The sequence below is a fragment of the Schistocerca gregaria genome, chromosome 11 (genome assembly GCF_023897955.1).
Source record: "Schistocerca gregaria isolate iqSchGreg1 chromosome 11, iqSchGreg1.2, whole genome shotgun sequence".
Classification (NCBI taxonomy): Eukaryota; Metazoa; Arthropoda; class Insecta; order Orthoptera; family Acrididae; genus Schistocerca; species Schistocerca gregaria.
The window spans coordinates 310,098-382,186 of record NC_064930.1 but is presented as its reverse complement, the minus strand read 5'-3'; positions in this window follow the sequence as shown (position 1 = coordinate 382,186).

The following is a 72,089-nucleotide window of genomic DNA, read 5'->3' as shown; positions in this document are numbered from 1 at the left end:
GTGTTTCATCAACACTATGAACGTCCACAGATTACAGAATGCTTCCAATTGTGTTTCGAAAACTACTACTGGTCTCCCAGGAATCGATAAAAGCGTAGACAGTTTGAGACATTACTCCCATGGAGAAAAGTGCTCGCGGTGCGTGTTGTATTCAATACCGATGCAATTTCTGTGTTTCATCAACACTCTGAACGTCCACAGATTACAGAATGCCTCCAAATGTATTTCGAAAACTACTACTGGTCTCCCAGGAATCGATAAAAGCGTAGACAGTTTGAGACATTACTCCCATGGAGAAAAGTGCTCATGGTGCGAGTTGTATTCAATACCGATGCAATTTCTGTGTTTCATCAACACTATGAACGTCCACAGATTACAGAATGCTTCCAATTCTGTTTCGAAAGCTACTACTGGTCTCCCAGGAATCGATAAAAGCGTAGACAGTTTGAGACATTACTCCCATGGAGAAAAGTGCTCGTGGTGCGTGTTGTATTCAATACCGATGCAATTTCTGTGTTTCATCAACACTCTGAACGTCCACAGATTACAGAATGCTTCCAATTGTGTTTCGAAAACTACTACTGGTCTCCCAGGAATCGATAAAAGCGTAGACAGTTTGAGACATTACTCACATGGAGAAAAGTGCTCGTGGTGCGTGTTGTATTCAATACCGATGCAATTTCTGTGTTTCATCAACACTCTGAACGTCCACAGATTACAGAATGCTTCCAATTGTGTTTCGAAAACTACTACTGGTCTCCCAGGAATCGATAAAAGCGTAGACAGTTTGAGACATTACTCCCATGGAGAAAAGTGCTCGTGGTGCGTGTTGTATTCAATACCGATGCAATTTCTGTGTTTCATCAACACTCTGAACGTCCACAGATTACAGAATGCTTCCAATTGTGTTTCGAAAACTACTACTGGTCTCCCAGGAATCGATAAAAGCGTAGACAGTTTGAGACATTACTCCCATGGAGAAAAGTGCTCGTGCTGCGTCTTGTATTCAATACCGATGCAATTTCTGTGTTTCATCAACACTCTGAACGTCCACAGATTACAGAATGCTTCCAATTGTGTTTCGAAAACTACTACTGGTCTCCCAGGAATCGATAAAAGCGTAGACAGTTTGAGACATTACTCCCATGGAGAAAAGTGCTCGTGGTCCGTGTTGTATTCAATACCGATGCAATTTCTGTGTTTCATCAACACTCTGAACGCCCACAGATTACAGAATGCTTCCAATTGTGTTTCGAAAACTACTACTGGTCTCCCAGGAATCGATAAAAGCGTAGACAGTTTGAGACATTACTCCCATGGAGAAAAGTGCTCGTGGTGCGTGTTGTATTCAATACCGATGCAATTTCTGTGTTTCATCAACACTCTGAACGTCCACAGATTACAGAATGCTTCCAATTGTGTTTCGAAAACTACTACTGGTCTCCCAGGAATCGATAAAAGCGTAGACAGTTTGAGACATTACTCCCATGGAGAAAAGTGCTCGTGGTGCGTGTTGTATGCAATACCGATGCAATTTCTGTGTTTCATCAACACTCTGAACGTCCACAGATTACAGAATGCTTCCAATTGTGTTTCGAAAACTACTACTGGTCTCCCAGGAATCGATAAAAGCGTAGACAGTTTGAGACATTACTCCCATGGAGAAAAGTGCCCGTGGTGCGTGTTGTATTCAATACCGATGCAATTTCTGTGTTTCATCAACACTCTGAACGTCCACAGATTACAGAATGCTTCCAATTGTGTTTCGAAAACTACTACTGGTCTCCCAGGAATCGATAAAAGCGTAGACAGTTTGAGACATTACTCCCATGGAGAAAAGTGCTCGTGGTGCGTGTTGTATTCAATACCGATGCAATTTCTGTGTTTCATCAACACTCTGAACGTCCACAGATTACAGAATGCTTCCAATTGTGTTTCGAAAACTACTACTGGTCTCCCAGGAATCGATAAAAGCGTAGACAGTTTGAGACATTACTCCCATGGAGAAAAGTGCTCGTGGTGCGTGTTGTATTCAATACCGATGCAATTTCTGTGTTTCATCAACACTCTGAACGTCCACAGATTACAGAATGCTTCCAATTGTGTTTCGAAAACTACTACTGGTCTCCCAGGAATCGATAAAAGCGTAGACAGTTTGAGACATTACTCCCATGGAGAAAAGTGCTCGTGGTGCGTGTTGTATTCAATACCGATGCAATTTTTGTGTTTCATCAACACTCTGAACGTCCACAGATTACAGAATGCTTCCAATTGTGTTTCGAAAACTACTACTGGTCTCCCAGGAATCGATAAAAGCGTAGACAGTTTGAGACATTACTCACATGGAGAAAAGTGCGCATGGTGCGTGTTGTATTCAATACCGATGCAATTTCTGTGTTTCATCAACACTCTGAACGTCCACAGATTACAGAATGCTTCCAATTGTGTTTCGAAAACTACTACTGGTCTCCCAGGAATCGATAAAAGCGTATACAGTTTGAGACATTACTCCCATGGAGAAAAGTGCTCGTGGTGCGTGTTGTATTCAATACCGATGCAATTTCTGTGTTTCATCAACACTCTGAACGTCCACAGATTACAGAATGCTTCCAATTGTGTTTCGAAAACTACTACTGGTCTCCCAGGAATCGATAAAAGCGTAGACAGTTTGAGACATTACTCCCATGGAGAAAAGTGCTCGCGGTGCGTGTTGTATTCAATACCGATGCAATTTCTGTGTTTCATCAACACTCTGAACGTCCACAGATTACAGAATGCTACCAATTGTGTTTCGAAAACTACTACTGGTCTCCCAGGAATCGATAAAAGCGTAGACAGTTTGAGACATTACTCCCATGGAGAAAAGTGCTCGTGGTGCGTGTTGTATTCAATACCGATGCAATTTCTGTGTTTCATCAACACTCTGAACGTCCACAGATTACAGAATGCCTCCAAATGTATTTCGAAAACTACTACTGGTCTCCCAGGAATCGATAAAAGCGTAGACAGTTTGAGACATTACTCCCATGGAGAAAAGTGCTCGTGGTGCGTGTTGTATGCAATACCGATGCAATTTCTGTGTTTCATCAACACTCTGAACGTCCACAGATTACAGAATGCCTCAAAATGTATTTCGAAAACCACTACTGGTCTCCCAGGAATCGATAAAAGCGTAGACAGTTTGAGACATTACTCCCATGGAGAAAAGTGCGCATGGTGCGTGTTGTATTCAATACCGATGCAATTTCTGTGTTTCATCAACACTCTGAACGTCCACAGATTACAGAATGCTTCCAATTGTGTTTCGAAAACTACTACTGGTCTCCCAGGAATCGATAAAAGCGTAGACAGTTTGAGACATTACTCCCATGGAGAAAAGTGCTCGTGGTGCGTGTTGTATTCAATACCGATGCAATTTCTGTGTTTCATCAACACTCTGAACGTCCACAGATTACAGAATGCCTCCAAATGTATTTCGAAAACTACTACTGGTCTCCCAGGAATCGATAAAAGCGTAGACAGTTTGAGACATTACTCCCATGGAGAAAAGTGCTCGTGGTGCGTGTTGTATTCAATACCGATGCAATTTCTGTGTTTCATCAACACTCTGAACGTCCACAGATTACAGAATGCTTCCAATTGTGTTTCGAAAACTACTACTGGTCTCCCAGGAATCGATAAAAGCGTAGACAGTTTGAGACATTACTCCCATGGAGAAAAGTGCTCGTGGTGCGTGTTGTATTCAATACCGATGCAATTTCTGTGTTTCATCAACACTCTGAACGTCCACAGATTACAGAATGCTTCCAATTGTGTTTCGAAAACTACTACTGGTCTCCCAGGAATCGATAAAAGCGTAGACAGTTTGAGACATTACTCCCATGGAGAAAAGTGCTCGTGGTGCGTGTTGTATTCAATACCGATGCAATTTCTGTGTTTCATCAACACTCTGAACGTCCACAGATTACAGAATGCTTCCAATTGTGTTTCGAAAACTACTACTGGTCTCCCAGGAATCGATAAAAGCGTAGACAGTTTGAGACATTACTCCCATGGAGAAAAGTGCTCGTGGTGCGTGTTGTATGCAATACCGATGCAATTTCTGTGTTTCATCAACACTCTGAACGTCCACAGATTACAGAATGCTTCCAATTGTGTTTCGAAAACTACTACTGGTCTCCCAGGAATCGATAAAAGCGTAGACAGTTTGAGACATTACTCCCATGGAGAAAAGTGCCCGTGGTGCGTGTTGTATTCAATACCGATGCAATTTCTGTGTTTCATCAACACTCTGAACGTCCACAGATTACAGAATGCTTCCAATTGTGTTTCGAAAACTACTACTGGTCTCCCAGGAATCGATAAAAGCGTAGACAGTTTGAGACATTACTCCCATGGAGAAAAGTGCTCGTGGTGCGTGTTGTATTCAATACCGATGCAATTTCTGTGTTTCATCAACACTCTGAACGTCCACAGATTACAGAATGCTTCCAATTGTGTTTCGAAAACTACTACTGGTCTCCCAGGAATCGATAAAAGCGTAGACAGTTTGAGACATTACTCCCATGGAGAAAAGTGCTCGTGGTGCGTGTTGTATTCAATACCGATGCAATTTCTGTGTTTCATCAACACTCTGAACGTCCACAGATTACAGAATGCTTCCAATTGTGTTTCGAAAACTACTACTGGTCTCCCAGGAATCGATAAAAGCGTAGACAGTTTGAGACATTACTCCCATGGAGAAAAGTGCTCGTGGTGCGTGTTGTATTCAATACCGATGCAATTTTTGTGTTTCATCAACACTCTGAACGTCCACAGATTACAGAATGCTTCCAATTGTGTTTCGAAAACTACTACTGGTCTCCCAGGAATCGATAAAAGCGTAGACAGTTTGAGACATTACTCACATGGAGAAAAGTGCGCATGGTGCGTGTTGTATTCAATACCGATGCAATTTCTGTGTTTCATCAACACTCTGAACGTCCACAGATTACAGAATGCTTCCAATTGTGTTTCGAAAACTACTACTGGTCTCCCAGGAATCGATAAAAGCGTATACAGTTTGAGACATTACTCCCATGGAGAAAAGTGCTCGTGGTGCGTGTTGTATTCAATACCGATGCAATTTCTGTGTTTCATCAACACTCTGAACGTCCACAGATTACAGAATGCTTCCAATTGTGTTTCGAAAACTACTACTGGTCTCCCAGGAATCGATAAAAGCGTAGACAGTTTGAGACATTACTCCCATGGAGAAAAGTGCTCGCGGTGCGTGTTGTATTCAATACCGATGCAATTTCTGTGTTTCATCAACACTCTGAACGTCCACAGATTACAGAATGCTACCAATTGTGTTTCGAAAACTACTACTGGTCTCCCAGGAATCGATAAAAGCGTAGACAGTTTGAGACATTACTCCCATGGAGAAAAGTGCTCGTGGTGCGTGTTGTATTCAATACCGATGCAATTTCTGTGTTTCATCAACACTCTGAACGTCCACAGATTACAGAATGCCTCCAAATGTATTTCGAAAACTACTACTGGTCTCCCAGGAATCGATAAAAGCGTAGACAGTTTGAGACATTACTCCCATGGAGAAAAGTGCTCGTGGTGCGTGTTGTATTCAATACCGATGCAATTTCTGTGTTTCATCAACACTCTGAACGTCCACAGATTACAGAATGCCTCAAAATGTATTTCGAAAACCACTACTGGTCTCCCAGGAATCGATAAAAGCGTAGACAGTTTGAGACATTACTCCCATGGAGAAAAGTGCGCATGGTGCGTGTTGTATTCAATACCGATGCAATTTCTGTGTTTCATCAACACTCTGAACGTCCACAGATTACAGAATGCTTCCAATTGTGTTTCGAAAACTACTACTGGTCTCCCAGGAATCGATAAAAGCGTAGACAGTTTGAGACATTACTCCCATGGAGAAAAGTGCTCGTGGTGCGTGTTGTATTCAATACCGATGCAATTTCTGTGTTTCATCAACACTCTGAACGTCCACAGATTACAGAATGCCTCCAAATGTATTTCGAAAACTACTACTGGTCTCCCAGGAATCGATAAAAGCGTAGACAGTTTGAGACATTACTCCCATGGAGAAAAGTGCTCGTGGTGCGTGTTGTATTCAATACCGATGCAATTTCTGTGTTTCATCAACACTCTGAACGTCCACAGATTACAGAATGCTTCCAATTGTGTTTCGAAAACTACTACTGGTCTCCCAGGAATCGATAAAAGCGTAGACAGTTTGAGACATTACTCCCATGGAGAAAAGTGCTCGTGGTGCGTGTTGTATTCAATACCGATGCAATTTCTGTGTTTCATCAACACTCTGAACGTCCACAGATTACAGAATGCTTCCAATTGTGTTTCGAAAACTACTACTGGTCTCCCAGGAATCGATAAAAGCGTAGACAGTTTGAGACATTACTCCCATGGAGAAAAGTGCTCGTGGTGCGTGTTGTATTCAATACCGATGCAATTTCTGTGTTTCATCAACACTCTGAACGTCCACAGATTACAGAATGCTTCCAATTGTGTTTCGAAAACTACTACTGGTCTCCCAGGAATCGATAAAAGCGTAGACAGTTTGAGACATTACTCCCATGGAGAAAAGTGCTCGTGGTGCGTGTTGTATGCAATACCGATGCAATTTCTGTGTTTCATCAACACTCTGAACGTCCACAGATTACAGAATGCTTCCAATTGTGTTTCGAAAACTACTACTGGTCTCCCAGGAATCGATAAAAGCGTAGACAGTTTGAGACATTACTCCCATGGAGAAAAGTGCCCGTGGTGCGTGTTGTATTCAATACCGATGCAATTTCTGTGTTTCATCAACACTCTGAACGTCCACAGATTACAGAATGCTTCCAATTGTGTTTCGAAAACTACTACTGGTCTCCCAGGAATCGATAAAAGCGTAGACAGTTTGAGACATTACTCCCATGGAGAAAAGTGCTCGTGGTGCGTGTTGTATTCAATACCGATGCAATTTCTGTGTTTCATCAACACTCTGAACGTCCACAGATTACAGAATGCTTCCAATTGTGTTTCGAAAACTACTACTGGTCTCCCAGGAATCGATAAAAGCGTAGACAGTTTGAGACATTACTCCCATGGAGAAAAGTGCTCGTGGTGCGTGTTGTATTCAATACCGATGCAATTTCTGTGTTTCATCAACACTCTGAACGTCCACAGATTACAGAATGCTTCCAATTGTGTTTCGAAAACTACTACTGGTCTCCCAGGAATCGATAAAAGCGTAGACAGTTTGAGACATTACTCCCATGGAGAAAAGTGCTCGTGGTGCGTGTTGTATTCAATACCGATGCAATTTTTGTGTTTCATCAACACTCTGAACGTCCACAGATTACAGAATGCTTCCAATTGTGTTTCGAAAACTACTACTGGTCTCCCAGGAATCGATAAAAGCGTAGACAGTTTGAGACATTACTCACATGGAGAAAAGTGCGCATGGTGCGTGTTGTATTCAATACCGATGCAATTTCTGTGTTTCATCAACACTCTGAACGTCCACAGATTACAGAATGCTTCCAATTGTGTTTCGAAAACTACTACTGGTCTCCCAGGAATCGATAAAAGCGTATACAGTTTGAGACATTACTCCCATGGAGAAAAGTGCTCGTGGTGCGTGTTGTATTCAATACCGATGCAATTTCTGTGTTTCATCAACACTCTGAACGTCCACAGATTACAGAATGCTTCCAATTGTGTTTCGAAAACTACTACTGGTCTCCCAGGAATCGATAAAAGCGTAGACAGTTTGAGACATTACTCCCATGGAGAAAAGTGCTCGCGGTGCGTGTTGTATTCAATACCGATGCAATTTCTGTGTTTCATCAACACTCTGAACGTCCACAGATTACAGAATGCTACCAATTGTGTTTCGAAAACTACTACTGGTCTCCCAGGAATCGATAAAAGCGTAGACAGTTTGAGACATTACTCCCATGGAGAAAAGTGCTCGTGGTGCGTGTTGTATTCAATACCGATGCAATTTCTGTGTTTCATCAACACTCTGAACGTCCACAGATTACAGAATGCCTCCAAATGTATTTCGAAAACTACTACTGGTCTCCCAGGAATCGATAAAAGCGTAGACAGTTTGAGACATTACTCCCATGGAGAAAAGTGCTCGTGGTGCGTGTTGTATTCAATACCGATGCAATTTCTGTGTTTCATCAACACTCTGAACGTCCACAGATTACAGAATGCCTCAAAATGTATTTCGAAAACCACTACTGGTCTCCCAGGAATCGATAAAAGCGTAGACAGTTTGAGACATTACTCCCATGGAGAAAAGTGCGCATGGTGCGTGTTGTATTCAATACCGATGCAATTTCTGTGTTTCATCAACACTCTGAACGTCCACAGATTACAGAATGCCTCAAAATGTATTTCGAAAACTACTACTGGTCTCCCAGGAATCGATAAAAGCGTAGACAGTTTGAGACATTACTCCCATGGAGAAAAGTGCTCGTGGTGCGTGTTGTATTCAATACCGATGCAATTTCTGTGTTTCATCAACACTCTGAACGTCCACAGATTACAGAATGCTTCCAATTGTGTTTCGAAAACTACTACTGGTCTCCCAGGAATCGATAAAAGCGTAGACAGTTTGAGACATTACTCCCATGGAGAAAAGTGCTCGTGGTGCGTGTTGTATTCAATACCGATGCAATTTCTGTGTTTCATCACCACTCTGAACGTCCACAGACTACAGAATGCTTCCAATTGTGTTTCGAAAACTACTACTGGTCTCCCAGGAATCGATAAAACCGTAGACAGTTTGAGACATTACTCCCATGGAGAAAAGTGCTCGTGGTGCGTGTTGTATTCAATACCGATGCAATTTCTGTGTTTCATCAACACTCTGAACGTCCACAGATTACAGAATGCTTCCAATTGTGTTTCGAAAACTACTACTGGTCTCCCAGGAATCGATAAAAGCGTAGACAGTTTGTGACATTACTCCCATGGAGAAAAGTGCTCGTGGTGCGTGTTGTATTCAATACCGATGCAATTTCTGTGTTTCATCAACACTCTGAACGTCCACAGATTACAGAATGCTTCCAATTGTGTTTCGAAAACTACTACTGGTCTCCCAGGAATCGATAAAAGCGTAGACAGTTTGAGACATTACTCCCATGGAGAAAAGTGCTCGTGGTGCGTGTTGTATTCAATACCGATGCAATTTCTGTGTTTCATCAACACTCTGAACGTCCACAGATTACAGAATGCTTCCAATTGTGTTTCGAAAACTACTACTGGTCTCCCAGGAATCGATAAAAGCGTAGACAGTTTGAGACATTACTCCCATGGAGAAAAGTGCTCGTGGTGCGTGTTGTATTCAATACCGATGCAATTTCTGTGTTTCATCAACACTCTGAACGTCCACAGATTACAGAATGCTTCCAATTGTGTTTCGAAAACTACTACTGGTCTCCCAGGAATCGATAAAAGCGTAGACAGTTTGAGACATTACTCCCATGGAGAAAAGTGCTCGTGGTGCGTGTTGTATTCAATACCGATGCAATTTCTGTGTTTCATCAACACTCTGAACGTCTACAGATTACAGAACGCCTCCAATTGTGTTTCGAAAACTACTACTGGTCTCCCAGGAATCGATAAAAGCGTAGACAGTTTGAGACATTACTCCCATGGAGAAAAGTGCTCGTGGTGCGTGTTGTATGCAATACCGATGCAATTTCTGTGTTTCATCAACACTCTGAACTTCCACAGATTACAGAATGCTTCCAATTGTGTTTCGAAAACTACTACTGGTCTCCCAGGAATCGATAAAAGCGTAGACAGTTTGAGACATTACTCCCATGGAGAAAAGTGCTCGTGGTGCGTGTTGTATTCAATACCGATGCAATTTCTGTGTTTCATCAACACTCTGAACGTCCACAGATTACAGAATGCTTCCAATTGTGTTTCGAAAACCACTACTAGTCTCCCAGGAATCGATAAAAGCGTATACAGTTTGAGACATTACTCCCATGGAGAAAAGTGCTCGTGGTGCGTGTTGTATTCAATACCGATGCAATTTCTGTGTTTCATCAACACTCTGAACGTCCACAGATTACAGAATGCTTCCAATTGTGTTTCGAAAACTACTACTGGTCTCCCAGGAATATATAAAAGCGTAGACAGTTTGAGACATTACTCCCATGGAGAAAAGTGCTCCTGGTGCGTGTTGTATTCAATACCGATGCAATTTCTGTGTTTCATCAACACTCTGAACGTCCACAGACTACAGAATGCTTCCAATTGTGTTTCGAAAACTACTACTGGTCTCCCAGGAATCGATAAAAGCGTAGACAGTTTGAGACATTACTCCCATGGAGAAAAGTGCTCGTGGTGCGTGTTGTATTCAATACCGATGCAATTTCTGTGTTTCATCAACACTCTGAACGTCCACAGATTACAGAATGCTTCCAATTGTGTTTCGAAAACTACTACTGGTCTCCCAGGAATCGATAAAAGCGTAGACAGTTTGAGACATTACTCCCATGGAGAAAAGTGCTCGTCGGCGTGTTGTATTCAATACCGATGCAATTTCTGTGTTTCAACAACACTCTGAACGTCCACAGATTACAGAATGCCTCCAAATGTATTTCGAAAACTACTACTGGTCTCCCAGGAATCGATAAAAGCGTAGACAGTTTGAGACATTACTCCCATGGAGAAAAGTGCTCGTGGTGCGTGTTGTATTCAGTACCGATGCAATTTCTGTGTTTCATCAACACTCTGAACGTCCACAGATTACAGAATGCTTCCAATTGTGTTTCGAAAACTACTACTGGTCTCCCAGGAATCGATAAAAGCGTAGACAGTTTGAGACATTACTCCCATGGAGAAAAGTGCTCGTGGTGCGTGTTGTATTCAATACCGATGCAATTTCTGTGTTTCATCAACACTCTGAACGTCCATAGATTACAGAATGCTTCCAATTGTGTTTCGAAAACTACTACTGGTCTCCCCGGAATCGATAAAAGCGTAGACAGTTTGAGACATTACTCCCACGGAGAAAAGTGCTCGTGGTGCGTGTTGTATTCAATACCGATGCAATTTCTGTGTTTCATCCACACTCTGAACGTCCACAGATTACAGAATGCTTCCAATTGTGTTTCGAAAACTACTACTGGTCTCCCAGGAATCGATAAAAGCGTAGACAGTTTGAGACATTACTCCCATGGAGAAAAGTGCTCGTGGTGCGTGTTGTATTCAATACCGATGCAATTTCTGTGTTTCATCAACACTCTGAACGTCCACAGACTACAGAATGCTTCCAATTGTGTTTCGAAAACTACTACTGGTCTCCCAGGAATCGATAAAAGCGTAGACAGTTTGAGACATTACTCCCATGGAGAAAAGTGCTCGCGGTGCGTGTTGTATTCAATACCGATGCAATTTCTGTGTTTCATCAACACTCTGAACGTCCACAGATTACAGAATTATTCCAATTGTGTTTCGAAAACTACTACTGGTCTCCCAGGAATCGATAAAAGCGTAGACAGTTTGAGACATTACTCCCATGGAGAAAAGTGCTCGTGGTGCGTGTTGTATTCAATACCGATGCAATTTCTGTGTTTCATCAACACTCTGAACGTCCACAGATTACAGAATGCCTCCAAATGTATTTCGAAAACTACTACTGGTCTCCCAGGAATCGATAAAAGCGTAGACAGTTTGAGACATTACTCCCATGGAGAAAAGTGCTCGTGGTGCGTGTTGTATTCAATACCGATGCAATTTCTGTGTTTCATCAACACTCTGAATGTCCACAGATTACAGAATGCCTCAAAATGTATTTCGAAAACCACTACTGGTCTCCCAGGAATCGATAAAAGCGTAGACAGTTTGAGACATTACTCCCATGGAGAAAAGTGCGCATGGTGCGTGTTGTATTCAATAGCGATGCAATTTCTGTGTTTCATCAACACTCTGAACGTCCACAGATTACAGAATGCTTCCAATTGTGTTTCGAAAACTACTACTGGTCTCCCAGGAATCGATAAAAGCGTAGACAGTTTGAGACATTACTCCCATGGAGAAAAGTGCTCGTGGTGCGTGTTGTATTCAATACCGATGCAATTTCTGTGTTTCATCAACACTCTGAACGTCCACAGATTACAGAATGCCTCCAAATGTATTTCGAAAACTACTACTGGTCTCCCAGGAATCGATAAAAGCGTAGACAGTTTGAGACATTACTCCCATGGAGAAAAGTGCTCGTGGTGCGTGTTGTATTCAATACCGATGCAATTTCTGTGTTTCATCAACACTCTGAACGTCCACAGATTACAGAATGCCTCAAAATGTATTTCGAAAACCACTACTGGTCTCCCAGGAATCGATAAAAGCGTAGACAGTTTGAGACATTACTCCCATGGAGAAAAGTGCGCATGGTGCGTGTTGTATTCAATACCGATGCAATTTCTGTGTTTCATCAACACTCTGAACGTCCACAGATTACAGAATGCTTCCAATTGTGTTTCGAAAGCTACTACTGGTCTCCCAGGAATCGATAAAAGCGTAGACAGTTTGAGACATTACTCACATGGAGAAAAGTGCGCATGGTGCGTGTTGTATTCAATACCGATGCAATTTCTGTGTTTCATCAACACTCTGAACGTCCACAGATTACAGAATGCTTCCAATTGTGTTTCGAAAACTACTACTGGTCTCCCAGGAATCGATAAAAGCGTAGACAGTTTGAGACATTACTCCCATGGAGAAAAGTGCTCGTGGTGCGTGTTGTATTCAATACCGATGCAATTTCTGTGTTTCATCAACACTCTGAACGTCCACAGATTACAGAATGCTTCCAATTGTGTTTCGAAAACTACTACTGGTCTCCCAGGAATCGATAAAAGCGTAGACAGTTTGAGACATTACTCCCATGGAGAAAAGTGCTCGTGGTGCGTGTTGTATTCAATACCGATGCAATTTCTGTGTTTCATCAACACTCTGAACGTCCACAGATTACAGAATGCTTCCAATTGTGTTTCGAAAACTACTACTGGTCTCCCAGGAATCGATAAGAGCGTAGACAGTTTGAGACATTACTCACATGGAGAAAAGTGCGCATGGTGCGCGTTGTATTCAATACCGATGCAATTTCTGTGTTTCATCAACACTCTGAACGTCTACAGATTACAGAATGCCTCCAATTGTGTTTCGAAAACTACTACTGGTCTCACAGGAATCGATAAAAGCGTAGACAGTTTGAGACATTACTCCCATGGAGAAAAGTGCTCGTGGTGCGTGTTGTATTCAATACCGATGCAATTTCTGTGTTTCATCAACACTCTGAACGTCCACAGATTACAGAATGCTTCCAATTGTGTTTCGAAAACTACTACTGGTCTCCCAGGAATCGATAAAAGCGTAGACAGTTTGAGACATTACTCCCATGGAGAAAAGTGCTCGTGGTGCGTGTTGTATTCAATACCGATGCAATTTCTGTGTTTCATCACCACTCTGAACGTCCACAGACTACAGAATGCTTCCAATTGTGTTTCGAAAACTACTACTGGTCTCCCAGGAATCGATAAAAGCGTAGACAGTTTGAGACATTACTCCCATGGAGAAAAGTGCTCGTGGTGCGTGTTGTATTCAATACCGATGCAATTTCTGTGTTTCATCAACACTCTGAACGTCCACAGATTACAGAATGCTTCCAATTGTGTTTCGAAAACTACTACTGGTCTCCCAGGAATCGATAAAAGCGTAGACAGTTTGTGACATTACTCCCATGGAGAAAAGTGCTCGTGGTGCGTGTTGTATTCAATACCGATGCAATTTCTGTGTTTCATCAACACTCTGAACGTCCACAGATTACAGGATGCTTCCAATTGTGTTTCGAAAACTACTACTGGTCTCCCAGGAATCGATAAAAGCGTAGACAGTTTGAGACATTACTCCCATGGAGAAAAGTGCTCGTGGTGCGTGTTGTATTCAATACCGATGCAATTTCTGTGTTTCATCAACACTCTGAACGTCCACAGATTACATAATGCTTCCAATTGTGTTTCGAAAACTACTACTGGTCTCCCAGGAATCGATAAAAGCGTAGACAGTTTGAGACATTACTCCCATGGAGAAAAGTGCTCGTGGTGCGTGTTGTATTCAATACCGATGCAATTTCTGTGTTTCATCAACACTCTGAACGTCCACAGATTACAGAATGCTTCCAATTGTGTTTCGAAAACTACTACTGGTCTCCCAGGAATCGATAAAAGCGTAGACAGTTTGAGACATTACTCCCATGGAGAAAAGTGCTCGTGGTGCGTGTTGTATTCAATACCGATGCAATTTCTGTGTTTCATCAACACTCTGAACGTCTACAGATTACAGAACGCCTCCAATTGTGTTTCGAAAACTACTACTGGTCTCCCAGGAATCGATAAAAGCGTAGACAGTTTGAGACATTACTCCCATGGAGAAAAGTGCTCGTGGTGCGTGTTGTATGCAATACCGATGCAATTTCTGTGTTTCATCAACACTCTGAACGTCCACAGATTACAGAATGCTTCCAATTGTGTTTCGAAAACTACTACTGGTCTCCCAGGAATCGATAAAAGCGTAGACAGTTTGAGACATTACTCCCATGGAGAAAAGTGCTCGTGGTGCGTGTTGTATTCAATACCGATGCAATTTCTGTGTTTCATCAACACTCTGAACGTCCACAGATTACAGAATGCTTCCAATTGTGTTTCGAAAACTACTACTGGTCTCCCAGGAATCGATAAAAGCGTAGACAGTTTGAGACATTACTCCCATGGAGAAAAGTGCTCGTGGTGCGTGTTGTATTCAATACCGATGCAATTTCTGTGTTTCATCAACACTCTGAACGTCCACAGATTACAGAATGCTTCCAATTGTGTTTCGAAAACTACTACTGGTCTCCCAGGAATCGATAAAAGCGTAGACAGTTTGAGACATTACTCACATGGAGAAAAGTGCGCATGGTGCGCGTTGTATTCAATACCGATGCAATTTCTGTGTTTCATCAACACTCTGAACGTCTACAGATTACAGAATGCCTCCAATTGTGTTTCGAAAACTACTACTGGTCTCCCAGGAATCGATAAAAGCGTAGACAGTTTGAGACATTACTCCCATGGAGAAAAGTGCTCGTGGTGCGTGTTGTATTCAATACCGATGCAATTTCTGTGTTTCATCAACACTCTGAACGTCCACAGATTACAGAATGCTTCCAATTGTGTTTCGAAAACTACTACTGGTCTCCCAGGAATCGATAAAAGCGTAGACAGTTTGAGACATTACTCCCATGGAGAAAAGTGCTCGTGGTGCGTGTTGTATTCAATACCGATGCAATTTCTGTGTTTCATCAACACTCTGAACGTCCACAGATTACAGAATGCTTCCAATTGTGTTTCGAAAACTACTACTGGTCTCCCAGGAATCGATAAAAGCGTAGACAGTTTGTGACATTACTCCCATGGAGAAAAGTGCTCGTGGTGCGTGTTGTATTCAATACCGATGCAATTTCTGTGTTTCATCAACACTCTGAACGTCCACAGATTACAGAATGCTTCCAATTGTGTTTCGAAAACTACTACTGGTCTCCCAGGAATCGATAAAAGCGTAGACAGTTTGAGACATTACTCACATGGAGAAAAGTGCTCGTGGTGCGTGTTGTATTCAATACCGATGCAATTTCTGTGTTTCATCAACACTCTGAACGTCCACAGATTACAGAATGCTTCCAATTGTGTTTCGAAAACTACTACTGGTCTCCCAGGAATCGATAAAAGCGTAGACAGTTTGAGACATTACTCACATGGAGAAAAGTGCTCGTGGTGCGTGTTGTATTCAATACCGATGCAATTTCTGTGTTTCATCAACACTCTGAACGTCCACAGATTACAGAATGCTTCCAATTGTGTTTCGAAAACTACTACTGGTCTCCCAGGAATCGATAAAAGCGTAGACAGTTTGAGACATTACTCCCATGGAGAAAAGTGCTCGTGGTGCGTGTTGTATTCAATACCGATGCAATTTCTGTGTTTCATCAACACTCTGAACGTCTACAGATTACAGAACGCCTCCAATTGTGTTTCGAAAACTACTACTGGTCTCCCAGGAATCGATAAAAGCGTAGACAGTTTGAGACATTACTCCCATGGAGAAAAGTGCTCGTGGTGCGTGTTGTATGCAATACCGATGCAATTTCTGTGTTTCATCATCACTCTGAACGTCCACAGATTACAGAATGCTTCCAATTGTGTTTCGAAAACTACTACTGGTCTCCCAGGAATCGATAAAAGCGTAGACAGTTTGAGACATTACTCCCATGGAGAAAAGTGCTCGTGGTGCGTGTTGTATTCAATACCGATGCAATTTCTGTGTTTCATCAACACTCTGAACGTCCACAGATTACAGAATGCTTCCAATTGTGTTTCGAAAACTACTACTGGTCTCCCAGGAATCGATAAAAGCGTAGACAGTTTGAGACATTACTCCCATGGAGAAAAGTGCTCGTGGTGCGTGTTGTATTCAATACCGATGCAATTTCTGTGTTTCATCAACACTCTGAACGTCCACAGATTACAGAATGCTTCCAATTGTGTTTCGAAAACTACTACTGGTCTCCCAGGAATCGATAAAAGCGTAGACAGTTTGAGACATTACTCCCATGGAGAAAAGTGCTCGTGGTGCGTGTTGTATTCAATACCGATGCAATTTCTGTGTTTCATCAACACTCTGAACGTCCACAGATTACAGAATGCTTCCAATTGTGTTTCGAAAACTACTACTGGTCTCCCAGGAATCGATAAAAGCGTAGACAGTTTGAGACATTACTCCCATGGAGAAAAGTGCTCGTGGTGCGTGTTGTATTCAATACCGATGCAATTTCTGTGTTTCATCAACACTCTGAACATCCACAGATTACAGAATGCTTCCAATTGTGTTTCGAAAACTACTACTGGTCTCCCAGGAATCGATAAAAGCGTATACAGTTTGAGACATTACTCCCATGGAGAAAAGTGCTCGTGGTGCGTGTTGTATTCAATACCGATGCAATTTCTGTGTTTCATCAACACTCTGAACGTCCACAGATTACAGAATGCTTCCAATTGTGTTTCGAAAACTACTACTGGTCTCCCAGGAATCGATAAAAGCGTAGACAGTTTGAGACATTACTCCCATGGAGAAAAGTGCTCGTGGGCGTGTTGTATTCAATACCGATGCAATTTCTGTGTTTCATCAACACTCTGAACGTCCACAGATTACAGAATGCCTCCAAATGTATTTCGAAAACTACTACTGGTCTCCCAGGAATCGATAAAAGCGTAGACAGTTTGAGACATTACTCCAATGGAGAAAAGTGCTCGTGGTGCGTGTTGTATTCAATACCGATGCAATTTCTGTGTTTCATCAACACTCTGAACGTCCACAGATTACAGAATGCTTCCAATTGTGTTTCGCAAACTACTACTGGTCTCCCAGGAATCGATAAAAGCGTAGACAGTTTGGGACATTACTCACATGGAGAAAAGTGCGCATGGTGCGTGTTGTATTCAATACCGATGCAATTTCTGTGTTTCATCAACACTCTGAACGTCTACAGATTACAGAATGCCTCCAATTGTGTTTCGAAAACTACTACTGGTCTCCCAGGAATCGATAAAAGCGTAGACAGTTTGAGACATTACTCCCATGGAGAAAAGTGCTCGTGGTGCGTGTTGTATTCAATACCGATGCAATTTCTGTGTTTCATCAACACTCTGAACGTCCACAGATTACAGAATGCTTCCAATTGTGTTTCGAAAACCACTACTAGTCTCCCAGGAATCGATAAAAGCGTATACAGTTTGAGACATTACTCCCATGGAGAAAAGTGCTCGTGGTGCGTGTTGTATTCAATACCGATGCAATTTCTGTGTTTCATCAACACTCTGAACGTCCACAGATTACAGAATGCTTCCAATTGTGTTTCGAAAACTACTACTGGTCTCCCAGGAATCGATAAAAGCGTAGACAGTTTGAGACATTACTCCCATGGAGAAAAGTGCTCGTGGTGCGTGTTGTATTCAATACCGATGCAATTTCTGTGTTTCATCAACACTCTGAACGTCCACAGACTACAGAATGCTTCCAATTGTGTTTCGAAAACTACTACTGGTCTCCCAGGAATCGATAAAAGCGTAGACAGTTTGAGACATTACTCCCATGGAGAAAAGTGCTCGTGGTGCGTGTTGTATTCAATACCGATGCAATTTCTGTGTTTCATCAACACTCTGAACGTCCACAGATTACAGAATGCTTCCAATTGTGTTTCGAAAACTACTACTGGTCTCCCAGGAATCGATAAAAGCGTAGACAGTTTGAGACATTACTCCCATGGAGAAAAGTGCTCGTGGTGCGTGTTGTATTCAATACCGATGCAATTTCTGTGTTTCATCAACACTCTGAACGTCCACAGATTACAGAATGCCTCCAAATGTATTTCGAAAACTACTACTGGTCTCCCAGGAATCGATAAAAGCGTAGACAGTTTGAGACATTACTCCCATGGAGAAAAGTGCTCGTGGTGCGTGTTGTATTCAATACCGATGCAATTTCTGTGTTTCATCAACACTCTGAACGTCCACAGATTACTGAATGCTTCCAATTGTGTTTCGAAAACTACTACTGGTCTCCCAGGAATCGATAAAAGCGTAGACAGTTTGAGACATTACTCCCATGGAGAAAAGTGCTCGTGGTGCGTGTTGTATTCAATACCGATGCAATTTCTGTGTTTCATCAACACTCTGAAAGTCCACAGATTACAGAATGCTTCCAATTGTGTTTCGAAAACTACTACTGGTCTCCCCGGAATCGATAAAAGCGTAGACAGTTTGTGACATTACTCCCACGGAGAAAAGTGCTCGTGGTGCGTGTTGTATTCAATACCGATGCAATTTCTGTGTTTCATCAACACTCTGAACGTCCACAGATTACAGAATGCTTCCAATTGTGTTTCGAAAACTACTACTGGTCTCCCAGGAATCGATAAAAGCGTACACAGTTTGAGACATTACTCCCATGGAGAAAAGTGCTCGTGGTGCCTGTTGTATTCAATACCGATGCAATTTCTGTGTTTCATCAACACTCTGAACGTCCACAGACTACAGAATGCTTCCAATTGTGTTTCGAAAACTACTACTGGTCTCCCAGGAATCGATAAAAGCGCAGACAGTTTGAGACATTACTCCCATGGAGAAAAGTGCTCGCGGTGCGTGTTGTATTCAATACCGATGCAATTTCTGTGTTTCATCAACACTCTGAACGTCCACAGATTACAGAATGCTTCCAATTGTGTTTCGAAAACTACTACTGGTCTCCCAGGAATCGATAAAAGCGTAGACAGTTTGAGACATTACTCCCATGGAGAAAAGTGCTCGTGGTGCGTGTTGTATTCAATACCGATGCAATTTCTGTGTTTCATCAACACTCTGAACGTCCACAGATTACAGAATGCCTCCAAATTGTATTTCGAAAACTACTACTGGTCTCCCAGGAATCGATAAAAGCGTAGACAGTTTGAGACAATACACCCATGGAGAAAAGTGCTCGTGGTGCGTGTTGTATTCAATACCGATGCAATTTCTGTGTTTCATCAACACTCTGAACGTCCACAGATTACAGAATGCCTCAAAATGTATTTCGAAAACCACTACTGGTCTCCCAGGAATCGATAAAAGCGTAGACAGTTTGAGACATTACTCCCATGGAGAAAAGTGCGCATGGTGCGTGTTGTATTCAATACCGATGCAATTTCTGTGTTTCATCAACACTCTGAACGTCCACAGATTACAGAATGCTTCCAATTGTGTTTCGAAAGCTACTACTGGTCTCCCAGGAATCGATAAAAGCGTAGACAGTTTGAGACATTACTCACATGGAGAAAAGTGCGCATGGTGCGTGTTGTATTCAATACCGATGCAATTTCTGTGTTTCATCAACACTCTGAACGTCCACAGATTACAGAATGCTTCCAATTGTGTTTCGAAAACTACTACTGGTCTCCCAGGAATCGATAAAAGCGTAGACAGTTTGAGACATTACTCCCATGGAGAAAAGTGCTCGTGGTGCGTGTTGTATTCAATACCGATGCAATTTCTGTGTTTCATCAACACTCTGAACGTCCACAGATTACAGAATGCTTCCAATTGTGTTTCGAAAACTACTACTGGTCTCCCAGGAATCGATAAAAGCGTAGACAGTTTGAGACATTACTCCCATGGAGAAAAGTGCTCGTGGTGCGTGTTGTATTCAATACCGATGCAATTTCTGTGTTTCATCAACACTCTGAACGTCCACAGATTACAGAATGCTTCCAATTGTGTTTCGAAAACTACTACTGGTCTCCCAGGAATCTATAAAAGCGTAGACAGTTTGAGACATTACTCACATGGAGAAAAGTGCGCATGGTGCGCGTTGTATTCAATACCGATGCAATTTCTGTGTTTCATCAACACTCTGAACGTCTACAGATTACAGAATGCCTCCAATTGTGTTTCGAAAACTACTACTGGTCTCCCAGGAATCGATAAAAGCGTAGACAGTTTGAGACATTACTCCCATGGAGAAAAGTGCTCGTGGTGCGTGTTGTATTCAATACCGATGCAATTTCTGTGTTTCATCAACACTCTGAACGTCCACAGATTACAGAATGCTTCCAATTGTGTTTCGAAAACTACTACTGGTCTCCCAGGAATCGATAAAAGCGTAGACACTTTGAGACATTACTCCCATGGAGAAAAGTGCTCGTGGTGCGTGTTGTATTCAATACCGATGCAATTTCTGTGTTTCATCAACACTCTGAACGTCCACAGACTACAGAATGCTTCCAATTGTGTTTCGAAAACTACTACTGGTCTCCCAGGAATCGATAAAAGCGTAGACAGTTTGAGACATTACTCCCATGGAGAAAAGTGCTCGTGGTGCGTGTTGTATTCAATACCGATGCAATTTCTGTGTTTCATCAACACTCTGAACGTCCACAGATTACAGAATGCTTCCAATTGTGTTTCGAAAACTACTACTGGTCTCCCAGGAATCGATAAAAGCGTAGACAGTTTGAGACATTACTCCCATGGAGAAAAATGCTCGTGGTGCGTGTTGTATTCAATACCGATGCAATTTCTGTGTTTCATCAACACTCTGAACGTCCACAGATTACAGAATGCTTCCAATTGTGTTTCGAAAACTACTACTGGTCTCCCAGGAATCGATAAAAGCGTAGACAGTTTGAGACATTACTCCCATGGAGAAAAGTGCTCGTGGTGCGTGTTGTATTCAATACCGATGCAATTTCTGTGTTTCATCAACACTCTGAACGTCCACAGATTACAGAATGCTTCCAATTGTGTTTCGAAAACTACTACTGGTCTCCCAGGAATCGATAAAAGCGTAGACAGTTTGAGACATTACTCACATGGAGATAAGTGCGCATGGTGCGTGTTGTATTCAATACCGATGCAATTTCTGTGTTTCATCAACACTCTGAACGTCTACAGATTACAGAATGCCTCCAATTGTGTTTCGAAAACTACTACTGGTCTCCCAGGAATCGATAAAAGCGTAGACAGTTTGAGACATTACTCCCATGGAGAAAAGTGCTCGTGGTGCGTGTTGTATTCAATACCGATGCAATTTCTGTGTTTCATCAACACTCTGAACGTCCACAGATTACAGAATGCTTCCAATTGTGTTTCGAAAACTACTACTGGTCTCCCAGGAATCGATAAAAGCGTAGACAGTTTGAGACATTACTCACATGGAGAAAAGTGCGCATGGTGCGTGTTGTATTCAATACCGATGCAATTTCTGTGTTTCATCAACACTCTGAACGTCCACAGATTACAGAATGCTTCCAATTGTGTTTCGAAAACTACTACTGGTCTCCCAGGAATCGATAAAATCGTAGACAGTTTGAGACATTACTCACATGGAGAAAAGTGCGCATGGTGCGTGTTGTATTCAATACCGATGCAATTTCTGTGTTTCATCAACACTCTGAACGTCTACAGATTACAGAATGCTTCCAATTGTGTTTCGAAAACTACTACTGGTCTCCCAGGAATCGATAAAAGCGTAGACAGTTTGAGACATTACTCACATGGAGAAAAGTGCGCATGGTGCGTGTTGTATTCAATACCGATGCAATTTCTGTGTTTCATCAACACTCTGAACGTCCACAGATTACAGAATGCTTCCAATTGTGTTTCGAAAACTACTACTGGTCTCCCAGGAATCGATAAAAGCGTAGACAGTTTGAGACATTACTCCCATGGAGAAAAGTGCTCGTGGTGCGTGTTGTATTCAATACCGATGCAATTTCTGTGTTTCATCAACACTCTGAACGTCCACAGATTACAGAATGCTTCCAATTGTGTTTCGAAAACTACTACTGGTCTCCCAGGAATCGATAAAAGCGTAGACAGTTTGAGACATTACTCACATGGAGAAAAGTGCGCATGGTGCGTGTTGTATTCAATACCGATGCAATTTCTGTGTTTCATCAACACTCTGAACGTCCACAGATTACAGAATGCTTCCAATTGTGTTTCGAAAACTACTACTGGTCTCCCAGGAATCGATAAAAGCGTAGACAGTTTGAGACATTACTCCCATGGAGAAAAGTGCTCGTGGTGCGTGTTGTATTCAATACCGATGCAATTTCTGTGTTTCATCAACACTCTGAACGTCTACAGATTACAGAATGCTTCCAATTGTGTTTCGAAAACTACTACTGGTCTCCCAGGAATCGATAAAAGCGTAGACAGTTTGAGACATTACTCACATGGAGAAAAGTGCGCATGGTGCGTGTTGTATTCAATACCGATGCAATTTCTGTGTTTCATCAACACTCTGAACGTCCACAGATTACAGAATGCTTCCAATTGTGTTTCGAAAACTACTACTGGTCTCCCAGGAATCGATAAAAGCGTAGACAGTTTGAGACATTACTCCCATGGAGAAAAGTGCTCGTGGTGCGTGTTGTATTCAATACCGATGCAATTTCTGTGTTTCATCAACACTCTGAACGTCCACAGATTACAGAACGCTTCCAATTGTGTTTCGAAAACTACTACTGGTCTCCCAGGAATCGATAAAAGCGTAGACAGTTTGAGACATTACTCCCATGGAGAAAAGTGCTCGTGGGCGTGTTGTATTCAATACCGATGCAATTTCTGTGTTTCATCAACACTCTGAACGTCCACAGATTACAGAATGCCTCCAAATGTATTTCGAAAACTACTACTGGTCTCCCAGGAATCGATAAAAGCGTAGACAGTTTGAGACATTACTCCCATGGAGAAAAGTGCTCGTGGTGCGTGTTGTATTCAATACCGATGCAATTTCTGTGTTTCATCAACACTCTGAACGTCCACAGATTACAGAATGCTTCCAATTGTGTTTCGAAAACTACTACTGGTCTCCCAGGAATCGATAAAAGCGTAGACAGTTTGGGACATTACTCACATGGAGAAAAGTGCGCATGGTGCGAGTTGTATTCAATACCGATGCAATTTCTGTGTTTCATCAACACTCTGAACGTCTACAGATTACAGAATGCCTCCAATTGTGTTTCGAAAACTACTACTGGTCTCCCAGGAATCGATAAAAGCGTAGACAGTTTGAGACATTACTCCCATGGAGAAAAGTGCTCGTGGTGCGTGTTGTATTCAATACCGATGCAATTTCTGTGTTTCATCAACACTCTGAACGTCCACAGACTACAGAATGCTTCCAATTGTGTTTCGAAAACTACTACTGGTCTCCCAGGAATCGATAAAAGCGTAGACAGTTTGAGACATTACTCCCATGGAGAAAAGTGCTCGTGGTGCGTGTTGTATTCAATACCGATGCAATTTCTGTGTTTCATCAACACTCTGAACGTCCACAGATTACAGAATGCTTCCAATTGTCTTTCGAAAACTACTACTGGTCTCCCAGGAATCGATAAAAGCGTAGACAGTTTGAGACATTACTCCCATGGAGAAAAGTGCTCGTGGTGCGTGTTGTATTCAATACCGATGCAATTTCTGTGTTTCATCAACACTCTGAACGTCCACAGATTACAGAATGCCTCCAAATGTATTTCGAAAACTACTACTGGTCTCCCAGGAATCGATAAAAGCGAAGACAGTTTGAGACATTACTCCCATGGAGAAAAGTGCTCGTGGTGCGTGTTGTATTCAATACCGATGCAATTTCTGTGTTTCATCAACACTCTGAACGTCCACAGATTACAGAATGCTTCCAATTGTGTTTCGAAAACTACTACTGGTCTCCCAGGAATCGATAAAAGCGTAGACAGTTTGAGACATTACTCCCATGGAGAAAAGTGCTCGTGGTGCGTGTTGTATTCAATACCGATGCAATTTCTGTGTTTCATCAACACTCTGAACGTCCACAGATTACAGAATGCCTCAAAATGTATTTCGAAAACCACTACTGGTCTCCCAGGAATCGATAAAAGCGAAGACAGTTTGAGACATTACTCCCATGGAGAAAAGTGCGCATGGTGCGTGTTGTATTCAATACCGATGCAATTTCTGTGTTTCATCAACACTCTGAACGTCCACAGATTACAGAATGCTTCCAATTGTGTTTCGAAAGCTACTACTGGTCTCCCAGGAATCGATAAAAGCGTAGACAGTTTGAGACATTACTCACATGGAGAAAAGTGCGCATGGTGCGTGTTGTATTCAATACCGATGCAATTTCTGTGTTTCATCAACACTCTGAACGTCCACAGATTACAGAATGCTTCCAATTGTGTTTCGAAAACTACTACTGGTCTCCCAGGAATCGATAAAAGCGTAGACAGTTTGAGACATTACTCCCATGGAGAAAAGTGCTCGTGGTGCGTGTTGTATTCAATACCGATGCAATTTCTGTGTTTCATCAACACTCTGAACGTCCACAGATTACAGAATGCTTCCAATTGTGTTTCGAAAACTACTACTGGTCTCCCAGGAATCGATAAAAGCGTAGAAAGTTTGAGATATTACTCCCATGGAGAAAAGTGCTCGTGGTGCGTGTTGTATTCAATACCGATGCAATTTCTGTGTTTCATCAACACTCTGAACGTCCACAGATTACAGAATGCTTCCAATTGTGTTTCGAAAACTACTACTGGTCTCCCAGGAATCGATAAAAGCGTAGACAGTTTGAGACATTACTCACATGGAGAAAAGTGCGCATGGTGCGCGTTGTATTCAATACCGATGCAATTTCTGTGTTTCATCAACACTCTGAACGTCTACAGATTACAGAATTTCTCCAATTGTGTTTCGAAAACTACTACTGGTCTCCCAGGAATCGATAAAAGCGTAGACAGTTTGAGACATTACTCCCATGGAGAAAAGTGCTCGTGGTGCGTGTTGTATTCAATACCGATGCAATTTCTGTGTTTCATCAACACTCTGAACGTCCACAGATTACAGAATGCTTCCAATTGTGTTTCGAAAACTACTACTGGTCTCCCAGGAATCGATAAAAGCGTAGACAGTTTGAGACATTACTCCCATGGAGAAAAGTGCTCGTGGTGCGTGTTGTATTCAATACCGATGCAATTTCTGTGTTTCATCAACACTCTGAACGTCCACAGACTACAGAATGCTTCCAATTGTGTTTCGAAAACTACTACTGGTCTCCCAGGAATCGATAAAGCGTATACAGTTTGAGACATTACTCCCATGGAGAAAAGTGCTCGTGGTGCGTGTTGTATTCAATACCGATGCAATTTCTGTGTTTCATCAACACTCTGAACGTCCACAGATTACAGAATGCTTCCAATTGTGTTTCGAAAACTACTACTGGTCTCCCAGGAATCGATAAAAGCGTAGACAGTTTGAGACATTACTCACATGGAGAAAAGTGCGCATGGTGCGCGTTGTATTCAATACCGATGCAATTTCTGTGTTTCATCAACACTCTGAACGTCTACAGATTACAGAATTTCTCCAATTGTGTTTCGAAAACTACTACTGGTCTCCCAGGAATCGATAAAAGCGTAGACAGTTTGAGACATTACTCCCATGGAGAAAAGTGCTCGTGGTGCGTGTTGTATTCAATACCGATGCAATTTCTGTGTTTCATCAACACTCTGAACGTCCACAGACTACAGAATGCTTCCAATTGTGTTTCGAAAACTACTACTGGTCTGCCAGGAATCGATAAAGCGTATACAGTTTGAGACATTACTCCCATGGAGAAAAGTGCTCGTGGTGCGTGTTGTATTCAATACCGATGCAATTTCTGTGTTTCATCAACACTCTGAACGTCCACAGATTACAGAATGCTTCCAATTGTGTTTCGAAAACTACTACTGGTCTCCCAGGAATCGATAAAAGCGTAGACAGATTGAGACATTACTCCCATGGCGAAAAGTGCTCGTGGTGCGTGTTGTATTCAATACCGATGCAATTTCTTTGTTTCATCAACACTCTGAACGTCCACAGATTACAGAATGCCTCCAAATGTATTTCGAAAACTACTACTGGTCTCCCAGGAATCGATAAAAGCGTAGACAGTTTGAGACATTACTCCCATGGAGAAAAGTGCTCGTGGTGCGTGTTGTATTCAATACCGATGCAATTTCTGTGTTTCATCAACACTCTGAACGTCCACAGATTACAGAATGCTTCCAATTGTGTTTCGAAAACTACTACTGGTCTCCCAGGAATCGATAAAAGCGTAGACAGTTTGAGACATTACTCCCATGGAGAAAAGTGCTCCTGGTGCGTGTTGTATTCAATACCGATGCAATTTCTTTGTTTCATCAACACTCTGAACGTCCACAGATTACAGAATGCCTCCAAATGTATTTCGAAAACTACTACTGGTCTCCCAGGAATCGATAAAAGCGTAGACAGTTTGAGACATTACTCCCATGGAGAAAAGTGCTCGTGGTGCGTGTTGTATTCAATACCGATGCAATTTCTGTGTTTCATCAACACTCTGAACGTCCACAGATTACAGAATGCTTCCAATTGTGTTTCGAAAACTACTACTGGTCTCCCAGGAATCGATAAAAGCGTAGACAGGTTGGGACATTACTCACATGGAGAAATGTGCGCATGGTGCGTGTTGTATTCAATACCGATGCAATTTCTGTGTTTCATCAACACTCTGAACGTCCACAGATTACAGAATGCTTCCAATTGTGTTTCGAAAACTACTACTGGTCTCCCAGGAATCGATAAAAGCGTAGACAGTTTGAGACATTACTCACATGGAGAAAAGTGCGCATGGTGCGCGTTGTATTCAATACCGATGCAATTTCTGTGTTTCATCAACACTCTGAACGTCTACAGATTACAGAATGCCTCCAATTGTGTTTCGAAAATTACTACTGGTCTCCCAGGAATCGATAAAAGCGTAGACAGTTTGAGACATTACTCCCATGGAGAAAAGTGCTCGTGGTGCGTGTTGTATTCAATACCGATGCAATTTCTGTGTTTCATCAACACTCTGAACGTCCACAGATTACAGAATGCTTCCAATTGTGTTTCGAAAACTACTACTGGTCTCCCAGGAATCGATAAAAGCGTAGACAGTTTGAGACATTACTCCCATGGAGAAAAGTGCGCATGGTGCGCGTTGTATTCAATACCGATGCAATTTCTGTGTTTCATCAACACTCTGAACGTCTACAGATTACAGAATTTCTCCAATTGTGTTTCGAAAACTACTACTGGTCTCCCAGGAATCGATAAAAGCGTAGACAGTTTGAGACATTACTCCCATGGAGAAAAGTGCTCGTGGTGCGTGTTGTATTCAATACCGATGCAATTTCTGTGTTTCATCAACACTCTGAACGTCCACAGATTACAGAATGCTTCCAATTGTGTTTCGAAAACTACTACTGGTCTCCCAGGAATCGATAAAAGCGTAGAAAGTTTGAGATATTACTCCCATGGAGAAAAGTGCTCGTGGTGCGTGTTGTATTCAATACCGATGCAATTTCTGTGTTTCATCAACACTCTGAACGTCCACAGACTACAGAATGCTTCCAATTGTTTTTCGAAAACTACTACTGGTCTCCCAGGAATCGATAAAGCGTATACAGTTTGAGACATTACTCCCATGGAGAAAAGTGCTCGTGGTGCGTGTTGTATTCAATACCGATGCAATTTCTGTGTTTCATCAACACTCTGAACGTCCACAGATTACAGAATGCTTCCAATTGTGTTTCGAAAACTACTACTGGTCTCCCAGGAATCGATAAAAGCGTAGACAGTTTGAGACATTACTCACATGGAGAAAAGTGCGCATGGTGCGCGTTGTATTCAATACCGATGCAATTTCTGTGTTTCATCAACACTCTGAACGTCTACAGATTACAGAATTTCTCCAATTGTGTTTCGAAAACTACTACTGGTCTCCCAGGAATCGATAAAAGCGTAGACAGTTTGAAACATTACTCCCATGGAGAAAAGTGCTCGTGGTGCGTGTTGTATTCAATACCGATGCAATTTCTGTGTTTCATCAACACTCTGAACGTCCACAGACTACAGAATGCTTCCAATTGTGTTTCGAAAACTACTACTGGTCTCCCAGGAATCGATAAAGCGTATACAGTTTGAGACATTACTCCCATGGAGAAAAGTGCTCGTGGTGCGTGTTGTATTCAATACCGATGCAATTTCTGTGTTTCATCAACACTCTGAACGTCCACAGATTACAGAATGCTTCCAATTGTGTTTCGAAAACTACTACTGGTCTCCCAGGAATCGATAAAAGCGTAGACAGTTTGAGACATTACTCCCATGGCGAAAAGTGCTCGTGGTGCGTGTTGTATTCAATACCGATGCAATTTCTTTGTTTCATCAACACTCTGAACGTCCACAGATTACAGAATGCCTCCAAATGTATTTCGAAAACTACTACTGGTCTCCCAGGAATCGATAAAAGCGTAGACAGTTTGAGACATTACTCCCATGGAGAAAAGTGCTCGTGGTGCGTGTTGTATTCAATACCGATGCAATTTCTGTGTTTCATCAACACTCTGAACGTCCACAGATTACAGAATGCTTCCAATTGTGTTTCGAAAACTACTACTGGTCTCCCAGGAATCGATAAAAGCGTAGACAGTTTGAGACATTACTCCCATGGAGAAAAGTGCTCCTGGTGCGTGTTGTATTCAATACCGATGCAATTTCTTTGTTTCATCAACACTCTGAACGTCCACAGATTACAGAATGCCTCCAAATGTATTTCGAAAACTACTACTGGTCTCCCAGGAATCGATAAAAGCGTAGACAGTTTGAGACATTACTCCCATGGCGAAAAGTGCTCGTGGTGCGTGTTGTATTCAATACCGATGCAATTTCTTTGTTTCATCAACACTCTGAACGTCCACAGATTACAGAATGCCTCCAAATGTATTTCGAAAACTACTACTGGTCTCCCAGGAATCGATAAAAGCGTAGACAGTTTGAGACATTACTCCCATGGAGAAAAGTGCTCGTGGTGCGTGTTGTATTCAATACCGATGCAATTTCTATGTTTCATCAACACTCTGAACGTCCACAGATTACAGAATGCTTCCAATTGTGTTTCGAAAACTACTACTGGTCTCCCAGGAATCGATAAAAGCGTAGACAGTTTGAGACATTACTCCCATGGAGAAAAGTGCTCCTGGTGCGTGTTGTATTCAATACCGATGCAATTTCTTTGTTTCATCAACACTCTGAACGTCCACAGATTACAGAATGCCTCCAAATGTATTTCGAAAACTACTACTGGTCTCCCAGGAATCGATAAAAGCGTAGACAGTTTGAGACATTACTCCCATGGAGAAAAGTGCTCGTGGTGCGTGTTGTATTCAATACCGATGCAATTTCTGTGTTTCATCAACACTCTGAACGTCCACAGATTACAGAATGCTTCCAATTGTGTTTCGAAAACTACTACTGGTCTCCCAGGAATCGATAAAAGCTTAGACAGGTTGGGACATTACTCACATGGAGAAATGTGCGCATGGTGCGTGTTGTATTCAATACCGATGCAATTTCTGTGTTTCATCAACACTCTGAACGTCCACAGATTACAGAATGCTTCCAATTGTGTTTCGAAAACTACTACTGGTCTCCCAGGAATCGATAAAAGCGTAGACAGTTTGAGACATTACTCACATGGAGAAAAGTGCGCATGGTGCGCGTTGTATTCAATACCGATGCAATTTCTGTGTTTCATCAACACTCTGAACGTCTACAGATTACAGAATGCCTCCAATTGTGTTTCGAAAACTACTACTGGTCTCCCAGGAATCGATAAAAGCGTAGACAGTTTGAGACATTACTCCCATGGAGAAAAGTGCTCGTGGTGCGTGTTGTATTCAATACCGATGCAATTTCTGTGTTTCATCAACACTCTGAACGTCCACAGATTACAGAATGCTTCCAATTGTGTTTCGAAAACTACTACTGGTCTCCCAGGAATCGATAAAAGCGTAGACAGTTTGAGACATTACTCCCATGGAGAAAAGTGCTCGTGGTGCGTGTTGTATTCAATACCGATGCAATTTCTGTGTTTCATCAACACTCTGAACGTCCACAGACTACAGAATGCTTCCAATTGTGTTTCGAAAACTACTACTGGTCTCCCAGGAATCGATAAAGCGTATACAGTTTGAGACATTACTCCCATGGAGAAAAGTGCTCGTGGTGCGTGTTGTATTCAATACCGATGCAATTTCTGTGTTTCATCAACACTCTGAACGTCCACAGATTACAGAATGCTTCCAATTGTGTTTCGAAAACTACTACTGGTCTCCCAGGAATCGATAAAAGCGTAGACAGTTTGAGACATTACTCCCATGGAGAAAAGTGCTCGTGGTGCGTGTTGTATTCAATACCGATGCAATTTCTGTGTTTCATCAACACTCTGAACGTCCACAGATTACAGAATGCTTCCAATTGTGTTTCGAAAACTACTACTGGTCTCCCAGGAATCGATAAAAGCGTTGACAGTTTGAGACATTACTCCCATGGAGAAAAGTGCTCGTGGTGCGTGTTGTATTCAATACCGATGCAATTTCTTTGTTTCATCAACACTCTGAACGTCCACAGATTACAGAATGCCTCCAAATGTATTTCGAAAACTACTACTGGTCTCCCAGGAATCGATAAAAGCGTAGACAGTTTGAGACATTACTCCCATGGAGAAAAGTGCTCGTGGTGCGTGTTGTATTCAATACCGATGCAATTTCTGTGTTTCATCAACACTCTGAACGTCTACAGATTACAGAATGCTTCCAATTGTGTTTCGAAAACTACTACTGGTCTCCCAGGAATCGATAAAAGCGTAGACAGTTTGGGACATTACTCACATGGAGAAATGTGCGCATGGTGCGTGTTGTATTCAATACCGATGCAATTTCTGTGTTTCATCAACACTCTGAACGTCTACAGATTACAGAATGCCTCCAATTGTGTTTCGAAAACTACTACTGGTCTCCCAGGAATCGATAAAAGCGTAGACAGTTTGAGACATTACTCCCATGGAGAAAAGTGCTCGTGGTGCGTGTTGTATTCAATACCGATGCAATTTCTGTGTTTCATCAACACTCTGAACGTCCACAGATTACAGAATGCCTCCAAATGTATTTCGAAAACTACTACTGGTCTCCCAGGAATCGATAAAAGCGTAGACAGTTTGAGACATTACTCCCATGGAGAAAAGTGCTCGTGGTGCGTGTTGTATTCAATACCGATGCAATTTCTGTGTTTCATCAACACACTGAACGTCCACAGATTACAGAATGCCTCCAAATGTATTTCGAAAACTACTACTGGTCTCCCAGGAATCGATAAAAGCGTAGACAGTTTGAGACATTACTCCCATGGAGAAAAGTGCTCGTGGTGCGTGTTGTATTCAATACCGATGCAATTTCTGTGTTTCATCAACACTCTGAACGTCCACAGATTACAGAATGCCTCCAAATGTATTTCGGAAACTACTACTGGTCTCCCAGGAATCGATAAAAGCGTAGACAGTTTGAGACATTACTCCCATGGAGAAAAGTGCTCGTGGTGCGTGTTGTATTCAATACCGATGCAATTTCTGTGTTTCATCAACACTCTGAACGTCTACAGATTACAGAATGCCTCCAATTGTGTTTCGAAAACTACTACTGGTCTCCCAGGAATCGATAAAAGCGTAGACAGTTTGAGACATTACTCCCATGGAGAAAAGTGCTCGTGGTGCGTGTTGTATTCAATACCGATGCAATTTCTGTGTTTCATCAACACTCTGAACGTCCACAGATTACAGAATGCCTCCGAATGTATTTCGAAAACTACTACTGGTCTCCCAGGAATCGATAAAAGCGTAGACAGTTTGAGACATTACTCCCATGGAGAAAAGTGCTCGTGGTGCGTGTTGTATTCAATACCGATGCAATTTCTGTGTTTCATCAACACTCTGAACGTCCACAGATTACAGAATGCCTCCAAATGTATTTCGAAAACTACTACTGGTCTCCCAGGAATCGATAAAAGCGTAGACAGTTTGAGACATTACTCCCATGGAGAAAAGTGCTCGTGGTGCGTGTTGTATTCAATACCGATGCAATTTCTTTGTTTCATCAACACTCTGAACGTCCACAGATTACAGAATGCCTCTAAATGTATTTCGAAAACTACTACTGGTCTCCCAGGAATCGATAAAAGCGTAGACAGTTTGAGACATTACTCCCATGGAGAAAAGTGCTCGTGGTGCGTGTTGTATTCAATACCGATGCAATTTCTTTGTTTCATCAACACTCTGAACGTCCACAGATTACAGAATGCTTCCAATTGTGTTTCGAAAACTACTACTGGTCTCCCAGGAATCGATAAAAGCGTAGACAGTTTGGGACATTACTCACATGGAGAAATGTGCGCATGGTGCGTGTTGTATTCAATACCGATGCAATTTCTGTGTTTCATCAACACTCTGAACGTCCACAGATTACAGAATGCTTCCAATTGTCTTTCGAAAACTACTACTGGTCTCCCAGGAATCTATAAAAGCGTAGACAGTTTGAGACATTACTCACATGGAGAAAAGTGCGCATGGTGCGCGTTGTATTCAATACCGATGCAATTTCTGTGTTTCATCAACACTCTGAACGTCTACAGATTACAGAATACCACCAATTGTGTTTCGAAAACTACTACTGGTCTCCCAGGAATCGATAAAAGCGTAGACAGTTTGAGACATTACTCCCATGGAGAAAAGTGCTCGTGGTGCGTGTTGTATTCAATACCGATGCAATTTCTGTGTTTCATCAACACTCTGAACGTCCACAGATTACAGAATGCTTCCAATTGTGTTTCGAAAACTACTACTGGTCTCCCAGGAATCGATAAAAGCGTAGACAGTTTGAGACATTACTCCCATGGAGAAAAGTGCTCGTGGTGCGTGTTGTATTCAATACCGATGCAATTTCTGTGTTTCATCAACACTCTGAACGTCCACAGACTACAGAATGCTTCCAATTGTGTTTCGAAAACTACTACTGGTCTCCCAGGAATCGATAAAAGCGTAGACAGTTTGAGACATTACTCCCATGGAGAAAAGTGCTCGTGGTGCGTGTTGTATTCAATACCGATGCAATTTCTGTGTTTCATCAACACTCTGAACGTCCACAGATTACAGAATGCTTCCAATTGTGTTTCGAAAACTACTACTGGTCTCCCAGGAATCGATAAAAGCGTAGACAGTTTGAGACATTACTCCCATGGAGAAAAGTGCTCGTGGTGCGTGTTGTATTCAATACCGATGCAATTTCTGTGTTTCATCAACACTCTGAACGTCCACAGATTACAGAATGCTTCCAATTGTGTTTCGAAAACTACTACTGGTCTCCCAGGAATCGATAAAAGCGTAGACAGTTTGAGACATTACTCCCATGGAGAAAAGTGCTCGTGGTGCGTGTTGTATTCAATACCGATGCAATTTCTTTGTTTCATCAACACTCTGAACGTCCACAGATTACAGAATGCCTCCAAATGTATTTCGAAAACTACTACTGGTCTCCCAGGAATCGATAAAAGCGTAGACAGTTTGAGACATTACTCCCATGGAGAAAAGTGCTCGTGGTGCGTGTTGTATTCAATACCGATGCAATTTCTGTGTTTCATCAACACTCTGAACGTCCACAGATTACAGAATGCTTCCAATTGTGTTTCGAAAACTACTACTGGTCTCCCAGGAATCGATAAAAGCGTAGACAGTTTGGGACATTACTCACATGGAGAAATGTGCGCATGGTGCGTGTTGTATTCAATACCGATGCAATTTCTGTGTTTCATCAACACTCTGAACGTCTACAGATTACAGAATGCCTCCAATTGTGTTTCGAAAACTACTACTGGTCTCCCAGGAATCGATAAAAGCGTAGACAGTTTGAGACATTACTCCCATGGAGAAAAGTGCTCGTGGTGCGTGTTGTATTCAATACCGATGCAATTTCTGTGTTTCATCAACACTCTGAACGTCCACAGATTACAGAATGCCTCCGAATGTATTTCGAAAACTACTACTGGTCTCCCAGGAATCGATAAAAGCGTAGACAGTTTGAGACATTACTCCCATGGAGAAAAGTGCTCGTGGTGCGTGTTGTATTCAATACCGACGCAATTTCTGTGTTTCATCAACACTCTGAACGTCCACAGATTACAGAATGCCTCCAAATGTATTTCGAAAACTACTACTGGTCTCCCAGGAATCGATAAAAGCGTAGACAGTTTGAGACATTACTCCCATGGAGAAAAGTGCTCGTGGTGCGTGTTGTATTCAATACCGATGCAATTTCTGTGTTTCATCAACACTCTGAACGTCTACAGATTACAGAATGCCTCCAATTGTGTTTCGAAAACTACTACTGGTCTCCCAGGAATCGATAAAAGCGTAGACAGTTTGAGACATTACTCCCATGGAGAAAAGTGCTCGTGGTGCGTGTTGTATTCAATACCGATGCAATTTCTGTGTTTCATCAACACTCTGAACGTCCACAGATTACAGAATGCCTCCGAATGTATTTCGAAAACTACTACTGGTCTCCCAGGAATCGATAAAAGCGTAGACAGTTTGAGACATTACTCCCATGGAGAAAAGTGCTCGTGGTGCGTGTTGTATTCAATACCGACGCAATTTCTGTGTTTCATCAACACTCTGAACGTCCACAGATTACAGAATGCCTCCAAATGTATTTCGAAAACTACTACTGGTCTCCCAGGAATCGACAAAAGCGTAGACAGTTTGAGACATTACTCCCATGGAGAAAAGTGCTCGTGGTGCGTGTTGTATTCAATACCGATGCAATTTCTTTGTTTCATCAACACTCTGAACGTCCACAGATTACAGAATGCCTCCAAATGTATTTCGAAAACTACTACTGGTCTCCCAGGAATCGATAAAAGCGTAGACAGTTTGAGACATTACTCCCATGGAGAAAAGTGCTCGTGGTGCGTGTTGTATTCAATACCGATGCAATTTCTGTGTTTCATCAACACTCTGAACGTCCACAGATTACAGAATGCTTCCAATTGTGTTTCGAAAACTACTACTGGTCTCCCAGGAATCGATAAAAGCGTAGACAGTTTGGGACATTACTCACATGGAGAAATGTGCGCATGGTGCGTGTTGTATTCAATACCGATGCAATTTCTGTGTTTCATCAACACTCTGAACGTCCACAGATTACAGAATGCTTCCAATTGTGTTTCGAAAACTACTACTGGTCTCCCAGGAATCTATAAAAGCGTAGACAGTTTGAGACATTACTCACATGGAGAAAAGTGCGCATGGTGCGCGTTGTATTCAATACCGATGCAATTTCTGTGTTTCATCAACACTCTGAACGTCTACAGATTACAGAATACCACCAATTGTGTTTCGAAAACTACTACTGGTCTCCCAGGAATCGATAAAAGCGTAGACAGTTTGAGACATTACTCCCATGGAGAAAAGTGCTCGTGGTGCGTGTTGTATTCAATACCGATGCAATTTCTGTGTTTCATCAACACTCTGAACGTCCACAGATTACAGAATGCTTCCAATTGTGTTTCGAAAACTACTACTGGTCTCCCAGGAATCGATAAAAGCGTAGACAGTTTGAGACATTACTCCCATGGAGAAAAGTGCTCGTGGTGCGTGTTGTATTCAATACCGATGCAATTTCTGTGTTTCATCAACACTCTGAACGTCCACAGACTACAGAATGCTTCCAATTGTGTTTCGAAAACTACTACTGGTCTCCCAGGAATCGATAAAAGCGTAGACAGTTTGAGACATTACTCCCATGGAGAAAAGTGCTCGTGGTGCATGTTGTATTCAATACCGATGCAATTTCTGTGTTTCATCAACACTCTGAACGTCCACAGATTACAGAATGCTTCCAATTGTGTTTCGAAAACTACTACTGGTCTCCCAGGAATCGATAAAAGCGTAGACAGTTTGAGACATTACTCCCATGGAGAAAAGTGCTCGTGGTGCGTGTTGTATTCAATACCGATGCAATTTCTGTGTTTCATCAACACTCTGAACGTCCACAGATTACAGAATGCTTCCAATTGTGTTTCGAAAACTACTACTGGTCTCCCAGGAATCGATAAAAGCGTAGACAGTTTGAGACATTACTCCCATGGAGAAAAGTGCTCGTGGTGCGTGTTGTATTCAATACCGATGCAATTTCTTTGTTTCATCAACACTCTGAACGTCCACAGATTACAGAATGCCTCCAAATGTATTTCGAAAACTACTACTGGTCTCCCAGGAATCGATAAAAGCGTAGACAGTTTGAGACATTACTCCCATGGAGAAAAGTGCTCGTGGTGCGTGTTGTATTCAATACCGATGCAATTTCTGTGTTTCATCAACACTCTGAACGTCCACAGATTACAGAATGCTTCCAATTGTGTTTCGAAAACTACTACTGGTCTCCCAGGAATCGATAAAAGCGTAGACAGTTTGGGACATTACTCACATGGAGAAATGTGCGCATGGTGCGTGTTGTATTCAATACCGATGCAATTTCTGTGTTTCATCAACACTCTGAACGTCTACAGATTACAGAATGCCTCCAATTGTGTTTCGAAAACTACTACTGGTCTCCCAGGAATCGATAAAAGCGTAGACAGTTTGAGACATTACTCCCATGGAGAAAAGTGCTCGCGGTGCGTGTTGTATTCAATACCGATGCAATTTCTGTGTTTCATCAACACTCTGAACGTCCACAGATTACAGAATGCCTCCAAATGTATTTCGAAAACTACTACTGGTCTCCCAGGAATCGATAAAAGCGTAGACACTTTGAGACATTACTCCCATGGAGAAAAGTGCTCGTGGTGCGTGTTGTATTCAATACCGATGCAATTTCTGTGTTTCATCAACACTCTGAACGTCCACAGATTACAGAATGCCTCCAAATGTATTTCGAAAACTACTACTGGTCTCCCAGGAATCGATAAAAGCGTAGACAGTTTGAGACATTACTCCCATGGAGAAAAGTGCTCGTGGTGCGTGTTGTATTCAATACCGATGCAATTTCTGTGTTTCATCAACACTCTGAACGTCCACAGATTACAGAATGCTTCCAATTGTGTTTCGAAAACTACTACTGGTCTCCCAGGAATCGATAAAAGCGTAGACAGTTTGAGACATTACTCCCATGGAGAAAAGTGCTCGTGGTGCGTGTTGTATTCAATACCGATGCAATTTCTGTGTTTCATCAACACTCTGAACGTCCACAGATTACAGAATGCCTCCAAATGTATTTCGAAAACTACTACTGGTCTCCCAGGAATCGATAAAAGCGTAGACAGTTTGAGACATTACTCCCATGGAGAAAAGTGCTCGTGGTGCGTGTTGTATTCAATACCGATGCAATTTCTGTGTTTCATCAACACTCTGAACGTCCACAGATTACAGAATGCTTCCAATTGTGTTTCAAAAGCTACTACTGGTCTCCCAGGAATCGATAAAAGCGTAGACAGTTTGAGACATTACTCCCATGGAGAAAAGTGCTCGTGGTGCGTGTTGTATTCAATACCGATGCAATTTCTGTGTTTCATCAACACTCTGAACGTCCACAGATTACAGAATGCCTCCAAATGTATTTCGAAAACTACTACTGGTCTCCCAGGAATCGATAAAAGCGTAGACAGTTTGAGACATTACTCCCATGGAGAAAAGTGCTCGTGGTGCGTGTTGTATTCAATACCGATGCAATTTCTGTGTTTCATCAACACTCTGAACGTCCACAGATTACAGAATGCGTCCAAATGTATTTCGAAAACTACTACTGGTCTCCCAGGAATCGATAAAAGCGTAGACAGTTTGAGACATTACTCCCATGGAGAAAAGTGCTCGTGGTGCGTGTTGTATTCAATACCGATGCAATTTCTGTGTTTCATCAACACTCTGAACGTCTACAGATTACAGAATGCCTCCAATTGTGTTTCGAAAACTACTACTGGTCTCCCAGGAATCGATAAAAGCGTAGACAGTTTGAGACATTACTCCCATGGAGAAAAGTGCTCGTGGTGCGTGTTGTATTCAATACCGATGCAATTTCTGTGTTTCATCAACACTCTGAACGTCCACAGATTACAGAATGCCTCCAAATGTATTTCGAAAACTACTACTGGTCTCCCAGGAATCGATAAAAGCGTAGACAGTTTGAGACATTACTCCCATGGAGAAAAGTGCTCGTGGTGCGTGTTGTATTCAATACCGATGCAATTTCTGTGTTTCATCAACACTCTGAACGTCCACAGATTACAGAATGCCTCCAAATGTATTTCGAAAACTACTACTGGTCTCCCAGGAATCGATAAAAGCGTAGACAGTTTGAGACATTACTCCCATGGAGAAAAGTGCTCGTGGTGCGTGTTGTATTCAATACCGATGCAATTTCTGTGTTTCATCAACACTCTGAACGTCCACAGACTACAGAATGCTTGAAATTGTGTTTCGAAAACTACTACTGGTCTCCCAGGAATCGATAAAGCGTATACAGTTTGAGACATTACTCCCATGGAGAAAAGTGCTCGTGGTGCGTGTTGTATTCAATACCGATGCAATTTCTGTGTTTCATCAACACTCTGAACGACCACAGATTACAGAATGCTTCCAATTGTGTTTCGAAAACTACTACTGGTCTCCCAGGAATCGATAAAAGCGTAGACAGTTTGAGACATTACTCCCATGGAGAAAAGTGCTCGTTGTGCGTGTTGTATTCAATACCGATGCAATTTCTGTGTTTCATCAACACTCTGAACGTCTACAGATTACAGAATGCTTCCAATTGTGTTTCGAAAACTACTACTGGTCTCCCAGGAATCGATAAAAGCGTAGACAGTTTGAGACATTACTCCCATGGAGAAAAGTGCTCGTGGTGCGTGTTGTATTCAATACCGATGCAATTTCTGTGTTTCATCAACACTCTGAACGTCCACAGATTACAGAATGCTTCCAATTGTGTTTCGAAAACTACTACTGGTCTCCCAGGAATCGATAAAAGCGTAGACAGTTTGAGACATTACTCCCATGGAGAAAAGTGCTCGTGGTGCGTGTTGTATTCAATACCGATGCAATTTCTGTGTTTCATCAACACTCTGAACGTCCACAGATTACAGAATGCTTCCAATTGTGTTTCGAAAACTACTACTGGTCTCCCAGGAATCGATAAAAGCGTAGACAGTTTGAGACATTACTCACATGGAGAAAAGTGCGCATGGTGCGTGTTGTATTCAATACCGATGCAATTTCTGTGTTTCATCAACACTCTGAACGTCTACAGATTACAGAATGCCTCCAATTGTGTTTCGAAAACTACTACTGGTCTCCCAGGAATCGATAAAAGCGTAGACAGTTTGAGACATTACTCCCATGGAGAAAAGTGCTCGTGGTGCGTGTTGTATTCAATACCGATGCAATTTCTGTGTTTCATCAACACTCTGAACGTCCACAGATTACAGAATGCTTCCAATTGTGTTTCGAAAACTACTACTGGTCTCCCAGGAATCGATAAAAGCGTAGACAGTTTGAGACATTACTCCCATGGAGAAAAGTGCTCGTGGTGCGTGTTGTATTCAATACCGATGCAATTTCTTTGTTTCATCAACACTCTGAACGTCCACAGATTACAGAATGCCTCCAAATGTATTTCGAAAACTACTACTGGTCTCCCAGGAATCGATAAAAGCGTAGACAGTTTGAGACATTACTCCCATGGAGAAAAGTGCTCGTGGTGCGTGTTGTATTCAATACCGATGCAATTTCTGTGTTTCATCAACACTCTGAACGTCCACAGATTACAGAATGCTTCCAATTGTGTTTCGAAAACTACTACTGGTCTCCCAGGAATCGATAAAAGCGTAGACAGTTTGGGACATTACTCACATGGAGAAAAGTGCGCATGGTGCGTGTTGTATTCAATACCGATGCAATTTCTGTGTTTCATCAACACTCTGAACGTCTACAGATTACAGAATGCCTCCAATTGTGTTTCGAAAACTACTACTTGTCTCCCAGGAATCGATAAAAGCGTAGACAGTTTGAGACATTACTCCCATGGAGAAAAGTGCTCGTGGTGCGTGTTGTATTCAATACCGATGCAATTTCTGTGTTTCATCAACACTCTGAACGTCCACAGATTACAGAATGCCTCCAAATGTATTTCGAAAACTACTACTGGTCTCCCAGGAATCGATAAAAGCGTAGACAGTTTGAGACATTACTCCCATGGAGAAAAGTGCTCGTGGTGCGTGTTGTATTCAATACCGATGCAATTTCTGTGTTTCATCAACACTCTGAACGTCCACAGATTACAGAATGCCTCCAAATGTATTTCGAAAACTACTACTGGTCTCCCAGGAATCGATAAAAGCGTAGACAGTTTGGGCCATTACTCCCTTGGAGAAAAGTGCTCGTGGTGCGTGTTGTATTCAATACCGATGCAATTTCTGTGTTTCATCAACACTCTGAACGTCCACAGATTACAGAATGCTTCCAATTGTGTTTCGAAAACTACTACTGGTCTCCCAGGAATCGATAAAAGCGTAGACAGTTTGAGACATTACTCCCATGGAGAAAAGTGCTCGTGGTGCGTGTTGTATTCAATACCGATGCAATTTCTGTGTTTCATCAACACTCTGAACGTCCACAGATTACAGAATGCCTCCAAATATATTTCGAAAACTACTACTGGTCTCCCAGGAATCGATAAAAGCGTAGACAGTTTGAGACATTACTCCCATGGAGAAAAGTGCTCGTGGTGCGTGTTGTATTCAATACCGATGCAATTTCTGTGTTTCATCAACACTCTGAACGTCTACAGATTACAGAATGCCTCCAATTGTGTTTCGAAAACTACTACTGGTCTCCCAGGAATCGATAAAAGCGTAGACAGTTTGAGACATTACTCCCATGGAGAAAAGTGCTCGTGGTGCGTGTTGTATTCAATACCGATGCAATTTCTGTGTTTCATCAACACTCTGAACGTCCACAGATTACAGAATGCCTCCAAATGTATTTCGAAAACTACTACTGGTCTCCCAGGAATCGATAAAAGCGTAGACAGTTTGAGACATTACTCCCATGGAGAAAAGTGCTCGTGGTGCGTGTTGTATTCAATACCGATGCAATTTCTGTGTTTCATCAACACTCTGAACGTCTACAGATTACAGAATGCCTCCAATTGTGTTTCGAAAACTACTACTGGTCTCCCAGGAATCCATAAAAGCGTAGACAGTTTGAGACATTACTCCCATGGAGAAAAGTGCTCGTGGTGCGTGTTGTATTCAATACCGATGCAATTTCTGTGTTTCATCAACACTCTGAACGTCTACAGATTACAGAATGCCTCCAAATATATTTCGAAAACTACTACTGGTCTCCCAGGAATCGATAAAAGCGTAGACAGTTTGAGACATTACTCCCATGGAGAAAAGTGCTCGTGGTGCGTGTTGTATTCAATACCGATGCAATTTCTGTGTTTCATCAACACTCTGAACGTCCACAGATTACAGAATGCCTCCAAATGTATTTCGAAAACTACTACTGGTCTCCCAGGAATCGATAAAAGCGTAGACAGTTTGAGACATTACTCCCATGGAGAAAAGTGCTCGTGGTGCGTGTTGTATTCAATACCGATGCAATTTCTGTGTTTCATCAACACTCTGAACGTCTACAGATTACAGAATGCTTCCAATTGTGTTTCGAAAACTACTACTGGTCTCCCAGGAATCGATAAAAGCGTAGACAGTTTGAGACATTACTCCCATGGAGAAAAGTGCTCGTGGTGCGTGTTGTATTCAATACCGATGCAATTTCTGTGTTTCATCAACACTCTGAACGTCCACAGATTACAGAATGCCTCCAAATATATTTCGAAAACTACTACTGGTCTCCCAGGAATCGATAAAAGCGTAGACAGTTTGAGACATTACTCCCATGGAGAAAAGTGCTCGTGGTGCGTGTTGTATTCAATACCGATGCAATTTCTGTGTTTCATCAACACTCTGAACGTCTACAGATTACAGAATGCCTCCAATTGTGTTTCGAAAACTACTACTGGTCTCCCAGGAATCGATAAAAGCGTAGACAGTTTGAGACATTACTCCCATGGAGAAAAGTGCTCGTGGTGCGTGTTGTATTCAATACCGATGCAATTTCTGTGTTTCATCAACACTCTGAACGTCTACAGATTACAGAATGCTTCCAATTGTGTTTCGAAAACTACTACTGGTCTCCCAGGAATCGATAAAAGCGTAGACAGTTTGAGACATTACTCCCATGGAGAAAAGTGCTCGTGGTGCGTGTTGTATTCAATACCGATGCAATTTCTGTGTTTCATCAACACTCTGAACGTCCACAGATTACAGAATGCCTCCAAATGTATTTCGAAAACTACTACTGGTCTCCCAGGAATCGATAAAAGCGTAGACAGTTTGAGACATTACTCCCATGGAGAAAAGTGCTCGTGGTGCGTGTTGTATTCAATACCGATGCAATTTCTGTGTTTCATCAACACTCTGAACGTCTACAGATTACAGAATGCCTCCAATTGTGTTTCGAAAACTACTACTGGTCTCCCAGGAATCGATAAAAGCGTAGACAGTTTGAGACATTACTCCCATGGAGAAAAGTGCTCGTGGTGCGTGTTGTATTCAATACCGATGCAATTTCTGTGTTTCATCAACACTCTGAACGTCTACAGATTTCAGAATGCCTCCAAATATATTTCGAAAACTACTACTGGTCTCCCAGGAATCGATAAAAGCGTAGACAGTTTGAGACATTACTCCCATGGAGAAAAGTGCTCGTGGTGCGTGTTGTATTCAATACCGATGCAATTTCTGTGTTTCATCAACACTCTGAACGTCTACAGATTACAGAATGCTTCCAATTGTGTTTCGAAAACTACTACTGGTCTCCCAGGAATCGATAAAAGCGTAGACAGTTTGAGACATTACTCCCATGGAGAAAAGTGCTCGTGGTGCGTGTTGTATTCAATACCGATGCAATTTCTGTGTTTCATCAACACTCTGAACGTCCACAGATTACAGAATGCCTCCAAATGTATTTCGAAAACTACTACTGGTCTCCCAGGAATCGATAAAAGCGTAGACAGTTTGAGACATTACTCCCATGGAGAAAAGTGCTCGTGGTGCGTGTTGTATTCAATACCGATGCAATTTCTGTGTTTCATCAACACTCTGAACGTCTACAGATTACAGAATGCCTCCAATTGTGTTTCGAAAACTACTACTGGTCTCCCAGGAATCGATAAAAGCGTAGACAGTTTGAGACATTACTCCCATGGAGAAAAGTGCTCGTGGTGCGTGTTGTATTCAATACCGATGCAATTTCTGTGTTTCATCAACACTCTGAACGTCTACAGATTACAGAATGCTTCCAATTGTGTTTCGAAAACTACTACTGGTCTCCCAGGAATCGATAAAAGCGTAGACAGTTTGAGACATTACTCCCATGGAGAAAAGTGCTCGTGGTGCGTGTTGTATTCAATACCGATGCAATTTCTGTGTTTCATCAACACTCTGAACGTCCACAGATTACAGAATGCCTCCAAATGTATTTCGAAAACTACTACTGGTCTCCCAGGAATCGATAAAAGCGTAGACAGTTTGAGACATTACTCCCATGGAGAAAAGTGCTCGTGGTGCGTGTTGTATTCAATACCGATGCAATTTCTGTGTTTCATCAACACTCTGAACGTCTACAGATTACAGAATGCCTCCAATTGTGTTTCGAAAACTACTACTGGTCTCCCAGGAATCGATAAAAGCGTAGACAGTTTGAGACATTACTCCCATGGAGAAAAGTGCTCGTGGTGCGTGTTGTATTCAATACCGATGCAATTTCTGTGTTTCATCAACACTCTGAACGTCTACAGATTACAGAATGCCTCCAAATATATTTCGAAAACTACTACTGGTCTCCCAGGAATCGATAAAAGCGTAGACAGTTTGAGACATTACTCCCATGGAGAAAAGTGCTCGTGGTGCGTGTTGTATTCAATACCGATGCAATTTCTGTGTTTCATCAACACTCTGAACGTCTACAGATTACAGAATGCTTCCAATTGTGTTTCAAAAACTACTACTGGTCTCCCAGGAATCGATAAAAGCGTAGACAGTTTGAGACATTACTCCCATGCAGAAAAGTGCTCGTGGTGCGTGTTGTATTCAATACCGATGCAATTTCTGTGTTTCATCAACACTCTGAACGTCCACAGATTACAGAATGCCTCCAAATGTATTTCGAAAACTACTACTGGTCTCCCAGGAATCGATAAAAGCGTAGACAGTTTGAGACATTACTCCCATGGAGAAAAGTGCTCGTGGTGCGTGTTGTATTCAATACCGATGCAATTTCTGTGTTTCATCAACACTCTGAACGTCCACAGATTACAGAATGCCTCCAAATGTATTTCGAAAACTACTACTGGTCTCCCAGGAATCGATAAAAGCGTAGACAGTTTGAGACATTACTCCCATGGAGAAAAGTGCTCGTGGTGCGTGTTGTATTCAATACCGATGCAATTTCTGTGTTTCATCAACACTCTGAACGTCCACAGATTACAGAATGCCTCCAAATGTATTTCGAAAACTACTACTGGTCTCCCAGGAATCGATAAAAGCGTAGACAGTTTGAGACATTACTCCCATGGAGAAAAGTGCTCGTGGTGCGTGTTGTATTCAATACCGATGCAATTTCTGTGTTTCATCAACACTCTGAACGTCTACAGATTACAGAATGCCTCCAATTGTGTTTCGAAAACTACTACTGGTCTCCCAGGAATCGATAAAAGCGTAGACAGTTTGAGACATTACTCCCATGGAGAAAAGTGCTCGTGGTGCGTGTTGTATTCAATACCGATGCAATTTCTGTGTTTCATCAACACTCTGAACGTCTACAGATTACAGAATGCCTCCAAATATATTTCGAAAACTACTACTGGTCTCCCAGGAATCGATAAAAGCGTAGACAGTTTGAGACATTACTCCCATGGAGAAAAGTGCTCGTGGTGCGTGTTGTATTCAATACCGATGCAATTTCTGTGTTTCATCAACACTCTGAACGTCTACAGATTACAGAATGCTTCCAATTGTGTTTCGAAAACTACTACTGGTCTCCCAGGAATCGATAAAAGCGTAGACAGTTTGAGACATTACTCCCATGGAGAAAAGTGCTCGTGGTGCGTGTTGTATTCAATACCGATGCAATTTCTGTGTTTCATCAACACTCTGAACGTCTACAGATTACAGAATGCCTCCAATTGTGTTTCGAAAACTACTACTGGTCTCCCAGGAATCGATAAAAGCGTAGACAGTTTGAGACATTACTCCCATGGAGAAAAGTGCTCGTGGTGCGTGTTGTATTCAATACCGATGCAATTTCTGTGTTTCATCAACACTCTGAACGTCTACAGATTACAGAATGCCTCCAATTGTGTTTCGAAAACTACTACTGGTCTCCCAGGAATCGATAAAAGCGTAGACAGTTTGAGACATTACTCCCATGGAGAAAAGTGCTCGTGGTGCGTGTTGTATTCAATACCGATGCAATTTCTGTGTTTCATCAACACTCTGAACGTCTACAGATTACAGAATGCCTCCAAATATATTTCGAAAACTACTACTGGTCTCCCAGGAATCGATAAAAGCGTAGACAGTTTGAGACATTACTCCCATGGAGAAAAGTGCTCGTGGTGCGTGTTGTATTCAATACCGATGCAATTTCTGTGTTTCATCAACACTCTGAACGTCTACAGATTACAGAATGCTTCCAATTGTGTTTCGAAAACTACTACTGGTCTCCCAGGAATCGATAAAAGCGTAGACAGTTTGAGACATTACTCCCATGGAGAAAAGTGCTCGTGGTGCGTGTTGTATTCAATACCGATGCAATTTCTGTGTTTCATCAACACTCTGAACGTCCACAGATTACAGAATGCCTCCAAATGTATTTCGAAAACTACTACTGGTCTCCCAGGAATCGATAAAAGCGTAGACAGTTTGAGACATTACTCCCATGGAGAAAAGTGCTCGTGGTGCGTGTTGTATTCAATACCGATGCAATTTCTGTGTTTCATCAACACTCTGAACGTCTACAGATTACAGAATGCCTCCAATTGTGTTTCGAAAACTACTACTGGTCTCCCAGGAATCGATAAAAGCGTAGACAGTTTGAGACATTACTCCCATGGAGAAAAGTGCTCGTGGTGCGTGTTGTATTCAATACCGATGCAATTTCTGTGTTTCATCAACACTCTGAACGTCTGCAGATTACAGAATGCCTCCAAATATATTTCGAAAACTACTACTGGTCTCCCAGGAATCGATAAAAGCGTAGACAGTTTGAGACATTACTCCCATGGAGAAAAGTGCTCGTGGTGCGTGTTGTATTCAATACCGATGCAATTTCTGTGTTTCATCAACACTCTGAACGTCCACAGATTACAGAATGCCTCCAAATGTATTTCGAAAACTACTACTGGTCTCCCAGGAATCGATAAAAGCGTAGACAGTTTGAGACATTACTCCCATGGAGAAAAGTGCTCGTGGTGCGTGTTGTATTCAATACCGATGCAATTTCTGTGTTTCATCAACACTCTGAACGTCTACAGATTACAGAATGCTTCCAATTGTGTTTCGAAAACTACTACTGGTCTCCCAGGAATCGATAAAAGCGTAGACAGTTTGAGACATTACTCCCATGGAGAAAAGTGCTCGTGGTGCGTGTTGTATTCAATACCGATGCAATTTCTGTGTTTCATCAACACTCTGAACGTCTACAGATTACAGAATGCCTCCAATTGTGTTTCGAAAACTACTACTGGTCTCCCAGGAATCGATAAAAGCGTAGACAGTTTGAGACATTACTCCCATGGAGAAAAGTGCTCGTGGTGCGTGTTGTATTCAATACCGATGCAATTTCTGTGTTTCATCAACACTCTGAACGTCCACAGATTACAGAATGCCTCCAAATGTATTTCGAAAACTACTACTGGTCTCCCAGGAATCGATAAAAGCGTAGACAGTTTGAGACATTACTCCCATGGAGAAAAGTGCTCGTGGTGCGTGTTGTATTCAATACCGATGCAATTTCTGTGTTTCATCAACACTCTGAACGTCCACAGATTACAGAATGCCTCCAGATGTATTTCGAAAACTACTACTGGTCTCCCAGGAATAGATAAAAGCGTAGACAGTTTGAGACATTACTCCCATGGAGAAAAGTGCTCGTGGTACGTGTTGTATTCAATACCGATGCAATTTCTGTGTTTCATCAACACTCTGAACGTCTACAGATTACAGAATGCCTCCAATTGTGTTTCGAAAACTACTACTGGTCTCCCAGGAATCGATAAAAGCGTAGACAGTTTGAGACATTACTCCCATGGAGAAAAGTGCTCGAGGTGCGTGTTGTATTCAATACCGATGCAATTTCTGTGTTTCATCAACACTCTGAACGTCCACAGATTACAGAATGCCTCCAAATGTATTTCGAAAACTACTACTGGTCTCCCAGGAATCGATAAAAGCGTAGACAGTTTGAGACATTACTCCCATGGAGAAAAGTGCTCGTGGTGCGTGTTGTATTCAATACCGATGCAATTTCTGTGTTTCATCAACACTCTGAACGTCCACAGATTACAGAATGCTTCCAATTGTGTTTCAAAAACTACTACTGGTCTCCCAGGAATCGATAAAAGCGTAGACAGTTTGAGACATTACTCCCATGGAGAAAAGTGCTCGTGGTGCGTGTTGTATTCAATACCGATACATTTTCTGTGTTTCATCAACACTCTGAACGTCCACAGATTACAGAATGCCTCCAAATGTATTTCGAAAACTACTACTGGTCTCCCAGGAATCGATAAAAGCGTAGACAGTTTGAGACATTACTCCCATGGAGAAAAAGAGCTCGTGGTGCGTGTTGTATTCAATACCGATGCAATTTCTGTGTTTCATCAACACTCTGAACGTCCACAGATTACAGAATGCCTCCAAATGTATTTCGAAAACTACTACTGGTCTCCCAGGAATCGATAAAAGCGTAGACAGTTTGAGACATTACTCCCATGGAGAAAAGTGCTCGTGGTGCGTGTTGTATTCAATACCGATGCAATTTCTGTGTTTCATCAACACTCTGAACGTCCACAGATTACAGAATGCCTCCAAATGTATTTCGAAAACTACTACTGGTCTCCCAGGAATCGATAAAAGCGTAGACAGTTTGAGACATTACTCCCATGGAGAAAAGTGCTCGTGGTGCGTGTTGTATTCAATACCGATGCAATTTCTGTGTTTCATCAACACTCTGAACGTCCACAGATTACAGAATGCCTCCAAATGTATTTCGAAAACTACTACTGGTCTCCCAGGAATCGATAAAAGCGTAGACAGTTTGAGACATTACTCCCATGGAGAAAAGTGCTCGTGGTGCGTGTTGTATTCAATACCGATGCAATTTCTGTGTTTCATCAACACTCTGAACGTCCACAGATTACAGAGTGCCTCCAAATGTATTTCGAAAACTACTACGGGTCTCCCAGGAATCGATAAAAGCGTAGACAGTTTGAGACATTACTCCCATGGAGAAAAGTGCTCGTGGTGCGTGTTGTATTCAATACCGATGCAATTTCTGTGTTTCATCAACACTCTGAACGTCTACAGATTACAGAATGCCTCCAATTGTGTTTCGAAAACTACTACTGGTCTCCCAGGAATCGATAAAAGCGTAGACAGTTTGAGACATTACTCCCATGGAGAAAAGTGCTCGTGGTGCGTGTTGTATTCAATACCGATGCAATTTCTGTGTTTCATCAACACTCTGAACGTCCACAGATTACAGAATGCCTCCAAATGTATTTCGAAAACTACTACTGGTCTCCCAGGAATCGATAAAAGCGTAGACAGTTTGAGACATTACTCACATGGAGAAAAGTGCTCGTGGTGCGTGTTGTATTCAATACCGATGCAATTTCTGTGTTTCATCAACACTCTGAACGTCCACAGATTACAGAATGCTTCCAATTGTGTTTCGAAAACTACTACTGGTCTCCCAGGAATCGATAAAAGCGTAGACAGTTTGAGACATTACTCCCATGGAGAAAAGTGCTCGTGGTGCGTGTTGTATTCAATACCGATGCAATTTCTGTGTTTCATCAACACTCTGAACGTCCACAGATTACAGAATGCTTCCAATTGTGTTTCGAAAACTACTACTGGTCTCCCAGGAATCGATAAAAGCGTAGACAGTTTGAGACATTACTCCCATGGAGAAAAGTGCTCGTGGTGCGTGTTGTATTCCATACCGATGCAATTTCTTTGTTTCATCAACACTCTGAACGTCCACAGATTACAGAATGCCTCCAAATGTATTTCGAAAACTATTACTGGTCTCCCAGGAATCGATAAAAGCGTAGACAGTTTGAGACATTACTCCCATGGAGAAAAGTGCTCGTGGTGCGTGTTGTATTCAATACCGATGCAATTTCTGTGTTTCATCAACACTCTGAACGTCCACAGATTACAGAATGCTTCCAATTGTGTTTCGAAAACTACTACTGGTCTCCCAGGAATCGATAAAAGCGTAGACAGTTTGGGACATTACTCACATGGAGAAAAGTGCGCATGGTGTGTGTAGTATTCAATACCGATGCAATTTCTGTGTTTCATCAACACTCTGAACGTCTACAGATTACAGAATGCCTCCAATTGTGTTTCGAAAACTACTACTGGTCTCCCAGGAATCGATAAAAGCGTAGACAGTTTGAGACATTACTCCCATGGAGAAAAGTGCTCGTGGTGCGTGTTGTATTCAATACCGATGCAATTTCTGTGTTTCATCAACACTCTGAACGTCCACAGATTACAGAATGCTTCCAATTGTGTTTCGAAAACTACTACTGGTCTCCCAGGAATCGATAAAAGCGTAGACAGTTTGAGACATTACTCCCATGGAGAAAAGTGCTCGTGGTGCGTGTTGTATTCAATACCGATGCAATTTCTGTGTTTCATCAACACTCTGAACGTCCACAGATTACAGAATGCCTCCAAATGTATTTCGAAAACTACTACTGGTCTCCCAGGAATCGATAAAAGCGTAGACAGTTTGAGACATTACTCCCATGGAGAAAAGTGCTCGTAGTGCGTGTTGTATTCAATACCGATGCAATTTCTGTGTTTCATCAACGCTCTGAACGTCCACAGATTACAGAATGCTTCCAATTGTGTTTCGAAAACTACTACTGGTCTCCCAGGAATCGATAAAAGCGTAGACAGTTTGAGACATTACTCCCATGGAGAAAAGTGCTCGTGGTGCGTGTTGTATTCAATACCGATGCAATTTCTGTGTTTCATCAACACTCTGAACGTCCACAGATTACAGAATGCTTCCAATTGTGTTTCGAAAACTACTACTGGTCTCCCAGGAATCGATAAAAGCGTAGACAGTTTGAGACATTACTCCCATGGAGAAAAGTGCTCGTGGTGCGTGTTGTATTCAATACCGATGCAATTTCTGTGTTTCATCAACACTCTGAACGTCCACAGATTACAGAATGCTTCCAATTGTGTTTCGAAAACTACTACTGGTCTCCCAGGAATCGATAAAAGCGTAGACAGTTTGAGACATTACTCCCACGGAGAAAAGTGCTCGTGGTGCGTGTTGTATTCAATACCGATGCAATTTCTGTGTTTCATCAACACTCTGAACGTCCACAGATTACAGAATGCTTCCAATTGTGTTTCGAAAACTACTACTGGTCTCCCAGGAATCGATAAAAGCGTAGACAGTTTGAGACATTCCTCCCATGGAGAAAAGTGCTCGTGGTGCGTGTTGTATTCAATACCGATGCAATTTCTGTGTTTCATCAACACTCTGAACGTCCACAGACTACAGAATGCTTCCAATTGTGTTTCGAAAACTACTACTGGTCTCCCAGGAATCGATAAAAGCGTAGACAGTTTGAGACATTACTCCCATGGAGAAAAGTGCGCATGGTGCGTGTTGTATTCAATACCGATGCAATTTCTGTGTTTCATCAACACTCTGACCGTCCACAGATTACAGAATGCTTCCAATTGTGTTTCGAAAGCTACTACTGGTCTCCCAGGAATCGATAAAAGCGTAGACAGTTTGAGACATTACTCCCATGGAGAAAAGTGCGCATGGTGCGTGTTGTATTCAATAACGATGCAATTTCTGTGTTTCATCAACACTCTGAACGTCCACAGATTACAGAATGCTTCCAATTGTGTTTCGAAAACTACTACTGGTCTCCCAGGAATCGATAAAAGCGTAGACAGTTTGAGACATTACTCCCATGGAGAAAAGTGCTCGTGGTGCGTGTCGTATTCAATACCGATGCAATTTCTGTGTTTCATCAACACTCTGAACGTCTACAGATTACAGAACGCCTCCAATTGTGTTTCGAAAACTACTACTGGTCTCCCAGGAATCGATAAAAGCGTAGACAGTTTGAGACATTACTCCCATGGAGAAAAGTGCTCGTGGTGCGTGTTGTATTCAATACCGATGCAATTTCTGTGTTTCATCAACACTCTGAACGTCCACAGATTACAGAATGCTTCCAATTGTGTTTCGAAAACTACTACTGGTCTCCCAGGAATCGATAAAAGCGTAGACAGTTTGAGACATTACTCCCATGGAGAAAAGTGCTCGTGGTGCGTGTTGTATTCAATACCGATGCAATTTCTGTGTTTCATCAACACTCTGAACGTCCACAGATTACAGAATGCTTCCAATTGTGTTTCGAAAACTACTACTGGTCTCCCAGGAATCGATAAAAGCGTAGACAGTTTGAGACATTACTCCCATGGAGAAAAGTGCTCGTGGTGCGTGTTGTATTCAATACCGATGCAATTTCTGTGTTTCATCAACACTCTGAACGTCTACAGATTACAGAACGCCTCCAATTGTGTTTCGAAAACTACTACTGGTCTCCCAGGCATCGATAAAAGCGTAGACAGTTTGAGACATTACTCCCATGGAGAAAAGTGCTCGTGGTGCGTGTTGTATTCAATACCGATGCAATTTCTGTGTTTCATCAACACTCTGAACGTCCACAGATTACAGAATGCTTCCAATTGTGTTTCGAAAACTACTACTGGTCTCCCAGGAATCGATAAAAGCGTAGACAGTTTGAGACATTACTCCCATGGAGAAAAGTGCTCGTGGTGTGTGTTGTATTCAATACCGATGCAATTTCTGTGTTTCATCAACACTCTGAACGTCCACAGACTACAGAATGCTTCCAATTGTGTTTCAAAAACTACTACTGGTCTCCCAGGAATCGATAAAAGCGTAGACAGTTTGAGACATTACTCCCATGGAGAAAAGTGCTCGTGGTGCGTGTTGTATTCAATACCGATGCAATTTCTGTGTTTCATCAACACTCTGAACGTCCACAGATTACAGAATGCTTCCAATTGTGTTTCGAAAACTACTACTGGTCTCCCAGGAATCGATAAAAGCGTAGACAGTTTGAGACATTACTCCCATGGAGAAAAGTGCTCGTGGTGCGTGTTGTATTCAATACCGATGCAATTTCTGTGTTTCATCAACACTCTGAACGTCTACAGATTACAGAATGCCTCCAATTGTGTTTCGAAAACTACTACTGGTCTCCCAGGAATCGATAAAAGCGTAGACAGTTTGAGACATTACTCCCATGGAGAAAAGTGCTCGTGGTGCGTGTTGTATTCAATACCGATGCAATTTCTGTGTTTCATCAACACTCTGAACGTCCACAGATTACAGAATGCCTCCAAATGTATTTCGAAAACTACTACTGGTCTCCCAGGAATCGATAAAAGCGTAGACAGTTTGAGACATTACTCACATGGAGAAAAGTGCTCGTGGTGCGTGTTGTATTCAATACCGATGCAATTTCTGTGTTTCATCAACACTCTGAACGTCCACAGATTACAGAATGCTTCCAATTGTGTTTCGAAAACTACTACTGGTCTCCCAGGAATCGATAAAAGCGTAGACAGTTTGAGACATTACTCCCATGGAGAAAAGTGCTCGTGGTGCGTGTTGTATTCAATACCGATGCAATTTCTGTGTTTCATCAACACTCTGAACGTCCACAGATTACAGAATGCTTCCAATTGTGTTTCGAAAACTACTACTGGTCTCCCAGGAATCGATAAAAGCGTAGACAGTTTGAGACATTACTCCCATGGAGAAAAGTGCTCGTGGTGCGTGTTGTATTCCATACCGATGCAATTTCTTTGTTTCATCAACACTCTGAACGTCCACAGATTACAGAATGCCTCCAAATGTATTTCGAAAACTATTACTGGTCTCCCAGGAATCGATAAAAGCGTAGACAGTTTGAGACATTACTCCCATGGAGAAAAGTGCTCGTGGTGCGTGTTGTATTCAATACCGATGCAATTTCTGTGTTTCATCAACACTCTGAACGTCCACAGATTACAGAATGCTTCCAATTGTGTTTCGAAAACTACTACTGGTCTCCCAGGAATCGATAAAAGCGTAGACAGTTTGGGACATTACTCACATGGAGAAAAGTGCGCATGGTGTGTGTAGTATTCAATACCGATGCAATTTCTGTGTTTCATCAACACTCTGAACGTCTACAGATTACAGAATGCCTCCAATTGTGTTTCGAAAACTACTACTGGTCTCCCAGGAATCGATAAAAGCGTAGACAGTTTGAGACATTACTCCCATGGAGAAAAGTGCTCGTGGTGCGTGTTGTATTCAATACCGATGCAATTTCTGTGTTTCATCAACACTCTGAACGTCCACAGATTACAGAATGCTTCCAATTGTGTTTCGAAAACTACTACTGGTCTCCCAGGAATCGATAAAAGCGTAGACAGTTTGAGACATTACTCCCATGGAGAAAAGTGCTCGTGGTGCGTGTTGTATTCAATACCGATGCAATTTCTGTGTTTCATCAACACTCTGAACGTCCACAGATTACAGAATGCCTCCAAATGTATTTCGAAAACTACTACTGGTCTCCCAGGAATCGATAAAAGCGTAGACAGTTTGAGACATTACTCCCATGGAGAAAAGTGCTCGTGGTGCGTGTTGTATTCAATACCGATGCAATTTCTGTGTTTCATCAACGCTCTGAACGTCCACAGATTACAGAATGCTTCCAATTGTGTTTCGAAAACTACTACTGGTCTCCCAGGAATCGATAAAAGCGTAGACAGTTTGAGACATTACTCCCATGGAGAAAAGTGCTCGTGGTGCGTGTTGTATTCAATACCGATGCAATTTCTGTGTTTCATCAACACTCTGAACGTCCACAGATTACAGAATGCTTCCAATTGTGTTTCGAAAACTACTACTGGTCTCCCAGGAATCGATAAAAGCGTAGACAGTTTGAGACATTACTCCCATGGAGAAAAGTGCTCGTGGTGCGTGTTGTATTCAATACCGATGCAATTTCTGTGTTTCATCAACACTCTGAACGTCCACAGATTACAGAATGCTTCCAATTGTGTTTCGAAAACTACTACTGGTCTCCCAGGAATCGATAAAAGCGTAGACAGTTTGAGACATTACTCCCACGGAGAAAAGTGCTCGTGGTGCGTGTTGTATTCAATACCGATGCAATTTCTGTGTTTCATCAACACTCTGAACGTCCACAGATTACAGAATGCTTCCAATTGTGTTTCGAAAACTACTACTGGTCTCCCAGGAATCGATAAAAGCGTAGACAGTTTGAGACATTCCTCCCATGGAGAAAAGTGCTCGTGGTGCGTGTTGTATTCAATACCGATGCAATTTCTGTGTTTCATCAACACTCTGAACGTCCACAGACTACAGAATGCTTCCAATTGTGTTTCGAAAACTACTACTGGTCTCCCAGGAATCGATAAAAGCGTAGACAGTTTGAGACATTACTCCCATGGAGAAAAGTGCGCATGGTGCGTGTTGTATTCAATACCGATGCAATTTCTGTGTTTCATCAACACTCTGACCGTCCACAGATTACAGAATGCTTCCAATTGTGTTTCGAAAGCTACTACTGGTCTCCCAGGAATCGATAAAAGCGTAGACAGTTTGAGACATTACTCCCATGGAGAAAAGTGCGCATGGTGCGTGTTGTATTCAATAACGATGCAATTTCTGTGTTTCATCAACACTCTGAACGTCCACAGATTACAGAATGCTTCCAATTGTGTTTCGAAAACTACTACTGGTCTCCCAGGAATCGATAAAAGCGTAGACAGTTTGAGACATTACTCCCATGGAGAAAAGTGCTCGTGGTGCGTGTCGTATTCAATACCGATGCAATTTCTGTGTTTCATCAACACTCTGAACGTCTACAGATTACAGAACGCCTCCAATTGTGTTTCGAAAACTACTACTGGTCTCCCAGGAATCGATAAAAGCGTAGACAGTTTGAGACATTACTCCCATGGAGAAAAGTGCTCGTGGTGCGTGTTGTATTCAATACCGATGCAATTTCTGTGTTTCATAAACACTCTGAACGTCCACAGATTACAGAATGCTTCCAATTGTGTTTCGAAAACTACTACTGGTCTCCCAGGAATCGATAAAAGCGTAGACAGTTTGAGACATTACTCCCATGGAGAAAAGTGCTCGTGGTGCGTGTTGTATTCAATACCGATGCAATTTCTGTGTTTCATCAACACTCTGAACGTCCACAGATTACAGAATGCTTCCAATTGTGTTTCGAAAACTACTACTGGTCTCCCAGGAATCGATAAAAGCGTAGACAGTTTGAGACATTACTCCCATGGAGAAAAGTGCTCGTGGTGCGTGTTGTATTCAATACCGATGCAATTTCTGTGTTTCATCAACACTCTGAACGTCTACAGATTACAGAACGCCTCCAATTGTGTTTCGAAAACTACTACTGGTCTCCCAGGCATCGATAAAAGCGTAGACAGTTTGAGACATTACTCCCATGGAGAAAAGTGCTCGTGGTGCGTGTTGTATTCAATACCGATGCAATTTCTGTGTTTCATCAACACTCTGAACGTCCACAGATTACAGAATGCTTCCAATTGTGTTTCGAAAACTACTACTGGTCTCCCAGGAATCGATAAAAGCGTAGACAGTTTGAGACATTACTCCCATGGAGAAAAGTGCTCGTGGTGTGTGTTGTATTCAATACCGATGCAATTTCTGTGTTTCATCAACACTCTGAACGTCCACAGACTACAGAATGCTTCCAATTGTGTTTCAAAAACTACTACTGGTCTCCCAGGAATCGATAAAAGCGTAGACAGTTTGAGACATTACTCCCATGGAGAAAAGTGCTCGTGGTGCGTGTTGTATTCAATACCGATGCAATTTCTGTGTTTCATCAACACTCTGAACGTCCACAGATTACAGAATGCTTCCAATTGTGTTTCGAAAACTACTACTGGTCTCCCAGGAATCGATAAAAGCGTAGACAGTTTGAGACATTACTCCCATGGAGAAAAGTGCTCGTGGTGCGTGTTGTATTCAATACCGATGCAATTTCTGTGTTTCATCAACACTCTGAACGTCCACAGATTACAGATTGCCTCCAAATGTATTTCGAAAACTACTACTGGTCTCCCAGGAATCGATAAAAGCGTAGACAGTTTGAGACATTACTCCCATGGAGAAAAGTGCTCGTGGTGCGTGTTGTATTCAATACCGATGCAATTTCTGTGTTTCATCAACACTCTGAACGTCCACAGATTACAGAATGCCTCCAAATGTATTTCGAAAACTACTACTGGTCTCCCAGGAATCGATAAAAGCGTAGACAGTTTGAGACATTACTCACATGGAGAAAAGTGCTCGTGGTGCGTGTTGTATTCAATACCGATGCAATTTCTGTGTTTCATCAACACTCTGAACGTCCACAGATTACAGAATGCTTCCAATTGTGTTTCGAAAACTACTACTGGTCTCCCAGGAATCGCTAAAAGCGTAGACAGTTTGAGACATTACTCCCATGGAGAAAAGTGCCCGTGGTGCGTGTTGTATTCAATACCGATGCAATTTCTGTGTTTCCTCAACACTCTGAACGTCCACAGATTACAGAATGCCTCCAAATGTATTTCGAAAACTACTACTGGTCTCCCAGGAATCGATAAAAGCGTAGACAGTTTGAGACATTACTCCCATGGAGAAAAGTGCTCGTGGTGCGTGTTGTATTCAATACCGATGCAATTTCTGTGTTTCATCAACACTCTGAACGTCCACAGATTACAGAATGCCTCCAAATGTATATCGAAAACTACTACTGGTCTCCCAGGAATCGATAAAAGCGTAGACAGTTTGAGACATTACTCCCATGGAGAAAAGTGCTCGTGGTGCGTGTTGTATTCAATACCGATGCAATTTCTGTGTTTCATCAACACTCTGAACGTCCACAGATTACAGAATGCCTCCAAATGTATTTCGAAAACTACTACTGGTCTCCCAGGAATCGATAAAAGCGTAGACAGTTTGAGACATTACTCCCATGGAGAAAAAGTGCTCGTGGTGCGTGTTGTATTCAATACCGATGCAATTTCTGTGTTTCATCAACACTCTGAACGTCCACAGATTACAGAATGCCTCCAAATGTATTTCGAAAACTACTACTGGTCTCCCAGGAATCGATAAAAGCGTAGACAGTTTGAGACATTACTCCCATGGAGAAAAGTGCTCGTGGTGCGTGTTGTATTCAATACCGATGCAATTTCTGTGTTTCATCAACACTCTGAACGTCCACAGATTACAGAATGCCTCCAAATGTATTTCGAAAACTACTACTGGTCTCCCAGGAATCGATAAAAGCGTAGACAGTTTGAGACATTACTCCCATGGAGAAAAATGCTCGTGGTGCGTGTTGTATTCAATACCGATGCAATTTCTGTGTTTCATCAACACTCTGAACGTCCACAGATTACAGAATGCCTCCAAATGTATTTCGAAAACTACTACTGGTCTCCCAGGAATCGATAAAAGCGTAGACAGTTTGAGACATTACTCCCATGGAGAAAAGTGCTCGTGGTGCGTGTTGTATTCAATACCGATGCAATTTCTGTGTTTCATCAACACTCTGAACGTCCACAGATTACAGAATGCCTCCAAATGTATTTCGAAAACTACTACTGGTCTCCCAGGAATCGATAAAAGCGTAGACAGTTTGAGACATTACTCCCATGGAGAAAAGTGCTCGTGGTGCGTGTTGTATTCAATACCGATGCAATTTCTGTGTTTCATCAACACTCTGAACGTCTACAGATTACAGAATGCCTCCAATTGTGTTTCGAAAACTACTACTGGTCTCCCAGGAATCGATAAAAGCGTAGACAGTTTGAGACATTACTCCCATGGAGAAAAGTGCTCGTGGTGCGTGTTGTATTCAATACCGATGCAATTTCTGTGTTTCATCAACACTCTGAACGTCCACAGATTACAGAATGCCTCCAAATGTATTTCGAAAACTACTACTGGTCTCCCAGGAATCGATAAAAGCGTAGACAGTTTGAGACATTACTCCCATGGAGAAAAGTGCTCGTGGTGCGTGTTGTATTCAATACCGATGCAATTTCTGTGTTTCATCAACACTCTGAACGTCCACAGATTACAGAATGCTTCCAATTGTGTTTCGAAAACTACTACTGGTCTCCCAGGAATCGATAAAAGCGTAGACAGTTTGAGACATTACTCCCATGCAGAAAAGTGCTCGTGGTGCGTGTTGTATTCAATACCGATGCAATTTCTGTGTTTCATCAACACTCTGAACGTCCACAGATTACAGAATGCTTCCAATTGTGTTTCGAAAACTACTACTGGTCTCCCAGGAATCGATAAAAGCGTAGACAGTTTGAGACATTACTCCCATGGAGAAAAGTGCTCGTGGTGCGTGTTGTATTCAATACCGATGCAATTTCTTTGTTTCATCAACACTCTGAACGTCCACAGATTACAGAATGCCTCCAAATGTATTTCGAAAACTACTACTGGTCTCCCAGGAATCGATAAAAGCGTAGACAGTTTAAGACATTACTCCCATGGAGAAAAGTGCTCGTGGTGCGTGTTGTATTCAATACCGATGCAATTTCTGTGTTTCATCAACACTCTGAACGTCCACAGATTACAGAATGCTTCCAATTGTGTTTCGAAAACTACTACTGGTCTCCCAGGAATCGATAAAAGCGTAGACAGTTTGGGACATTACTCACATGGAGAAAAGTGCGCATGGTGTGTGTTGTATTCAATGCCGATGCAATTTCTGTGTTTCATCAACACTCTGAACGTCTACAGATTACAGAATGCCTCCAATTGTGTTTCGAAAACTACTACTGGTCTCCCAGGAATCGATAAAAGCGTAGACAGTTTGAGACATTACTCCCATGGAGAAAAGTGCTCGTGGTGCGTGTTGTATTCAATACCGATGCAATTTCTGTGTTTCATCAACACTCTGAACGTCCACAGATTACAGAATGCTTCCAATTGTGTTTCGAAAACTACTACTGGTCTCCCAGGAATCGATAAAAGCGTAGACAGTTTGAGACATTACTCCCATGCAGAAAAGTGCTCGTGGTGCGTGTTGTATTCAATACCGATGCAATTTCTGTGTTTCATCAACACTCTGAACGTCCACAGATTACAGAATGCTTCCAATTGTGTTTCGAAAACTACTACTGGTCTCCCAGGAATCGATAAAAGCGTAGACAGTTTGAGACATTACTCCCATGGAGAAAAGTGCTCGTGGTGCGTGTTGTATTCAATACCGATGCAATTTCTTTGTTTCATCAACACTCTGAACGTCCACAGATTACAGAATGCCTCCAAATGTATTTCGAAAACTACTACTGGTCTCCCAGGAATCGATAAAAGCGTAGACAGTTTGAGACATTACTCCCATGGAGAAAAGTGCTCGTGGTGCGTGTTGTATTCAATACCGATGCAATTTCTGTGTTTCATCAACACTCTGAACGTCCACAGATTACAGAATGCTTCCAATTGTGTTTCGAAAACTACTACTGGTCTCCCAGGAATCGATAAAAGCGTAGACAGTTTGAGACATTACTCCCATGGAGAAAAGTGCTCGTGGTGCGTGTTGTATTCAATACCGATGCAATTTCTGTGTTTCATCAACACTCTGAACGTCCACAGATTACAGAATGCCTCCAAATGTATTTCGAAAACTACTACTGGTCTCCCAGGAATCGATAAAAGCGTAGACAGTTTGAGACATTACTCCCATGGAGAAAAGTGCTCGTGGTGCGTGTTGTATTCAATACCGATGCAATTTCTGTGTTTCATCAACGCTCTGAACGTCCACAGATTACAGAATGCTTCCAATTGTGTTTCGAAAACTACTACTGGTCTCCCAGGAATCGATAAAAGCGTAGACAGTTTGAGACATTACTCCCATGGAGAAAAGTGCTCGTGGTGCGTGTTGTATTCAATACCGATGCAATTTCTGTGTTTCATCAACACTCTGAACGTCCACAGATTACAGAATGCTTCCAATTGTGTTTCGAAAACTACTACTGGTCTCCCAGGAATCGATAAAAGCGTAGACAGTTTGAGACATTACTCCCATGGAGAAAAGTGCTCGTGGTGCGTGTTGTATTCAATACCGATGCAATTTCTGTGTTTCATCAACACTCTGAACGTCCACAGATTACAGAATGCTTCCAATTGTGTTTCGAAAACTACTACTGGTCTCCCAGGAATCGATAAAAGCGTAGACAGTTTGAGACATTACTCCCACGGAGAAAAGTGCTCGTGGTGCGTGTTGTATTCAATACCGATGCAATTTCTGTGTTTCATCAACACTCTGAACGTCCACAGATTACAGAATGCTTCCAATTGTGTTTCGAAAACTACTACTGGTCTCCCAGGAATCGATAAAAGCGTAGACAGTTTGAGACATTCCTCCCATGGAGAAAAGTGCTCGTGGTGCGTGTTGTATTCAATACCGATGCAATTTCTGTGTTTCATCAACACTCTGAACGTCCACAGACTACAGAATGCTTCCAATTGTGTTTCGAAAACTACTACTGGTCTCCCAGGAATCGATAAAAGCGTAGACAGTTTGAGACATTACTCCCATGGAGAAAAGTGCGCATGGTGCGTGTTGTATTCAATACCGATGCAATTTCTGTGTTTCATCAACACTCTGACCGTCCACAGATTACAGAATGCTTCCAATTGTGTTTCGAAAGCTACTACTGGTCTCCCAGGAATCGATAAAAGCGTAGACAGTTTGAGACATTACTCCCATGGAGAAAAGTGCGCATGGTGCGTGTTGTATTCAATAACGATGCAATTTCTGTGTTTCATCAACACTCTGAACGTCCACAGATTACAGAATGCTTCCAATTGTGTTTCGAAAACTACTACTGGTCTCCCAGGAATCGATAAAAGCGTAGACAGTTTGAGACATTACTCCCATGGAGAAAAGTGCTCGTGGTGCGTGTCGTATTCAATACCGATGCAATTTCTGTGTTTCATCAACACTCTGAACGTCTACAGATTACAGAACGCCTCCAATTGTGTTTCGAAAACTACTACTGGTCTCCCAGGAATCGATAAAAGCGTAGACAGTTTGAGACATTACTCCCATGGAGAAAAGTGCTCGTGGTGCGTGTTGTATTCAATACCGATGCAATTTCTGTGTTTCATAAACACTCTGAACGTCCACAGATTACAGAATGCTTCCAATTGTGTTTCGAAAACTACTACTGGTCTCCCAGGAATCGATAAAAGCGTAGACAGTTTGAGACATTACTCCCATGGAGAAAAGTGCTCGTGGTGCGTGTTGTATTCAATACCGATGCAATTTCTGTGTTTCATCAACACTCTGAACGTCCACAGATTACAGAATGCTTCCAATTGTGTTTCGAAAACTACTACTGGTCTCCCAGGAATCGATAAAAGCGTAGACAGTTTGAGACATTACTCCCATGGAGAAAAGTGCTCGTGGTGCGTGTTGTATTCAATACCGATGCAATTTCTGTGTTTCATCAACACTCTGAACGTCTACAGATTACAGAACGCCTCCAATTGTGTTTCGAAAACTACTACTGGTCTCCCAGGCATCGATAAAAGCGTAGACAGTTTGAGACATTACTCCCATGGAGAAAAGTGCTCGTGGTGCGTGTTGTATTCAATACCGATGCAATTTCTGTGTTTCATCAACACTCTGAACGTCCACAGATTACAGAATGCTTCCAATTGTGTTTCGAAAACTACTACTGGTCTCCCAGGAATCGATAAAAGCGTAGACAGTTTGAGACATTACTCCCATGGAGAAAAGTGCTCGTGGTGTGTGTTGTATTCAATACCGATGCAATTTCTGTGTTTCATCAACACTCTGAACGTCCACAGACTACAGAATGCTTCCAATTGTGTTTCAAAAACTACTACTGGTCTCCCAGGAATCGATAAAAGCGTAGACAGTTTGAGACATTACTCCCATGGAGAAAAGTGCTCGTGGTGCGTGTTGTATTCAATACCGATGCAATTTCTGTGTTTCATCAACACTCTGAACGTCCACAGATTACAGAATGCTTCCAATTGTGTTTCGAAAACTACTACTGGTCTCCCAGGAATCGATAAAAGCGTAGACAGTTTGAGACATTACTCCCATGGAGAAAAGTGCTCGTGGTGCGTGTTGTATTCAATACCGATGCAATTTCTGTGTTTCATCAACACTCTGAACGTCCACAGATTACAGATTGCCTCCAAATGTATTTCGAAAACTACTACTGGTCTCCCAGGAATCGATAAAAGCGTAGACAGTTTGAGACATTACTCCCATGGAGAAAAGTGCTCGTGGTGCGTGTTGTATTCAATACCGATGCAATTTCTGTGTTTCATCAACACTCTGAACGTCCACAGATTACAGAATGCCTCCAAATGTATTTCGAAAACTACTACTGGTCTCCCAGGAATCGATAAAAGCGTAGACAGTTTGAGACATTACTCACATGGAGAAAAGTGCTCGTGGTGCGTGTTGTATTCAATACCGATGCAATTTCTGTGTTTCATCAACACTCTGAACGTCCACAGATTACAGAATGCTTCCAATTGTGTTTCGAAAACTACTACTGGTCTCCCAGGAATCGCTAAAAGCGTAGACAGTTTGAGACATTACTCCCATGGAGAAAAGTGCCCGTGGTGCGTGTTGTATTCAATACCGATGCAATTTCTGTGTTTCCTCAACACTCTGAACGTCCACAGATTACAGAATGCCTCCAAATGTATTTCGAAAACTACTACTGGTCTCCCAGGAATCGATAAAAGCGTAGACAGTTTGAGACATTACTCCCATGGAGAAAAGTGCTCGTGGTGCGTGTTGTATTCAATACCGATGCAATTTCTGTGTTTCATCAACACTCTGAACGTCCACAGATTACAGAATGCCTCCAAATGTATATCGAAAACTACTACTGGTCTCCCAGGAATCGATAAAAGCGTAGACAGTTTGAGACATTACTCCCATGGAGAAAAGTGCTCGTGGTGCGTGTTGTATTCAATACCGATGCAATTTCTGTGTTTCATCAACACTCTGAACGTCCACAGATTACAGAATGCCTCCAAATGTATTTCGAAAACTACTACTGGTCTCCCAGGAATCGATAAAAGCGTAGACAGTTTGAGACATTACTCCCATGGAGAAAAAGTGCTCGTGGTGCGTGTTGTATTCAATACCGATGCAATTTCTGTGTTTCATCAACACTCTGAACGTCCACAGATTACAGAATGCCTCCAAATGTATTTCGAAAACTACTACTGGTCTCCCAGGAATCGATAAAAGCGTAGACAGTTTGAGACATTACTCCCATGGAGAAAAGTGCTCGTGGTGCGTGTTGTATTCAATACCGATGCAATTTCTGTGTTTCATCAACACTCTGAACGTCCACAGATTACAGAATGCCTCCAAATGTATTTCGAAAACTACTACTGGTCTCCCAGGAATCGATAAAAGCGTAGACAGTTTGAGACATTACTCCCATGGAGAAAAATGCTCGTGGTGCGTGTTGTATTCAATACCGATGCAATTTCTGTGTTTCATCAACACTCTGAACGTCCACAGATTACAGAATGCCTCCAAATGTATTTCGAAAACTACTACTGGTCTCCCAGGAATCGATAAAAGCGTAGACAGTTTGAGACATTACTCCCATGGAGAAAAGTGCTCGTGGTGCGTGTTGTATTCAATACCGATGCAATTTCTGTGTTTCATCAACACTCTGAACGTCCACAGATTACAGAATGCCTCCAAATGTATTTCGAAAACTACTACTGGTCTCCCAGGAATCGATAAAAGCGTAGACAGTTTGAGACATTACTCCCATGGAGAAAAGTGCTCGTGGTGCGTGTTGTATTCAATACCGATGCAATTTCTGTGTTTCATCAACACTCTGAACGTCTACAGATTACAGAATGCCTCCAATTGTGTTTCGAAAACTACTACTGGTCTCCCAGGAATCGATAAAAGCGTAGACAGTTTGAGACATTACTCCCATGGAGAAAAGTGCTCGTGGTGCGTGTTGTATTCAATACCGATGCAATTTCTGTGTTTCATCAACACTCTGAACGTCCACAGATTACAGAATGCCTCCAAATGTATTTCGAAAACTACTACTGGTCTCCCAGGAATCGATAAAAGCGTAGACAGTTTGAGACATTACTCCCATGGAGAAAAGTGCTCGTGGTGCGTGTTGTATTCAATACCGATGCAATTTCTGTGTTTCATCAACACTCTGAACGTCCACAGATTACAGAATGCTTCCAATTGTGTTTCGAAAACTACTACTGGTCTCCCAGGAATCGATAAAAGCGTAGACAGTTTGAGACATTACTCCCATGCAGAAAAGTGCTCGTGGTGCGTGTTGTATTCAATACCGATGCAATTTCTGTGTTTCATCAACACTCTGAACGTCCACAGATTACAGAATGCTTCCAATTGTGTTTCGAAAACTACTACTGGTCTCCCAGGAATCGATAAAAGCGTAGACAGTTTGAGACATTACTCCCATGGAGAAAAGTGCTCGTGGTGCGTGTTGTATTCAATACCGATGCAATTTCTTTGTTTCATCAACACTCTGAACGTCCACAGATTACAGAATGCCTCCAAATGTATTTCGAAAACTACTACTGGTCTCCCAGGAATCGATAAAAGCGTAGACAGTTTAAGACATTACTCCCATGGAGAAAAGTGCTCGTGGTGCGTGTTGTATTCAATACCGATGCAATTTCTGTGTTTCATCAACACTCTGAACGTCCACAGATTACAGAATGCTTCCAATTGTGTTTCGAAAACTACTACTGGTCTCCCAGGAATCGATAAAAGCGTAGACAGTTTGGGACATTACTCACATGGAGAAAAGTGCGCATGGTGTGTGTTGTATTCAATACCGATGCAATTTCTGTGTTTCATCAACACTCTGAACGTCTACAGATTACAGAATGCCTCCAATTGTGTTTCGAAAACTACTACTGGTCTCCCAGGAATCGATAAAAGCGTAGACAGTTTGAGACATTACTCCCATGGAGAAAAGTGCTCGTGGTGCGTGTTGTATTCAATACCGATGCAATTTCTGTGTTTCATCAACACTCTGAACGTCCACAGATTACAGAATGCTTCCAATTGTGTTTCGAAAACTACTACTGGTCTCCCAGGAATCGATAAAAGCGTAGACAGTTTGAGACATTACTCCCATGCAGAAAAGTGCTCGTGGTGCGTGTTGTATTCAATACCGATGCAATTTCTGTGTTTCATCAACACTCTGAACGTCCACAGATTACAGAATGCTTCCAATTGTGTTTCGAAAACTACTACTGGTCTCCCAGGAATCGATAAAAGCGTAGACAGTTTGAGACATTACTCCCATGGAGAAAAGTGCTCGTGGTGCGTGTTGTATTCAATACCGATGCAATTTCTTTGTTTCATCAACACTCTGAACGTCCACAGATTACAGAATGCCTCCAAATGTATTTCGAAAACTACTACTGGTCTCCCAGGAATCGATAAAAGCGTAGACAGTTTGAGACATTACTCCCATGGAGAAAAGTGCTCGTGGTGCGTGTTGTATTCAATACCGATGCAATTTCTGTGTTTCATCAACACTCTGAACGTCCACAGATTACAGAATGCTTCCAATTGTGTTTCGAAAACTACTACTGGTCTCCCAGGAATCGATAAAAGCGTAGACAGTTTGGGACATTACTCACATGGAGAAAAGTGCGCATGGTGTGTGTTGTATTCAATACCGATGCAATTTCTGTGTTTCATCAACACTCTGAACGTCTACAGATTACAGAATGCCTCCAATTGTGTTTCGAAAACTACTACTGGTCTCCCAGGAATCGATAAAAGCGTAGACAGTTTGAGACATTTCTCCCATGGAGAAAAGTGCTCGTGGTGCGTGTTGTATTCAATACCGATGCAATTTCTGTGTTTCATCAACACTCTGAACGTCCACAGATTACAGAATGCTTCCAATTGTGTTTCGAAAACTACTACTGGTCTCCCAGGAATCGATAAAAGCGTAGACAGTTTGAGACATTACTCCCATGGAGAAAAGTGCGCATGGTGCGTGTTGTATTCAATACCGATGCAATTTCTGTGTTTCATCAACACTCTGAACGTCCACAGATTACAGAATGCCTCCAAATGTATTTCGAAAACTACTACTGGTCTCCCAGGAATCGATAAAAGCGTAGACAGTTTGAGACATTACTCCCATGGAGAAAAGTGCTCGTGGTGCGTGTTGTATTCAATACCGATGCAATTTCTGTGTTTCATCAACGCTCTGAACGTCCACAGATTACAGAATGCTTCCAATTGTGTTTCGAAAACTACTACTGGTCTCCCAGGAATCGATAAAAGCGTAGACAGTTTGAGACATTACTCCCATGGAGAAAAGTGCTCGTGGTGCGTGTTGTATTCAATACCGATGCAATTTCTGTGTTTCATCAACACTCTGAACGTCCACAGATTACAGAATGCTTCCAATTGTGTTTCGAAAACTACTACTGGTCTCCCAGGAATCGATAAAAGCGTAGACAGTTTGAGACATTACTCCCACGGAGAAAAGTGCTCGTGGTGTGTGTTGTATTCAATACCGATGCAATTTCTGTGTTTCATCAACACTCTGAACGTCCACAGATTACAGAATGCTTCCAATTGTGTTTCGAAAACTACTACTGGTCTCCCAGGAATCGATAAAAGCGTAGACAGTTTGAGACATTCCTCCCATGGAGAAAAGTGCTCGTGGTGCGTGTTGTATTCAATACCGATGCAATTTCTGTGTTTCATCAACACTCTGAACGTCCACAGACTACAGAATGCTTCCAATTGTGTTTCGAAAACTACTACTGGTCTCCCAGGAATCGATAAAAGCGTAGACAGTTTGAGATATTACTCCCATGGAGAAAAGTGCTCGCGGTGCGTGTTGTATTCAATACCGATGCAATTTCTGTGTTTCATCAACACTCTGAACGTCCACAGATTACAGAATGCTTCCAATTGTGTTTCGAAAACTACTACTGGTCTCCCAGGAATCGATAAAAGCGTAGACAGTTTGAGACATTACTCCCATGGAGAAAAGTGCTCGTGGTGCGTGTTGTATTCAATACCGATGCAATTTCTGTGTTTCATCAACACTCTGAACGTCCACAGATTACAGAATGCTTCCAATTGTGTTTCGAAAACTACTACTGGTCTCCCAGGAATCGATAAAAGCGTAGACAGTTTGAGACATTACTCCCATGGAGAAAAGTGCTCGTGGTGCGTGTTGTATTCAATACCGATGCAATTTCTGTGTTTCATCAACACTCTGAACGTCCACAGATTACAGAATGCCTCAAAATGTATTTCGAAAACCACTACTGGTCTCCCAGGAATCGATAAAAGCGTAGACAGTTTGAGACATTACTCCCATGGAGAAAAGTGCGCATGGTGCGTGTTGTATTCAATACCGATGCAATTTCTGTGTTTCATCAACACTCTGAACGTCCACAGATTACAGAATGCTTCCAATTGTGTTTCGAAAGCTACTACTGGTCTCCCATTAATCGATAAAAGCGTAGACAGTTTGAGACATTACTCCCATGGAGAAAAGTGCGCATGGTGCGTGTTGTATTCAATACCGATGCAATTTCTGTGTTTCATCAACACTCTGAACGTCCACAGATTACAGAATGCTTCCAATTGTGTTTCGAAAAGTACTACTGGTCTCCCAGGAATCGATAAAAGCGTAGACAGTTTGAGACATTACTCCCATGGAGAAAAGTGCGCATGGTGCGTGTTGTATTCAATACCGATGCAATTTCTGTGTTTCATCAACACTCTGAACGTCCACAGATTACAGAATGCTTCCAATTGTGTTTCGAAAACTACTACTGGTCTCCCAGGAATCGATAAAAGCGTAGACAGTTTGAGACATTACTCCCATGGAGAAAAGTGCTCGTGGTGCGTGTTGTATTCAATACCGATGCAATTTCTGTGTTTCATCAACACTCTGAACGTCCACAGATTACAGAATGCTTCCAATTGTGTTTCGAAAACTACTACTGGTCTCCCAGGAATCGATAAAAGCGTAGACAGTTTGAGACATTACTCCCATGGAGAAAAGTGCTCGTGGTGCGTGTTGTATTCAATACCGATGCAATTTCTGTGTTTCATCAACACTCTGAACGTCCACAGACTACAGAATGCTTCCAATTGTGTTTCGAAAACTACTACTGGTCTCCCAGGAATCGATAAAGCGTATACAGTTTGAGACATTACTCCCATGGAGAAAAGTGCTCGTGGTGCGTGTTGTATTCAATACCGATGCAATTTCCGTGTTTCATCAACACTCTGAACGTCCACAGATTACAGAATGCTTCCAATTGTGTTTCGAAAACTACTACTGGTCTCCCAGGAATCGATAAAAGCGTAGACAGTTTGAGACATTACTCCCATGGAGAAAAGTGCTCGTGGTGCGTGTTGTATTCAATACCGATGCAATTTCTGTGTTTCATCAACACTCTGAACGTCCACAGACTACAGAATGCTTCCAATTGTGTTTCGAAAACTACTACTGGTCTCCCAGGAATCGATAAAAGCGTAGACAGTTTGAGATATTACTCCCATGGAGAAAAGTGCTCGCGGTGCGTGTTGTATTCAATACCGATGCAATTTCTGTGTTTCATCAACACTCTGAACGTCCACAGATTACAGAATGCTTCCAATTGTGTTTCGAAAACTACTACTGGTCTCCCAGGAATCGATAAAAGCGTAGACAGTTTGAGACATTACTCCCATGGAGAAAAGTGCTCGTGGTGCGTGTTGTATTCAATACCGATGCAATTTCTGTGTTTCATCAACACTCTGAACGTCCACAGATTACAGAATGCCTCCAAATGTATTTCGAAAACTACTACTGGTCTCCCAGGAATCGATAAAAGCGTAGACAGTTTGAGACATTACTCCCATGGAGAAAAGTGCTCGTGGTGCGTGTTGTATTCAATACCGATGCAATTTCTGTGTTTCATCAACACTCTGAACGTCCACAGATTACAGAATGCCTCAAAATGTATTTCGAAAACCACTACTGGTCTCCCAGGAATCGATAAAAGCGTAGACAGTTTGAGACATTACTCCCATGGAGAAAAGTGCGCATGGTGCGTGTTGTATTCAATACCGATGCAATTTCTGTGTTTCATCAACACTCTGAACGTCCACAGATTACAGAATGCTTCCAATTGTGTTTCGAAAGCTACTACTGGTCTCCCAGGAATCGATAAAAGCGTAGACAGTTTGAGACATTACTCCCATGGAGAAAAGTGCGCATGGTGCGTGTTGTATTCAATACCGATGCAATTTCTGTGTTTCATCAACACTCTGAACGTCCACAGATTACAGAATGCTTCCAATTGTGTTTCGAAAACTACTACTGGTCTCCCAGGAATCGATAAAAGCGTAGACAGTTTGAGACATTACTCCCATGGAGAAAAGTGCGCATGGTGCGTGTTGTATTCAATACCGATGCAATTTCTGTGTTTCATCAACACTCTGAACGTCCACAGATTACAGAATGCTTCCAATTGTGTTTCGAAAACTACTACTGGTCTCCCAGGAATCGATAAAAGCGTAGACAGTTTGAGACATTACTCCCATGGAGAAAAGTGCTCGTGGTGCGTGTTGTATTCAATACCGATGCAATTTCTGTGTTTCATCAACACTCTGAACGTCCACAGATTACAGAATGCTTCCAATTGTGTTTCGAAAACTACTACTGGTCTCCCAGGAATCGATAAAAGCGTAGACAGTTTGAGACATCACTCCCATGGAGAAAAGTGCTCGTGGTGCGTGTTGTATTCAATACCGATGCAATTTCTGTGTTTCATCAACACTCTGAACGTCCACAGACTACAGAATGCTTCCAATTGTGTTTCGAAAACTACTACTGGTCTCCCAGGAATCGATAAAGCGTATACAGTTTGAGACATTACTCCCATGGAGAAAAGTGCTCGTGGTGCGTGTTGTATTCAATACCGATGCAATTTCCGTGTTTCATCAACACTCTGAACGTCCACAGATTACAGAATGCTTCCAATTGTGTTTAGAAAACTACTACTGGTCTCCCAGGAATCGATAAAAGCGTAGACAGTTTGAGACATTACTCCCATGGAGAAAAGTGCTCGTGGTGCGTGTTGTATTCAATACCGATGCAATTTCTGTGTTTCATCAACACTCTGAACGTCCACAGATTACAGAAGGCTTCCAATTGTGTTTCGAAAACTACTACTGGTCTCCCAGGAATCGATAAAAGCGTAGACAGTTTGAGACATTACTCCCATGGAGAAAAGTGCTCGTGGTGCGTGTTGTATTCAATACCGATGCAATTTCTGTGTTTCATCAACACTCTGAACGTCCACAGATTACAGAATGCTTCCAATTGTGTTTCGAAAACTACTACTGGTCTCCCAGGAATCGATAAAAGCATAGACAGTTTGAGACATTACTCACTTGGAGAAAGGTGCGCATGGTCCGTGTTGTATTCAATACCGATGCCATTTCTGTGTTGCATCAACACTCTGAACGTCTACAGATTACAGAATGCCTCCAATTGTGTTTCGAAAACTACTACTGGTCTCCCAGGAATCGATAAAAGCGTAGACAGTTTGAGACATTACTCCCATGGAGAAAAGTGCTCGTGGTGCGTGTTGTATTCAATACCGATGCAATTTCTGTGTTTCATCAACACTCTGAACGTCCACAGATTACAGAATGCTTCCAATTGTGTTTCGAAAACTACTACTGGTCTCCCAGGAATCGATAAAAGCGTAGACAGTTTGAGACATTACTCCCATGGAGAAAAGTGCTCGTGGTGCGTGTTGTATTCAATACCGATGAAATTTCTGTGTTTCATCAACACTCTGAACGTCCACAGACTACAGAATGCTTCCAATTGTGTTTCGAAAACTACTACTGGTCTCCCAGGAATCGATAAAGCGTATACAGTTTG